The sequence below is a fragment of the Colias eurytheme genome, chromosome 14 (assembly GCF_061535395.1).
Source record: "Colias eurytheme isolate Ceu_HAF_F1 chromosome 14, ilColEury1 Martin Lab GWU primary, whole genome shotgun sequence".
NCBI lineage: Eukaryota > Metazoa > Arthropoda > Insecta > Lepidoptera > Pieridae > Colias > Colias eurytheme.
Genome location: NC_142993.1, coordinates 3920242 through 3992330, shown reverse-complemented (window position 1 = coordinate 3992330; position 72089 = coordinate 3920242). Strand labels below are relative to the sequence as shown.

Here is a 72089-nt window from a genome sequence, read left to right as displayed (position 1 = left end):
TCTTAGGATGCCTACTGAAGTCACTAAGTTATTAAAAATGTACAGATATCATTTATAAATATTGAAGAACAATAATTTACAAAATTCTTATTAATTGCATTTCATTTAAATCGAGTTTTCTCTAAGAAAAACGGATACGTAAAAGCATTCGAGTTACAAACAAAGTTAGATTATTCTCTTATTTCTTGTCTGATAGAATCTTTGAAAAGTAGAATGAGATTACGCAAAACTTTAAGTTCTAATTAATAGATTAAGGACGACGTAAATTGAACGTGAATTTAGAACTGAATAATTCGATTATATTCTTGCTAAGAATATGATTACATTGACGGCATCAAATAATTAATAATGATGGTAGGTATAATCTATTAATCTAAGTCCATAATGGCTATAAATTCAATTTATTTGTATAAACAAAACTATAATATGAAAAAAACGATTGAAATAAATCTTTTACAGAAAACAAGAACTTATATTTCTGTTCCGATCCCAGAAGTATTGCAACAAAAGTTTCGTCGTATGTTATTGCATAGTGCTAGAACAAATTCCTACACCTTGAACTATAAGGCTAGGTAAGATAAAAATATGAAACTGCAACTTTTCCTTTACTAGAATCCCTTATGAGGGATCTCATTGTGAGCTCAGGCAGGACATTTCATGGCTGGCTGTGTAGACATGAAAACTTTGCTCTTACTAATGGTTCGCGGTTTTCGGGTTGAATTAAGCTGAAAGTAAAACGCGTACCTATATAAAGATAAGAGCTGTTTTACAATTTATTGTCTGATAGAGCTTTATATTTTCCTGTCATATAAGTTGAGTTGGAAAACAATTCAAAAGCTAACTAATTATAGTAATATAATATTATGTGGTAATATTTTATAGTCATTTAAGTTTAAGGATTATGTTATATTTATACCTACACAACTCAATAATTAAATTCACACAAAACAACGATAGGTGTACATAAAACGCCATTTGAATTATTAAGATAGAGAGATTGATATTAACTAATACAAAGCTTTTAAAATGAAATGTAATAAAAATAAGAAAAATAAAATATAAAACACGCGTTATCGTCATGTCGTAGTAGAGGTGATGTCAAAAACAGACGCGATCTAATTGTGCGGATAAAGAAGTCTACACATAGTCGGATGAGCGGCAAAATGTGGCCAAGTGGAATTGCTCCTTTGATGTATCCTGTCTACCTATACTTATACTATCCTTCTTAAATTGTTTCCTCTTATATGAATATTAAAAAATGCTCAAAGCATGTCACATTAAATATTCCCGGGAAATTGTTTAAGCATTAGGAAATTATGAAATATAATATTTTTTTGTTCATAATTTTAATATATTATAGGGGAACGTTATTTTATACGTTTTAACAAACGTTTACGACAAGTAGGTATACTAGGTACGAGTTCAGTCTTGTCTAGCGAACATAATCGGTTTAGGTATCGCCTCGATTTTATGAAATGGTATCAATAATAAGTATTTACAAAATTGCAATGCTACCTAGGTATACAACTGCACATAACATTCCAAACTACTGCTTTATTATATTGTATTGTCTATAAGGTTATAAAACCCCTATAAGGTTATAAATATTAAACCACCCAATTTATTCTTTCCTTAAAATAGCCCGTAATAGCTGAGCCATCTACAAACTTTATACAGCGAAAATTCTTGAACTACGAAACGTATTTTTCCATATCTTTCTTCACTATTTTCTAGAAAGAGCAAAAAATTTAGTACTCGACTTTACAGCACATAACTACGCAGACTGAAGAACTCATGCATTTTTGAGTAGGCCTAAGCTTTTTTACAAGTGGAAATAAGAGTCTTAAATATGCGAGTCAAGAACGTTTCGGAGGCTTCTTAATACCTTGTATGAAGGTACTTTAATTCAAGAACAAGAAAGTACATGATATACTTACATTTTTTGCTATGCCGACGGAAAGCTGTTTTGTGGAACAAGTTTCGGAACGAGGGTAATGAATAAAATATCTTACTTCGTACATACATTTTTAAAAATATCTACTTATTATGAGATATTTCTAGAAATGAATGGAACATGATAGCATTAGAAATATAAGTTTTTATAAAAAATAATATAGTATATATAATAATATACGTATAGGCCTTGTAAATATAACTAGTTACGCTAAGCTACGTAGCTAATTTAGTTAGCCGTGTTATATCAAAGCGCATACAATAATCCCAAACAAAGTGGAGCATCGCACAATTAAGCAGGGAACAATAGCACGCCTGTATCTTAGATATCGGTGTTTTACCGCGCCCCTTGTACGCGATATCCCGTCTAAGCTGCCTTGAGCAGATATCAGCGACCAATGTAATTTGACCCGCCAGGATGGCAATACCACGCCTTGTTTCGTGAACGGGTGTAAACAAACTTACCTCCCAACATCCATCAACGCATTCGATCACTCAATTTAACTCAAAATATGTGGAATATGGTTTTTAATATAGTTTTATATAGCCTAAATGTTATTTCGATAACTTTACACCGTTTTTGTCGTTTGATATAATTAATCTAATATGAATGTGTTTTAAATACAATGACTTTGTTCAAAATTATTCAAATATCATGTTTAAATTTAAATTGACTATATTTAACCCCCTATGTAAAGGTTACTCCTTCGAGGATTGTTATTTACTCGTATTCAATAATACATGTGTCATTCATAAAAGTGCAATTTAGCCAAAATAGATAAATTGTTTCTTTCCGTATCATTAGACAAGAAAGTTCAGTTTATGCTGGACGCTCACCCCGCAGTTCCCTATGATATACACAAACATAACATAGTATATAAACACTAATTGTTTGTAAGGCCTCTGTATAATATTTGTATTCTGTGGATCAAAGACATGTCAGGTGGGTTGAAGGGAAGATTTTTCCCTTTTTGTATTAAGGGATTTGCTTTGTTTTTTATGAATTTTTTGACAGCCTTAATGGAAAAATAAGATTATATTATGCATAAAATTTTGTGCTTCGGATAGATGTAATACATATTAAATATACTGAATCATTTAATGTTATTAAGGGAATAGTTAATAACCCGGAAGGCATTAAGGTTACATCGTTGATAAGAAATAGAAAAGTAATAGATCGCTGAAAGCGGGTCAGTATCCTTCAATGATGCGAAATTCGCGTGCTGAATCTGGTAATTAAGTTTATTGTGTTGTCAATTAATTTTGAAACCTTTATTGCCAAAATCGTTTTTAAATTTTGATTTTTTATTAAATAAAAATTCAAAATTGGTTTTAAATACTTTCCTACCTAACGAGAGGTAAGTAACATACTCATTTCAATTCATTATTTCAACTCTTTAAATTTAAAAAATGCATATTAAATCTTTATTTATCCATTGCCAGAGGAGTAGACATCTAACAGAAAAAGAAACAACATTTTTAATTATAAAGTCCACACATATGTGTAATATAATATTGAGCAGTGATTGCGATATTGCACGCCTCATAAGCGAAGCGTTGAGGTGGGTACTACTGTCACTTCGCGCAAAACATCTGATTTTTCAAACTTAAAATGTCTTTATGTATCATACATTGCACTTGTAAGATAAAACATACACACACATATTAAGAAAAAACACTATTTTTAACGTTCATGATATTTTTGATGTCATTTTTGTTATTTAAACTAGTTAAAAAACAGTTTAAAAAAGTTCTGTCTTGGACGTCCGTGTGTCTGTGTATGTGCGGATCCTTTTTCTTGTTAACACGATAGCGATCGAAATACTTTACTAATCGAGTCTTTTTTTTTCTCTTACGCTTGAGTATGCTCAGGAATAGAACCCTTTCATTTTTCAGGGTCTGATTCGATGTGGTTTAATTGTTATTAAATAAACAAAAATAATAATTAATAAATATTTATTAAAAAAAAATTATGAGGCGTGCACTTTTGGATTTTCCAAATTATTTTTAATTTTGTATCTGTAGTTCAAGTCTAGTTCTACTATCCTACAAATATTATAAATGCGAATGTTTGGGAGAATGAATATGTACCTATGTATGTTTGTTACTCTTTCACGCAAACACTACTGAACCGATTACAATGAAATTTAGCACACATATAGAGGGTAACTTAGATTAATACGTGGCGTAGGTTTTATTCCGGAAATCCCATGGGAAACTATGCAGGTTTTTCTTTAAAAATGTGGACGAAGCCTCGGTCGGAAAGCTAGTAGTCTATATTTATAAAATTTAAAACAGAAAGCTCCTCTCGCAATCAATGAAAATCGCTTTATCCGTCTAATTTCCATCAGCCGTCACAATAAGAACATTTCGCATGCAAATTGAATCCGTAAGTTTGCAGCAATGCAAGTTGAAATGAGTAATGCACGTTTAAATGCATATTTGCACAAATACTGTTGCATAACTTAAACGTCCTTATGAATCAGCGTTTACAATGCGCTGGCTATGATCCCTTTAAATTTAAGATCTGCATTTGAAATTTATAAAGCAAACATTGCATGTTTAAATCATACGATAACAGCGTATACGATCTCTACGTATGTAATCCTCACCCTGCCACGTTTTAGTGTACCTAATACATTATTATGGTTGCGTGGAGAAGTAGAAAAAAGTTTGTAAATTTACTTCGTTTTTTGAAGTGAAAACTTCTTTAGCGGCGTTGAGCACTTTTTCTGTAATGGGTATAAAATCTTAAACTCGCGTCAGGACACGTGACCTGATCGAAAAAGCGTAAGAAGGATACCATTCCAAAATATCAAACATGCTCAACGTTAATAATCAAGTTTTCACTTCTGCCGGCACTCCCAGAGTGCAACCCGTCTTTTTTTTCTATTTTTTTCATATATAACTTTTAGAGAGCCAACAACATTTGAGCAAGAAGTCTATATTTGATTAATGAATTGTTGAGACTTTGCTTGAAACTTTTAAATACATGCGACTGCCAAAAACATTATTTATTTGAGAGTATAATACATATTTATAAATAACTTACTGTATACATACCTATACTGGCTAACGCATTGAGCGGAATGTAAAAATTCAGAGTTTTCCTACATAGAAAAGATTAATTATATAGCAACGCTTTTACCTACGCTGTGATTTTCTCTTATTACAAAGATTTCTAAAACATTCACGTTCGAACAGTCCACCTCAAAATATATCGAAGGAAAACCATAGAAAATCTCCATGTAAATTGGAAGCAAAGTAGGCTTGAATCCTCGATTAGCGTGTAATACGAGCGAATATCCTTTAAGCTTACCGCAAATAGAATTGGCTCGGCATGAAACTATTAGGCCTAGTCTTCACCATGTTCCGTTATCGAAAAACGGTTTAAGAGAAACCGTTTCGACGGCTTTAACACAAACGCATTCATGCCTAAATCTGTTGCAAATCGTCTAAAATGCTTTCGTTTTAGTTACATAGTATTTCAGCAACAAATAAAATGCACTCGCATCAGTTGCCGGCGCGTTTTTCCTCTGCTAATGTTTAAAAAGGGATTCGGCTGGGAAAATTCAACACGTACTTTGATAATTTGAATTTTAAATCAGCACTTTTGTATTTGCGAAACTTCGCTTACTAATACGCGTTCTTTTCTAATCAAAACGACTGTATTATAGAAATAAAACAAACATTTAAATGTATGTTTATTAATTTGCAATCCAGTGTACCTAACCCTTTAACTGCGTAATGTCTTCACGCCAGTTAGCTTTAATGTTTTACGATATTACCTATAAAATTGCCTCCATTTAGTCTGGATAACCCCACCTATTATTGCGATGCTAATCACTTTATTGATATCATCAGTGAAATCGAGCGATACAATGCGTTAATTACTGAACGACGTGAAGTGTAAAATATATATATACGATTTAGATTTCAATTTGTGTTTAATGCTTTGTTATAGTTATAGGAATTCAATAAAATATCAGTTGCAGCTCATGGCACCCTAGTATCTGTTTTAGGAACGTCTTGGTATAAAAATAATAGAAATTATTGTCCGTTTTTCTTTCTTTTTCTTTGTTGCTTAACAAAGAAAAAATAAATAAATCGTTAAGTCCAATGCCTTTAATATCTGCCAACAGATTTTTTTTAACTACTGATTCGTTTTACAATCGAACAATCGCCAATTCACTAATAACTCAAAACTTTAATAACCTCATATCCGATTTAAAATTCATTGTTTGCTTAATATTCCACCTAATATAGGTATGCATTACTTCGAATATTCCATTGAACAGTCATCTGCACGGAATGCAGATCCCAATAAAATATCAAGCACATCCTAGGCTGAGCCAATTTCCATTCTGGAGCTCAGTGAAGCAAATACAGCCTGCCAATTAGTCTCACACACCAAAATCGTATTTGATTCGAGTACGAAATACTATTCAGGATTTTACAGCCCTTAGTGAGATTATAATATTTTAAATAGGGAGTGAACGCGGTTTATTGGACATGTGAAGCTGACAGCAGTGGTAAATTATGTCCTTAAATTCTGAATATCTATATTTTTAACTAGATATTATGTTCAATTATTTAAACTTAAGGTATAGTGATTTAATTTATGTTCACACGATTATTTTTAAGAGAAATTTAATTCTTTCTAAGAATTCGCAATATTTTATTAAACGTTAGAAATGTATATTTTAATAAACAAAACCCACTTAACGTTGCTGGAAGTAAAGTAGTATACTAACGTTGCAGAGGATTAAAATAAGCATGCGGAACATGAAATGTTATGAAACGAAGTTTATATTACTGTAATAAAGTTCCGCAAGCGAATGTCCAAAACACGCGTGATTCAAAACAAGGGAATCCGCAAACAAAAGCGCAGCCACAAAAGGTGAACGCATCGTTAGTTGCACAAGATTTATCAGAGACTCAGTGCCATAAGTTATAGCTCATCCCCCTGTCCCAAACATGTGTGATCCGACTCGCTAAAATGCTGCTCGCTGTTTGATAAATTCAGCAAGAAGGCCATTAGTATTGCACTAATCCCACTCCTGTAGCAAAGTGTTAAACTTTTTACATTATATTTAATTAAAAATTGCGCTTGAAAGCTATAAAAGCCTCGAATAGTAATTTTATATAAAAGCAATCTTTTACGAATTGAATGAAAAACACGTTTTTGCTGGCGCTATGACGCTTTGCTTACTCCATTCACGTTTTAATTGACTCGAAAATAAAGTGATAAAAGGATTTTTAATTAAGCCGGACCCTACCTTGAAGCTTATTGTGTTCATTTCGCTCATCGAAGCTTAACACGAACTAGGTGTGAAATTTTTAAAATATAAAGTATCGCACTTGGCAGACAATGCAACAGACAGTGAAATGGCGCCATTTCGCAGAGGCGCGCCGTCAACGGCACGTGCCCTGCAGTCTTTATTAGCGCGGTTTCAACAAATAACCGGCTTTGCCGTCCACGCCCGACTGGCTCTTACTATGACAACTCACTTCACCTGATTAAATAAACCTCATTCACGATTAGCTTTCCCCATGTGACATGTCATCCACGCGATAATGTATTAAAAATAACATTCTTATTTGTGTTCTATGGCGTCCATCGCTCTGTTTTAATCTACGTTTTTACGTTTTGCTTTGAAAATAAAACTCATACACTATAATGAATGTACAATAAGTAGGTATATACTTATGTAGACCGCCTCAGTGTGCGCTTTTATGAATCACGAGATCTTTTTGATCATTTGCAATCGTGTTATTTGAATCAAATAGTAAGGGACTACGACGTGTGTCAGATTGTGATTCTGGATTATGGTTAGATGAGCAATTTGCACGGATAATAATAAAAGTTAGATCATTTTCACTGTGATTATATCTAAACCCTGATTTCAGTGAATATTTAAATAAGTCAATTCAAATTTACGTTATCTGTGAAATAAATTATCTACTTTTTTCTGTGAGGAGTAGTGAAGCAGTGCATTCAGATTTCGATAGATGAAAGAAACAATATTTTAAATGTTATTAGCACGATTTACCAGACCTCATAACATCTGCTCTAACTGATGATGATCTATGCTGCTAAAAACTAAAATAACCAGGAAAGATTCGGAAAAAATTGTACATTTAAAAATTACAGTTCATAAATAATAAATTTTGTTGCAAATTCTATGCTATTACGCACTCATCCAAATGTAGCTGATAAAGTAGCTGTGCAAAAATGCATTAAATATTTAAATTTACCATAGATAATAATTATCAAATGTCATTTTAGTACTGCCACTATCTAAGTAACCCTTAAATTTAATTGAACTGAGAACAAATTTGTTTTAACGCTCAACAACCGTGCAATAAAACCGTCTAAGCTACAGCCAACCGAAATTATTTAACAATTATTTTGTTTAGTAAAACATTCTGTTTCTAAATGTATTAAACTTCTGCACTAATTGAAGTTAGAGAACTGACGACGTCGTTAGGCAAAGTCGGTACGGTATCTTTTACCAAACGAGTGTTTTGTTGTAAATTCTAAGACAAATTTGATTATTGTATCTTATCGTAGTTTGTAGTTAAATGAAGATCGCAATAATCAGTTCAGTCGAATAAGAAAAAAATCGGCTTGGTTTGTTGAATTTAATAGCACTTTTAGTTTATACTATAATACGTTGTATTAAAAAAATAATTGCTATATCCATTTGATATACATATATATATTTTGCTATTTAAAATAACCTTCCGTGGTAAACAAGAGAAGAACTACAGAGGCTACTACTACGGTGCTACGCCGTAGTACATTGTTTTTCGTAGAACGCGTAATTCTCACAATCGAACCTTTCTATTGTTTAAAAAATCAAACGTTGTTTAGATATCAGTAGTTAGGAAGTATATCTAAATAAAAATGTTGGAATCAATGTAATAGTACCTACCTACAGGAAACTGCAGGTATCCAAATATAATTTTAAGATACAACAATAACACCAAGATATTTAATCGAATATAAACTTTCAAATTCCTATTCATCGTTATTACTATCGGATTATCTTTATTCAATGTATTAACTACAAATTATGTAAATATACTATCAAACTTGTATGTGCTTAATAAATATTGAGATTCTAGCCATCCTAACTTTAGCCACAAGCCAAACTAATATTTGTCTTCGATAAAACTAATAGTATAGTAAACAAGCTAACTTGTCTAGAAAGAACTCAACTTAATCACGAACGAAGCATAACAGATAAGAACTAAAATAACTTAATATACTTGTCCAATCCGTCCAATATACCAACCGTTTAGTAACTATGGTACACAAAATTTACCCTTATTCTCATTTGCCATAAAGAGCATAATGTAAGCGACTCAGTTTTTCTTATTTTACGACAACACACGTCTTCTAGTTAGAAGTTATGTACAAACATATTAATCAGGACGAAAGGACCCAGAATGGAGAAAATTTAGGATATCTTTTGGCACAACTTACTATATTTATAACGTCATAATGTCAGTTTAAATGTTCCATAATTCAAAGCAAATAATATAGTGACCAGTAAAAACTTACATTTTATAAAACTTTGCTTATTGCATGATCATAATAACTCTCTCTATGTGTAATGAACTATTAACGACAGCTTCCTATTTTTTCGGTAAGAACTTTATTTATCTCATAAACAAGAACAATACAATATGATCTTTTACACATATTATTAAAAATAACAATTTACATCGATTTTTTAAAATCGCAACCAATTCCCACTTCAATTGTAGTGAGTATCGAAATATACGCATGTGTCATGATCTGGTCTAGAGATACACATTAATATCCAAAGAGCCAGACTTAGTGCCTAGATTACTGAAATGGCACTATAAATCTCACCACTTCTATTCCGATTGATTAGCTAGATATTGATAATTTAGAGCTCTGTGACACTTTAACCGCTTAGTGTTATTTCTTAGCACATTTTTAAAAGTAAAATAATTAAAAAACAGCGACACAATATAGAGCCATAATTTAAAATGTGCCTCTGCTATAATTTAAATTTAAATTTAATATGACATGTATTAAAAATTAAAAATACGGAATGGATTATCGAACAGATTTTTATACCACCACAGCAATAGTTCAATCGCTGGAACAAAACCAAGTCAAAACTCAAATGCAAATTGCAAGTCCTGTCGTCGCAACGTTGTTGGCAGCCAACCAGGTTTGGGTTGGGTTATCCTCACCGTTTATTGGTAAAGCCACAGTACACTTTAACGTGTACATGTTAACATGTGGTTACACTCCGAAATGTTAAAATAACACTCAGTACTAACATATAGATGTAATATCTTTGGTAAGATTGCAAAATATTTTTCAAGTGCTTTTTTAAATTGACTGTTTACCTAATACTTTTAACTGTATCGTCTTCGTCATCTGTATGTTATATAGACCATCACGATTGATGCGCGATCGAAATTATTGATTTTTAACAACAAAAGCTTTTTAAAAGAAATGTCAGCTTAAAATATCTCCTTTGTTTCTTCGGTGTAATGTTCTTATTCTGCAATAAAAGTAAGTTTAATATACAGGTATCTAAAAATAAGTAGAGCAAATAATGAAATTTCAATACAAATGTTTGTTAAACCGCAGCTTTATTTAGTTCAATATACACCAGTCCTTGCAAAGATATCGTGGTAACAAACAGCCGTAGGCTCGAATGAGCGCAGATTAGTGTGAGACGGGATTATGTGTCGGAAGGATACCATGAGCTTTGCAATCGAACTGCGATGTAGTGGAACTGTATGGGCTTTATTATGGGATTTGGTTATGCTTGTGTTATCGAGATTTTGATCAATTGATGATTGTCGCTATAGATAATAACATTACGTAACATTTTTATTAATGAAGAGATTGGATTTAAATATGAAATCTAAATACCTATTGAATGTTAAGTAGAAGTTCATTTTTCATTTATTATTTCCGATAAAGAAGTTTACTGTTGTCAAGTATATTTTTTAAACTTTCAACTATTTGATAACATAAAGAGAGAATTTCAGTAATTACATATATTCATTAGCAAAATAAAAAAGAATTAGAATTTTATAAACGTTGAACGGCTAATGCATTTGGAAAACAGAAGATATGAATAAAGGTACAATTAATGGTATTGCGTGCAGGTAGACGCATAAAGTACAATAAAAGAGGATTTTCCTTAATACACCCTCATACAGTGTGGTCGTCTTACTTCGGTTGAATAACCAGGGAAGTGCAAGGGACGATTGCTATATATCTAATTAATTATAAACAATTTATAACGAATTGTGAGATGACAGTCTGAATCGATATTTTTGTTTAACTGGTCAATTCGGATGGTAGCAAATTTTCAGTCATATCTTCAAATCGGAAATAAAGATTTTTAACAATATTGTTTTAATTCTTCTAGGTATCCAATTAGATATCGATATCTGGCTCTAATTACACACACAAGAATAGAGATATTAATCGAATATTGGCTCTACAAACACATTACTATTAATAGCTGTGTTTTACCTGAAAATAAAACACATATTAAATACTTACCTATATTTGAAGCTTACTTCATTGAGAAGGCACCTAGCTTTTTCCGCCTATTTTTCCCTCTCTTTCCGTTGTATATATGCTATCTCTCTCGCACACCTCTCCACCAGGTGGCGGGGCGCACGATAATGTCGGGCGCTGGATGTTTTTCATTGAGTCGAAATCCACAACAGGTGGACGTTAAGTGTAAGCTTCAAATATAGGTAAGTATTTAATATGTGTTTTATTTTCAGGTAAAACACAGCTATTAAACACTTGACCGTAATTTGAAGCTTACTTCATTGAGACCTGCTTGTTACCCACCTGGTGTACAATATATGGACGCCAATGTGAATTTGAATACATAAGTAATTACTTATTTCTTTATTTGAAAGAGTAAGGTGTGCAGATAGTATACCTACCAATAAATCACACAAATTTTTATATTATATAATATATTAACAATCCCAGATGAAAAGTTAATCAAATAAGAACCAAAAAGTTAATCATAATGATTAAAAGTATTAGAACTTATGAGATTGGTTCAAGCGTACCTTAGTTAACCTTTTGGGCTTGAAAAGTTAAAGTTACTACAATTTTCACTATCTTTAGCGTAAATCTGCGAAAGCGCCAGTAACGACTTTCAATTACGCATTTAGATGTTACTTACAAAATGAAGCAACAGCTGATCCCGACGAGGCAAAAATACCTCAAACTCAAACCTTTATTTATTCAATTAGAACTCTGTAGAAGCACAATTGAATCATCTTAACATAAAATTACCACCTGTCTCAACTCACACAGTTTTAACCCAACCTGCTACAAGCGGACAAGAAGAGAACTTGGTCCTTACTTTTGGGGTCAGAAATAAATTTAAAAGGTCACCCCTTGAATAAGGCAATAAAATATCAAAACAGGTAAACGGTTTTAATTATAATACAGATTTTTAACATCCAACCAAACCGTGCGGTATCTATTAATGTTTAGAGCCAACGCCACCAATCATAATCTAAACATGGCTAGTACTTTCAGTACAATGCATGAATTATTTGTTTAAAACTGATAGGTCATAAACTCTGTACTGGAAACAAATATTATATACTGAACTTAAGAGACTAAAATGATAAGGAGCTTATCTGTGTCCCAAAACTGCAATTACTACAGCCAAGTACGTTACTTTTAATCAATTCGGTTTTAAGATATAATTATGATTTACATCAGAACTTATATACCGAAAGCCTCGGGACTACATAACGTGACTTATCTTCTTATACTTATATAAAAATGAATCGCAAAATGTGTTGGTAAGCGCATAACTCGAGAACGGCTGAACCGATTTCGATAATTCTTTTTATATTCCTTGAAGTACGAGGATGGTTTTTATGTAGAGAAAACGTAAGTACCACGAGCGAAGCCGGGGCGGACCGCTAGTTTATAATAATAGTGTTTGTGCACAACACTAGGCAGTCAACAGCTATATGAACGTCAGATAGGAAAAGAGCCAAATTTATCCAGTCAGTAACAAAGGATTTTAACTATAGTTACTTTATTCTAATTCAACCAACTACTACTAGCTACTCCGTATGTCTTTTGGATAGACGGAGGCAAATAGGATTTTTATTCCAACTATATCATTTGATATTTTGAAAATGTACTCCACATTTTCATACCGTCAGAGTCATTTTGCAGATTATAGTGGTGCAGCACTGAACACTGTCTATTAGGTGGCTGATGCTGCTGACCGGGCCTTCAGTTCCGCTTTCCAGAATACCTTCACCCTTCTAGGCGTTACTACTACTGAAATAGCGGTACTCTATCGTGTCGTTCAGGTCTCTAACTGACTAGGATTTCTCATATTATCGTAACAACCCTTGCTCGTTCTAACGAGGATAAATTATCGCCAAGGAATTCTGCTGCAGGATAATGGCAAGAGAGATTATAAGCTTAACTATGCATTATTATGTTAAGGAATATGGTGGGTTTTGAATACTATCGTCGTCTGAAAGTATCTCCTTTCGATTAACTGCATTAAGGATGCAGATCTGATCCCATCTTTGTTCCGTAGGAATGCTACGACAGTCTAAACGTTACACTGAACAAAGAAAATTGCCCTGAATATAGTCGGTTGTTCCAACATCCGTAATATGGCTAGCCTAAGGTTAGTAATCCCTTGATTGTAACTGCTACCAATGGAGGCATTGCTCTTGTGTTGTCCACAGTTGTGCGAGTGCAAAAATGAAGAACTGAGCTCGTGGGGTGCTATGTCGAACGAATCTGTGTTAAGATTATGACAGTATAGGACAGTTAGCTGTGGATGCGAAGACAGGACATTACTTTATTCATCCGTAAACACGCGAGGCAGCCACGGACAGCGATATAGCAAGAACTAAACTAGCAAAGTTTAGTTCGCTTACCAGACTTTGTCATGTTTTAAATGCAGTATATCCTCTGAATAGCATTGCATTTATGACTATTGATAAACTTAATTCACCCGTAAACACGAGAAGCAGGCACGGATAGCGATGTAGCAAGAACTAAACCAGCAAAGTTTAGTTCGCTTACCAGACTTATATTTTAAAAGCCGTATAGCCTGTACTTGTACTTGTCATTTATTGCCCCCCCCCCCCTCAAAGCAAAGAAATGAGAAGTCATTTGGCAGAGCTTTCTCGTTAAGGGTAGGGGTTCCAAGTAATATCTAATAATAAGAGGCTTTTGTTTGGAAAGATTGACTTTCCGTTATTTATCCTCTATCCTATGTAACTCAACAGTCAGTATTCTCAGCATTCGTTGAGTACTTAAACGTTTTACGTTAATAGTTGTATATAACTTTATTATACAATATAATAATCCTGGTGGGATGGCAAAAAACTTGTCTAACAAACGATTATCCTAATCCCTCAGCGATTTATTGTTTGAGCCCCGAAGAAAAATCTCATGGGTGCAATAATGAGGTCAAATGGGTTGAAAAACGAGTCAAATAAATTGCCTACAAGACCGGGCAACTAAAAAAGGCCTATGAGAGGTCAACTATACGTAATCATCGTCATTTGTTACATTCAATCGCTTTGCGATTAAAAAATCTCTTCCGATGTTTGTATATGAAAATTGGTCGGCTAGTGCCATTTAATTACGATACCAAACATACCGTTGACACAAGGCTTGGTGACAATCCTCGAAACCACCGCCACAAATCATCTGCGAGATGATATTTGATCCGACTCGCCTTCCTTTGTTGTGATTAGGCTTTGCATTGGTAAATACAATTTGTTCAATTCCAATTTCCATAATTGGTAAACCAATGGTGGTTTCCTGATTCCTGAAGCGTAAACTTTTAGGATACGAAGTATCAATTTCATGCGCCCATTATTTGACGTATCTAACCTTTATTGTATTTATTAGGTCATTTACTATACTGCCCACTGTGAAGTAGATTTCAAAACCTTTTTCTACCTACCTTAGAAGAGTGAAGATCCGATACGGTCATATCCAAAACTTCTTTCGTGGGTCCTCGTTGACAAAGCAAATATCTATGATCATTTTAATGATCAATCCTTTGTATATTTGCACCAATCGCCATTAAAGCCCCGCGAGGGCTGATATATATTTGCACCATTTCCCCGTGGGGACGGTTGTTATCAAAGCCCCTCGAAGGCTGATATATATTTGCACCATGTCTCCGTGAGGTACTGTTGTAATCAAAGCCCCGCGAGGGCTGATATATATTTGCACCATTTCTCCATGAGGGACGGTTGTAATCAAAGCCCCGCGAGGGCTGATATATATTCGCACCATCTTTTCCGTGAGGGACGATTGTAATCAAAGCCCCGCGAGGGCCGATATATATTTGCACCATTTCCCTGCGAGCGACAGCTGCGCGAGGGATGTTTGTAACTAGAAATAAGTAGGGCCTGCCAAAAAATGCTTAAGAGACACCCTGCGAGGGTGAATTTGACCTGGCTAACCCCTGCGAGGAGTAGTGGCCACATTTATGTATTCTGCTTCGAGCAAGAATACACCTTAGTGCTAATATAAAAATAGCAGTAAATAATCATTTAAATAATATAGCAATTAACAAGGTCCTTTAACTTATTTTCCAATGTTAGCGACATTTAATAATTTCATAATTCAAATCAATTCACTAAATTTTAAAATGAACTTCGATTCATATTTATTTTTGTTCATGCAATCGATGTAACATTTAGTTGCTTTATATCCGTTAACATTCCTTACGAACGCAACCATACCGTCGTAGGACGTTATATTTAATTGCACAAAATAATCTCCACTCACCCGCAATTTTTTACTTTTTGTCAAGGTGTACAAGTTTATAATATTATTCTAAAACGTTAGAAGTGAATTGTAAATCCTTTGAAATAAGTGTATCTAAATCTAATTTATATTAAGATATCTCGATAATTATTATACGATAACCCTTTCAACACAAATTCAGTAAACCAAAGAATTTAATTGTAAAATTTTTGGTACTTACTCGTTTTAACAAAAAAGTTGCATCATTTGAACATAGGAAACGTAATTTTCAATCAAATTAGCCGTGTCTAATATGTCTATTTTCACATAAAAACGGATCAGAATAATACTCATAAAAGGACACGTATAGACTACGGATAGTTTTGAATGTGTGGAACATTCATGGTACGTATCTACTATACATGAGCGAATTCCATCATTATTCAGTTGAGCGGTAACTTCCGTACGATTTATAAAATAATATCATAACGTGTTCTGACATGTCGTGACTTCTTGGAGCTGACTCATCTCGTTCGATAATTTTTAGTAATAAACTATGATAGGAATTCCGAACCGTTCCTAGCGATAACGACAATGTAATAAAGTCGTAGCAATGGATTGTATGCCTGAGCTTTGAGTTGGCTCATATCCATACTAAGTATTAATTGTAATTTTTCCACGAAAAATTCACTTGTACCCTTGCAATAAAAACACATTATTAAAAATGAAATAAAATATTAAAAATATCTATATACAAGAGAGGGTATTTGATATATCTAGTAATATCAAATAATCACAAAAGTAATATTAACGATTCGAGTAAAGCCGAACGGTAACACCGTTAAAATAGCTTTACTCACAGTATTAAAAATTCAAATATTAATTAGTACATATTGCATAATGAAATATTTCAAAAGAAAAGTTACCATTTCAAGTAAAATGTAACGGTTGTATCGTTAATTTTAAATATCTTTATTCATGCTATTAAGTATTTAAGCATATTGAAAAATAAACTATTGCTGAAGGATTCATTAAAAACCTCAGCATTTTAAATAAAGTCCAACGATTATAACGTTGACTTTAAAGATTTTTACTCATTTTTAAGTAAAATATTATTAGAATAGATGTAAAAATAACTCACTGTACCGATCCGACGGGATACACTTTTTAACACTTTTTGCACTTGCTTTAAGCAATACTTAATACTTAATAGCACCAAGGTTGTAGTCTTGTAGACAACCTTCTCGCGGCGGAAGCTAGACGCCAATGAAAAACATCCAGCGCCCGACATTATCGTGCGCCCCGCCACCTGGTGGAGAGGTGTGCGAGAGAGATAGCATATATACAACGGAAAGAGAGGGAAAAATAGGCGGAAAAAGCTAGGTGCCTTCTCAATGAAGTAAGCTTCAAATTACGGTCAAGTGTTTAATTCAGTATTATTTCCGCATACGATACAAATGATAGACTCGCCTAATTACCGCTAATGAGCATCTGATCTCACAGTTATATGTATAGATAGCATGTATAGGAAACACCCCCGGGACATTGGATGGTACGCCGCATAACGGAGGTAATTAAGGCCAATTAGAGCTGGCAACACTGCGAATAACGTCAAATAATATGTCATTTATGCGAACGAAATAAAAATGTGAATGGTAAAATTTCTTTTTCTATAACCAAAAATATAAACATCATTAGGTATAGATTTATTTTAGTAGAATCCACAATGTACATTCATACCTACCTATAATGTTTGTTGATGTAGCTATTACATAAGTTTTTATGTTTTACTTATGAAACTTTGCGATTTGTGCTGAACAATGAATTATGTAACATCTTTAAATCTTCCACACTTCTTGCAAAATCATTTCATTTCATTTCAAACGTAGGTAATTACTAAAGTATCTATTTATATTTCGTGCTGTAATATTTTACCAGACTACTCCAATAACTGTAGGTACCTTAATAAATCAGTGATAGAAAACGTAAGCTTGCCAATAAGTACCTAATAATAATTTTCAAAATTGCAATGTCTAAAATAACGATTATTAGTACTTATAAGTTGGATCGGTAAAATTTGCTTAATAATAGATAGTTTTCTTAAATTTATTTACCAACCTATCGGACAGCAAGAAAGTAATTTCCCGTGCGTTTAGAGCTCGATTCGTAAGATTTGTATTCAGAAGCACATAGCAAGTCAGTTCGGAAATGGGTCCCTAGACGACTAATGCGACAGTATTACGGACCTTTTCAAGGATTAGCAAGACTAATCCAGTCCAGTAATTCAATTAAAATTTTGCATAATAACGTCCTGTTTATTTAATATCATAAAACATAGCATCTGGATTATTTTGTTTGAGAACGTTAAGCTCAGCTAAAAGGATGTAAGATGCATGTTAAATAAAATTTAGTTTTTTCTCAGGAGTCTAATAAAAAAATGTGTGCGTGTACACACGTAAGAAGTGAAACTTCTTTATGACCCTATTTTTCAAAAAATAATTTAGGTACTTGTACTTTACAGAAATACGTCAATCACGTGTGGTAGGGATAAAAACAAGATGGCGCGTAACGGAAAAATGTCACGCGTAACGAAAAAATGTTACACTAAATTTTTTTCCAACCCCGTTAAAGAAGTTTCACTTCAAAAAAGGATACAGGCTGATCTTGTTCATAGGTAAATATATCAGTGAAAAAGATGTTATACGCATCAGATTCGTTAGTACCACACAAGGGGACGCGGAAATTCACTTTTTAAAATCGCCCCGAGTGACGTAGGCTTCCTCTTTTTGTTTTTATTCCAGATCAACTAACAATTACGGCAGATTGCAGCAGGGGTGATCGTCTGATCTAAAAATACGCCTTATTCTACTATTTTAAATCTATACTAATATTATAAAGCTGAAGAGTTTGTTTGTTTGTTTGAACGCGCTAATCTCGGGAACTACTGGTCCGATTTGAAAAATTCTTTCGGTGTTAGATAGCTCATTTATCGAGGAAGGCTATCACGCTACGACCAACAGGAGAGGAGCCACGGGGGTGAAACCGCGCGGAGCGGCTAGTACTTATATAAAATGAAAGTGAACCAATAAGGTAAAGAACACAGCTACGTACGTATATTTCAATACAATTGATTGAGAACTGTAACAAGTTGCCGACTCTACTGAATAATACATTGACCAAGATCGAAAGAACTGGCAATAAAGAATTGGAAGCACTTTTATAGTCTGTAACGCATTAAAACCCTATCCTTAGACCCTTCATTAACATTTAAAGTGCGGCAAACGTTGGAACGCGATAAGAGATTATGCAAATTCAAATCAAATTGTTAGTGGCCAAGGATTTTCACAACTAATCCTTAGAGTGGGTTCCAAATGCATATCTTTAAGCTTCTTTTCAACCCTCATGAATTATATTTACATTTGTAATGATATGAAGTTTAAGTAAGAGAAATAGGGCTCATGTCTTGTTGTCCATAATGTAAATTCAAATTCAAATTTCATTTATTTACAAGAATGTAGTTACAAAAAAGGTGTTATTACAATGTTAACGCGCTAATACATTCTACCCACTTTCTGGGTGTGCAAATATTTAAATGGAAATAAGTTAAATTACACTACACCAACACTACACAAATTCTTCGCGTCACTAATCACTATTGTTAAACGTCACTAATTCTTCCTTGTCACAGATTCCGCAATGTAATAAGTTCTTGAATCTCATAAAATTGTTTCTCCATTAACCATTTCGTCAGTTTCTTCTTAAATATATTTACTGGGAGATCCTTAAAGTTATCTGGTATTTTATTATATATTGTAATAGTCATAAATATCACACTATTTTTTGCTTGATTTATTCTACATGTTGGAAAGTGCAGTTTATTTTGATACCTCGTTAACATATGCGAATTTACTTCTCCTTTCTTTTTAAAATATTCTGGGTGGTATTTAACAAATAAACATACTTCTCTTATATATTATATGCAGGTCAGTGTAAGGATACGTAATTTACCGAACATTGGTTTGCAACTGTCCCTTTGATGTAATCCGCACAGGGCTCGGATACATTTCTTTTGTGCCACAAATACTTTCCGCACCTCGCAAGACTGTCCCCAAAGAATTATTCCGTAAGATAGTATCGACGATATATATGCATGGTAGGCATTTATTGCAGCATTCATAGATACAGTATCTCTTAGGCGACGTAATACGTAAACGAAACGATTTATCCTATCACAAATATATTCAATATGACTGTCCCATTTTAGACCTTCGTCTACCAGAACACCTAAGAATTTATGGTGTTTTACCTGTTCGATTACTTGATCATTACATTTTATATCTAGATTAATTTTGGTGCAATTCTTTGTATAATATTGAATTATTTTTGTTTTTACTAAGTTTATTTTCAGATTATTATTTTGTAACCATTTTACTATATTATGTAATGCTGTATTTATATCTCTCTCATATGTATTTTTATCCGTGCATTTAACAATAAGGGTAGTGTCGTCTGCGAATAAAACTGTTTTGTGTTTCACTGATCTCGGTAAATCGTTAATATATAAGAGGAATAAAAATGGGCCGAGCACACTTCCTTGTGGTACACCTGATTTATTAACTTTTTTCTCTGACCTATATGAATTTCGTGTTTGATTTATCATTTTATGAATCTCCACATACTGATATCTATCATTTAAGTAACCTGCTACCCATTCTTTAGCAATTCCTCTTATCCCATATTTCTCCAACTTAAACAAGAGTAATTGATGGTCCACAAAATCAAATGCTTTGCTCATATCTAAGAATATGGTGGCTGCTGGTTTTTTTTCAATAAAGGCTTGAATAATTTCTTTCATCATGTCGAAGCATGCTAAAGAAGTAGAACTATTTTTTCTAAATCCAAACTGTTCCCGACATAATATCTTGTTTTTATCAACATAATTTTGAAATCTTTCTAAAATTACCTTTTCAAATATCTTAGATAAAACTGGAATTAGTGCTATCGGTCTGTAGTTTTTAATATCTTTTGGATCATCTTTTTTATATAACGGTTGTATAACTGATGTTTTTAGAACATTAGGAAAAGTTCCTTGCTCCATAGATAAATTGACAAGAAAGGATAACGGTTTGCAAATATGTACACTGGAAGCCTTTAATATTTTTTACCCGACTACGGCAAAGCAAAAGGAGGGTTATGATTTTGACAGGCTATGTATGTATGTATGTATGTATATATGTATGTATGTATGTATGTATGTATGTATGTATGTATGTATGTATGTTCATCTGTTCCCTCGTAGCTTCTAAACTACTTATCAGAATTCGACAAATGACATATCATTAGAAGCGTCTTAATTGTCCGCTGGTTATAGGCTATATGGGGTTTCACTAAATCTAATGTGGCGCCCTCTAGCGGACAAAACATACAGAGTAAAAAAATAAAGTTAAGATAAATATGCCGTGTTTGGTATCATTTGAAAGCTTTTTACTTGCACATTTTGAATATATATATATTACTAGCATTTGCTTGTGACTTTACCTGTATTCATGGGCTGATTGCATATAATTCACATCTTTTCGTTCATAGCTTCTTTATTAGTTCATCAATTTAACTTTTGTTTTATACTTTTTCAGCGTCGTTTTTTGTCGTAGTTGGGTTTTAGTTGTTTTACTTTTATCTTGTGTACTTATACCGTCTGTTCCTACGGAATTCGTGTTATTTAGGGATTTTATTACTTTTAGAATTTCGTCACTGCTTGTTGGTGTCAAGAATATAGTATTACATTTTTCCGTAGTCAATGTCGTTTTTATTTGAGTTGCATCATATTTAAAATTCGTTTGATTTGTTATGTTAATAAAAAAGTTATTAAATTGTTCACATATATCATTCATTGAGTTGTATACATTATTATTGACTACAATCTCTTCTATTTCTTTTTCGTCATTAATATTATTAGATAGATATCATGTGTCATAAAGCCTTATTTTTATTTTTTGATAATTTAATAATTTTTTCACATTGAATTTGCTTTGACTTAAGAATGCACCTTTTTAGAATATTTTTGTATTTTATATAATAACCCCAACTATTTATAAATGTTTTCCTGTAATATATACTTTTTAAATATAGTAGTCGCTTTCGTATACAACATTTCTTCAATCCTTTGGTTATCCAATTAATGTAAGGTTTTCCTGTGTTTCTCTTAATCCTAATAAATGGGAAACAGAGATTGTAAAACAGTTGGAATAATTCATAAAAAGTATTAAAGCATTCATTTAAGTTATTGAATTCATGTATTTCAGAGAAACTCAATGATGCCATGCACTCACAAAATTTACGTATATTCTGCTTACTGTAATCTCTTTTTGTTTCAAACCAGGACACATTTAATTTGGGCTTAGTCATATTTACTTTTAATATCTGTGCAGTTTCGTGGTCTGATAAACCAAGATGAAGTACTTCTGCGGTTACGCCTCTTTTTATATTTGTCGCTATTTGATCTATGCATGAATTTTTCCTGGTAGGTGTTTTTATTAAACATTCAATATTATAGTTCTGAAGTAAAGTATTGAGTTCATCTGAAAACTTAGTTTTTTTAATAATATCAATATTCCAATCACCGCATATTATTATTTTTTTATTTTTAGTTGCAATTTTTTGCAGTGTAAGTTGAAGTTTTTCAATAAAAATATCTATACTTTGACTTGGAATTCTATAAACACAAATTATCACTGTATTTAAATGTTTTAACTCTATACCACAACACTCAAAGAATAAATTACAACCGAGATCCTTTATAAAGTCTAGATTAGTACATGAAATGTCCTCTTTGACCAGAATGCATGTTCCACCTCTTTTTTGTTTGCGAGAAAACGATGATATCAACTTATATCCTGGTAATTTGAGTAGCTGTTCATTTCCTTTTCTAATAAATGTTTCTCATAAGCATATAATGTCAATAATGTGGGACTTACTTAATTGAGATATTGCCAAGTACAGTGCCACAAACTTATCTGACCCGGTGGCAAAAACTGGAACTACGTGCCGCCATTTTGAAATGTCACATTTTCACAGACTTTTCACGGAATATTTTGTTTATATAAAAGAAAGCGACATCAGTGACACTGTCACCGGGTCAGATAAGTTTGTGGCACTATACAGCTCTTCTGACTTATTTATGGCTCCGGCTATGTTTTGATGTAATATTGTCAAATAACTGGATTTAGGGACGAAAAAAAATTGGATTCGATGAAAAGTTTTTATTGTTCGGTAATATATTACTATTTGATGTATCCTCACTGTTCAGTTTTAAAGTGTTTTCATTTATTGTATTTTTAAAATAATATGGAATTGTACCTTTTTTTACTTGATTTGATTTAAGTATTTCCATTGTTTTTAAACAAACTGCATTTTTTTGACGAAGAAAGCCTTTCTAAGATCTTTTTTGTATTTAAAAATGTATTCGAGTATTCGATGCTGTCAATTTCTATGTTTATTTTATTTATTAAATTTTCAATATAATTAATTCTTGAATTATAATATTTGTAATCTTCGTCAATATCAATATATGAACAATTTTTAAAGCCTCTTAAAAATAGCTTTATTTGTGCGTTTAATAATTTTTCATTTAGGTAACGGTTATATCTAACATTTAGAATAAATACTTTGTTATTTTTTAATTTACCCATTAAGTCTAGTAAACCTGAAATAAGTTGATATGGATTTTTGTCGTTGGAACCTAAGCCCAATATTAATATGTAGTTTGATTTTAAAACATTTGTCTAACGAGTAACCCTTCTTAGACCCAATAAAATAAAATAAAGCTTTAAAACATAAATACTTTATTCAAGAACAACAATTGCAAATAAATACAGCAATATTTCACTAACAATTCATACCTATAATATACGCAGTGATCTGATTTTATCAGAAAGTCCAAAAATATGTAAAACAGAAGAACATAATACATACATAGGTATATGCATATTACATTTTTGATTACTACATAATAATGTGCTGTAAGATCGTTTTTCATTTCATTCATACAGAACGTAATCCTAATTTAATTTCACTTTATTGAAAGAAAATGTTAATTTATTTTTTCTATTCTGTTTTTTCTTCACCCGGAGCGCCAATAAGATACCACCTTGTTCGCGCGCGAACCGCCATATTGCGCACAAGTCGCTTTTTATCGTCAAGAGATGGCGCCAAATCAAACAATATTTCCGTTTTATATGGCAACAACAATGCCGTTTTATAGGTATTTGCTATTTCGTAGAGACACTGTAGACTCTTTATTCGTACATCCTGTTGAAAAAAATATAAAAATTAGTTAACACAAGATGTAAAAAATAAAAATAATGAATTATTATAAAACTGAAGAGTTTGTTCACGCTAATTTCAGGAACTACCGGTCCGATTTGAAAAATTCTTTCGGTGTTAGATAGCCCATTTATCGATGAAGGCTCTAGGCTATATATCATCACGCTAAGACCAATAGGAGGGAGCAATTTGGGTAAAACCGTGGGGCACAGCTAGTAAACTATACAGTATGAAACTTCAATTGTAAAAAACCTTACCATAGATTTCATATAACCAGACAACTTCACAAGTCGCGGCAGAATCGTTTGTAGACTCTGTGCTACAATGAGATTTGTTGCTTCCACAAAGTAAATTAGTACATCTATCATAACTATAAGCAGATCTTTATTATCATAGTCCAAACCATCTACCACCAATGGTATGACCTAAAAAAATAATTTAATTATTTGACTTTTTGTCCAGAATTTACTTTGAATAGGGTTTCAGTTTTCATAGCTAACATAAAATGTATTTTTTATTAAAAAGCTATTAATTTGCCAGATGTTAAGATAATTAAAAATAAATACATGTATGTAGCAGACTTTTAATCTTTTTTATATAAGTATGGCTTACTAATAGACAAACTCGCTTACCTTAGCAACCTCATTTTTAAGAACTGTTTTAGGCGCTTTTTCTAGTACATAAGCCCAACTTAATAAATATGCCTCTTTAGTAACTTCATCAAAGGGCCCCAATTTATCAGATAATGTAGCAAAAGACTGGAACATTCTCTGTTTATAGAGTATACTATTTCGACAGTGTAGTCTGGCATTCAGACTGTCTGGGTAGTCAGACATAATAAGTTTTATTGCCTCTGAACCTTGCTTACAGCAATCTGGGTTTGAAATGGTAAGTAGTATCTGCAAATTAAATGATTAAAATTATAAAATAAGCAATCAAATTTATTAGTCTTGTATTAATTGCAACAAAATATAAAATTTACTACGAGATGAGACTTTTGAGGTAATTGAAGTTGCTATTGATTTCAAATTATTCTAGTAATGTAAACATTTTTAACATACCTTTTGTAACCAAAACATGAATGTATCACTCCCTCTCAAAATTAAAGCCTTTGTGATCCATGCAAATAATTGTATCAATGGTGAACATAAATTCTGATTGTCCTTACTGCATGATGATAAATAATTCTTCAATAACTCATATAACAATTCAAATTTCTGTCCATAGTCTGCCTTATTTAAAAAGTGTGCAACCAAACAACATGCTTTAGTCCTTACAAACTCTTTGTCACTATTTAAAGCCGTTGATAGAGATAAGGTCATTATATCGTCAAATATAGCATTACTAACACTCTTATGAAGAGGTCGGTACAAACACTCCAATAAAGGAAAATATATGTCATTGCTTTTACATTTCTCAACTATTCCCGAACTATGCTTCTGTAAAATTGCCATCTGTTTCTCTGCAGGTAAGCTACACATTGTATTTGAAATTAGCATATATCCATGTTCCAAAGAGTCTTTAGCTGCTGTATTAATTTCCTTTAATAACCAATTTAGAATGGAATCTATTAAACCATGATCACTTTCTATTTGTGTTACTTTTTCATGTGTATACAAACTTGTGTTTGAAATTGAACCACTCAAGGCCTTTACAACATTAAAAGAATTTTCCTCACTCACAGTTATAGTTTGAAGCATCTCTTCAATTATTACTTTGGTGAAATCATCTATACTTGCCAAGTTTGACAGTAAATTTAAGCGCTTTTGCTGCATAATCTTGTCATCACCAATATTTTCCATACTACATTTTCCTTTCACAACTAAATCCATTATAAGCTCAGGGAATTTTCTGGCAATTGCATGAACAGTTTCAACGGTAACAATAAGAACTTCATCATCTTCAGAATGCTGTACAATATGTATTAATATTTCTACAAACGGCAACACTAGATCTGCTTTCAAGGCTTCAATAGCTCTTATTAAAGTTTTAAATCCTGCTATTTGATGTTCCTTTTCTGGTTCACTAACAGCTGTGAGACAAAGCGTTGGTATTTCGTCAATTTGTTTTTCAATATTATTTAAAACATCCCATTTCTTTGCCAAATCATACATGTCACCCAAAAACTCTAGGCTAGATATCTGAAGTTTCAGTGATGTTTTGAAACCATAATATGCAACTATAGCAGGAATCATAGACTGTGTTATGATTATACAAGCCTCTTTGGAGCTATTTGCGGTTGTTAACAAAATTCTTGAAGCCTGAACAAATTGCGACACTGTATTTGAATCGGCTAGAGATGTTTGCATTGATATAAGTATCCCTTTGACAAAATTTTCAAATGATTGATCAGTGTTAGCCGAAGTTGCTAAATTAGCTACTAGTGCAGATAAAGCCTCATGTGCTACAAGTTTCAGCTCTTCATCAGTCTTTTGAAATATTTCTCTCTGTATTGATGACCACAATGCTTTTACAAATGGACTATAAGTTGAAGGTTTAAATGTTTTACAGCTCTCAGCCTGAAAAATATACAATCAGTTTTAATAACATAAAAAATATGATTATCTTATTAACAATATTATGTAAAAAATTTTTTGAAACAAATAAGAGAATTTTTTTAAAGGAATCTTTAGTCAATACTTGATAAAAAATAGATTCAAAACTTGAAGATTTTAACAAGATAAATACAGCCATAAAAATTGTACACTACATAAAGCCGTAAAAAATATACATTAAAAACTAACCAGCAATCGCAACGAATCCAACTTTGCAATCCGCAAATTCGAGTCTAACTTTTCTATTAACAACACCAGGCACTGTTCACCAAACTCTTGAACAGCGCAAAGACAAGGGCATAGAGCTTTAGCAAGATCATCTCTTGATACAGCAGCTGGGTCATCAGGCGATGGATGGAAGTCAATTGGATAATAACATGATATCACTTCAAACATCTCATCCACTAAATGGCCAAGGGGAATGTTTGCTAGGAATTTTGGCAAAAAACTGAAGAGGAACAATAAGTTTCTTGGATCCCTCTCGCCGTCCATTGCTGAAATAATGCCGTAGACAAAATCTGGGCCTAATTGTTTTAAACCTGAAATGGTAATTAAATGATAATATATTAAAAGAGTATATGTAGCATTCAAAGAAAATATTTGTTAATTTATTATTGCTTTAATTAATGTTAACTTTTACTGATAAACAACTTTATCAAATTTTTAAAAAAGGTGCAGATAAAATTATCTTTTACTTACATTCAACATCTTTTTCTAACAATGTGTGAATCGTCATATAAATATTCTGTCTGTCTTGTCGCAGTTGTGATTGACATGCAACTTCTCTGAACAACACAGTAAAATATTCAGCACAGAGTCCTAAATTATAGTTCTTCATTTCAATTAGAACCAAATATCCTTCTAATACCGCCGGTATTACTCTGTGGTTATCTTTCAACCGGTCTATGTAAAACTTTGATATAAAATTGATTTGAACTTCCGACAAATAGTCTCTGGGCAGTTCTTTCAATATTTTTGTAAAAAATCTCATACCCTTTTCTCTGTTAGCTGCATCTTTGTTTGTTAAAACTCCACCCATATTTTCCACTATTTTTGTTATATCAAGGTAGCCAGATACTATATCTATAACAAACAGAGTTTATAATTTATGCTAGTTCAAAAGTTATTGCATACTGTAGTTGATATGACATTAACTATTTAAAAACTAAGCACATTCCTCTGCTATTAGACATGAGATTTTAAACAGTTTTAAACAATACTATAAATAAATTAAATGTAACATATAAATTGATAAAATAATTCTAACTGAATTGCATTTGTGCTAAGGTTATCAAAATTAATATCTAATGTATTTGCCCACTTATATACAAACAGACATGGTTTAGTGAGACTTGAAGGTTGATTATCATGTTCTATGTATTCCAATGAGGAAGATGAAGATATTATCAGTTACAGAGGATAATACATTCAGTCACTGCCTCGGTTAGAAAGATAACTATGGCAATAAGATCGAAAGAAGTAATCTCAGATATATCTATAGGGTATGAAGCAAACAAAATAGGGTTTGCTTCATCCTACTAACAGTGGTAAATTAGTGCCTAAGTGTAGGGACTATGGGTTATGGACGTTACTCACTTAACTAGGTCGCACTTAACCAAGTTTCACTCTAATAGCTATTTCGAATAAATTACCTGTAATGATGCTATGCGTTTCATTAAATATATCACTTTGATTAATTATTTCTTCAGCCAAATCGGGCTTGAACCAAATTGGTTCCATTTTTTTTGATTCAATTATTCCCGTGATTTTCAAGTCTTTATTCAATTATTCAACGCAGTTTTAGGGTAACAATCTTTTATATCAATAATGAACATTAGTATTTTAAGTTTTATTTATGTGTTTACACGCAGATTTAATTTGGATTTTGAAAGGAATAGGTATGTTGTTTTTTCTTGGTTATGTGAATGTCATGTGACATTTGACAAAGACATGACCCCAAATATTGACAATTAAAATATGGTTATCAATGCGTTCATTTATAAATGTTAAGCTGTTAATATTTTTGGTGTCAGTAAATATTTTTAAAGTGAAACTTTTATTACATCGTCTCAAACTTTTTGGTCTGGTACGCGGCTGTCTGTAAGAAAATATGACCTTGAATAACGCCTGTATGTTTTTTTATCCCTTTCACACCCAATTGCCAAGTTAGGTGTGAAAGGGATAAAAAACATACAGGCGTCATTCAAGGTCATATTTTCTTGTTACAAGTTAATGTTCATACTGAAATCTCCAGTGTATTAGATATAAGCTTCTTGATTATGCCGCATAATGCACTCTAGTGCTGTAATTGGAAAACGGGGATGTTATCCGTCTAAATTGAATTTATTATTAATCTGTGAGAATGATGTGACAGCGTGTGTGGCTTCTATGGACTCTATGGTTAACTGTCATCAGCTGATAGCTCAAGCTGACGCCTGACTGCGTCAACGGTCAATCGTCAAATGTCAATGGATCATGAAAAACACATCTATAAAGCTGGAAAACTGATGCAATGTTTTGAAAATTTAGCAAGTTGTGAATTAGAATATATAGAAGTCCTCTAGTGTGTAATACGAATGCAAAAAATTTTATTACAAGCCTAAATAAATCTTATATATCTCAGATAGTAAACATGTCGCATAGAACTTTAATAGATTTCGTTGTTAAATACCACAAGCCCCGTTTGTTAAACAATCTGGTGTTTTTTCCCAGTAATGGGAATTCTTTTCTTGGTCGACGATTAGCAGTAGTTTCAGCGCCGCTTTCAACGTCAACTCCCAAAGTTCAATCACCACGAAATTTAAGCACATGTGTTCCAAAGTTTAACGAAGCAACACTTACGCCCGAAGCGAAGAAAACTGAAGGAAAATTCCAGTTAATGTTCACATGCAAAAAATGTAATACCAGGAACGCCAAATTTATCTCTAAATTAGCCTACTACAAAGGAGTCGTTATAGTTATTTGTGATGGTTGCGAAAACAAACATTTGATAGCAGATAACCTCAACTGGTTCACAGACATGAATGGCAAGAAAAATATTGAAGATATAATGGCTGAGAAGGGAGAGACAGTTCAAAAAATCTTATCAGAAGATTTGGAATTCATAGCTAAGGAAATAGTTCAAAAACAAAGTATTCCAGAAAAGCAAGAGGTAATCGGATAGTGTTAACATACCTAGTGAAGTTTTTGTAAATTTATTCTTATTTTAGGATTATTTATATTATGAAATTAGTACATTAGCAATAAATTGTTTAAACATATTAGGTGTCTCATTTATTTTATAATTTTCAATAACTAGATAAGTTTCAATTTTTTAGATTTTTTTCTTATTACTTCAATAATCATAAGTTAACAGTTATATAGGTGTTACACCAGTTACACATGAGTGAATGCTTATCTCTACTATAATATTATAAATGCGAAAGTATCATAAGTCTGTCTGTTATGCTTTCCCGCTTAAATCTCTCAACCGATTTTGATGAAATTTGGCACAGACAATCTTTGGACCCTGAGAAAGAACATAGGCTACCTTTTATCAAAACACCACGCGGGCGAAGCCGCAGGCGGAAGTTAATACTATAGTAAAAATGAGAAAATAAAACAAAGTATCTTTGCAAATTTATATTTATTATTGTCAATTGGAAAATTTATTTAATACTTAATCATATTCCTTAATATGTTTCATATGGCAAATCTTACTGTAAACAATGATTATGTACTAAAGGTTATATAATTGTGCTTATTTTATAAAATAGCACCAAGTTAATTATTGTACTTTATATTGGCACCAGATGGTAATCAAACATAAAAAATAAACGTTTAGAATTACTAAATGTATAAATCTTAGTTCATATTTTATTGTTAACACTAAGACAGTGCGCGCACGAGCAACTTTGTCTCCGCAACTATTTTGTCTCTCCACCCATGGGCTAGTATGAAAGTGCACGCATGTAGCGACGCAACTCCCCATACAAATTGATGGGAGAGACAAAATAGTTGCGGAGACAAAGTTGCTCGTGCGCGCTGGCTCTAACTTTCCATAATATGAAATCTAAATAACTGTTTCATATAATTTCCTTTTAAAAAAATACTTACATTAATTAATATGTTGTAAAGTTATAAAAATCACCATAAAAAAGGTAAAACAGTATCTTATAATTAAATTAAATCAGATCTGAACTATCAGATAATAATACTAGAAATACAAGGCACTGAGAAATCACATAGTTACATGAAAAATTCGATAAAACAATAAACAATACTTAAAAATTAATCTAAAATTACATTATATGTAAGTATTCTACAAGGAATGCTTGAACAGTCTTCAATTTTAAATTGCAGATTCCAAATAAATCTCTTAGACAAAATATAAATATTTTATAGATGGAATTTTATATCACAATGAATAATATTTATAAATTCATTCAATTCAATACTAAGAAAATATCCAAGCATATCATTCAAAATTATCATAAAAAATGTATGAAAACACTTCATTGCCGCCTAATAAAAATTGTTTCAAATAAAAAGTGCATTGCATACAAACAGCTAAAGTGTATCAGTTCAAATGCCACCATATTATGTGAAATTTTCACATATTTTTTTTGTTTTGTGACATTTTCTCTGAAAAAAAAAAATGATTAAAAATTAATCCAATCAACTAAAATTCATTGTATTTTCAGTCTCAACCATCTAATCTCTGTTATACTCGTTTAGCGCGGCTAACAATAGCATAGTCAGTTCCATTGCAATTATTATGTGTCACATCTTCCAAGCCAACTTGGTTTTGAAGTACTTGAGCTTGTGCAGCTGTAGGCACTTGAGGGCCTGGTGTGTTTGGTTTCCGGATCATACCGTAGCCTAGATGTGAATCATCTGCTAATCTAGCTGTTTGCATAACATTTTCAACTTCATCATAGTCATTCCAAGTATCTTTGTTTTTGGAATCATTTAAGGCCAATGTTGTAGGTCTCGCTTCAATTTTTTTGTACCTTGAGGACTTATTGAGTTTGCTTGTCGACCCAAAGTATTGTAATCTATCATAATTTTCATCTTCTGGGTCAACAACAGGGCTCGGTAATAAAATAATCCTTGACGATTCTGGCCCAGATGTGTTTAAATTATCTTGAGACCTTGATATCAGCTTCATGCAGTTTGGACTATCACCTAAGTTTGGTGTAAATTCTGTATGATCAGGATCATCTATACCTAATGTTTTCCAAGCTTCACTTCTCACTTCCACTTTGTCATATGGCACTAATGGACTTTCTTTCTTAATTTGCTCTATGGGTTCATAATTATCAAGCTTTCTATATCTTCCAAAATCAATGCTCTCATCTGTTGAACTTGTAATATCTTTCACTTTTGGAACATTAATAATTTTACGTGGAGGTTTCTGAGGTTTGGGTTTGAGAGCTGGTTTTGGCATTAAAAGTGGAGCTGTGTCTCTATCTGTGCTTGAAGTCTGTTGACTGGTAACTGAAGCACTTTTAAATGAAAGAGAACTCAAATTTAGATCATCGGGCCTAGCCGCTACTAATGGACTCCGTGAACCAGGAAACAAATTAATGCTGGGTTGAATATTAAACTCGGAATGTTCAGGACTATGTAAATTATCATTTCCAATCATCTGCTTCATTGTCTTCATCTTTAATGACAAACACTTGAATATTTCTGATTGATTTGGATGCTCTAAGTGAAAAATTCCTTCACCTGTGTCACATTTTCTTCCCGCTTCAAATGTAAATTTACCCTGTCTATAACCATAGCGTCTTATATACCTATATGGCCAAGTTGCATATAATTTATTATCATTAGCATCCCTCAATTCAATGGCTGTTGCTGTGAGCAGAAGCAAATATCTTATAGATTCTAATCCGCATCTTGTTGAAGCTTCTGATGCACATAACTTTACAGAAAATACTCCTTCGCCTGATGAGCAGTAGAGGTCATTATCTTCATCACAACTAATTGGACTAGATGACCTGCCTCTGAATGCGACAGATTGTAGGGCTGTCACCCATTCTAAGGTTTCTGCTTCAGATGGAGCGCATATTTGTTGTGTGAGGGACTTAGTAAAAATGGTAATGGTGTTTGGACTAGTATGTGTTATTTTAATACAATTTTCTAGAGTTATGATTTTGGGTATAGCACCAGTAGTCACCTCATCTTTATTATCATATATTTCCAGCCGTTCAATGCCCTGTTTACTTGCATTGAATAATATGCAGTATTTTTGTTGCCAATTTTTCTGAAAAATTATAATGATTAAATAAGATAAAAATGTTTAAAGGCTGAAACAATTTAAGTTTATAAAGAGTACAGAATAATGTATTCAAATACATAGTTATACCAGCAGTATATTCAGATATGAATTAATAAATGATAAATTCCCATTTCCCGATATCACGGGGCAAACAAAAGTTTCAAAAATAACCAATACATTAAACACCGTGGCTCCTGCTTTATTCGTATTTTATTGTTGTCGTATATCCAGTCTGTAGGACTGAGTCATTAGAAAGCATACTGTCATAACTGTACTTCACCGCGTGTTTGTTACAGGATCATAAAAACTAAAAATATAATTGAAAACTAAAAGAAAGTATGTAAAATATTTATATAAACAAACCTTTTTCGGAAATTTGCTAAAAACATTTCCCCCGGCTGGTGGAAATAATAAGCAACCCGATTTTATCTCATCGTCTTGTTCCATGGTGATTTACAATGCAAATATTGTTTTATTTTAATTATATTAAATGCACATTTCATTTGATCACACAATTGTGAGCTAAATTTAATACTGTGTTGTATTTTTTTTGAAATATAATATTATTTTACAGTTCAAACAAAAAAAGCACAAAAATACCAACTTTTGAAGGAAAGGAAAGAAGTGCTGCCTGTTAGAAAAATACTTCTGTATTGCCCTTTAAAATATTGTATTCATATCTCGACTCAGCTTGTACAATTTTATATTTAATTAAGAAAATTTATGGATTTACCCTACTTTAAATATTATTCTGTAATTATTACGTTGGACAAGATTTAAATAATAGGTATTGTTATTGTACCTACATGAGTTTTGATGTGGTTTTGATGATATTGACAAATGACAGTTCGGAGCCAAAGAATTGACATTTGATGATTCTTATTGAAATTTGACGTTTGGATCGGCTAACAAACGAAATCAACACATTTTGAGAATTTAAGAAAATAATTTTATTATTTATAATACAATTTCAACGGTATATTATTAATAACATAGAATGGCTAATAACTTAAACCCCTTGGCCGGTACTGCTCATTTGCTTGATGAATTGGACAGTATGTTTTATTTTACACTTATTTGTTTTTATATTTAACTACAAACTTTTATTAATGAAAATAACATGTTTATTAAGAGAAACTAATGGTGTTGCTGAGAGATGGAAGGACATTAATTGGATACTTGCGCTGTGTGGATCAATTCGCTAATTTAGTGCTGCATAAAACTATTGAGCGAATTCATGTCGGCAAGGAGTATGGTGACATACCTAGAGGAATCTTTATTGTGAGAGGTGAAAATGTGGTGCTTTTAGGAGAAATTGTTAGTAAACTTTTATTAAATACTTTGTAAATAAATTTTAAAGTTAAGTAATTATTAATGATACATGTGTTATATTTTAAATATCTTTATTATAGGATAAAGATAAGGAAGACAATTTACCACTCACAGAAGTATCTGTTGATGATATTCTGGATGCACAACGGAGAGAACAAGATGCAAAAATTGAACAGCAAAAGCTCCTATCTAAGGCATTGAAAGAACGAGGACTCAACTTACTAGCAGACTTGGGACATGATGACATGATCTAATTATAAACTTGTATTAATATAAATTAATTAAGTATATTATGTATAAATTGATTTTGAATAAGTTAGTAAGTCTTGTTTCTTTTATACCCAAATTTATTTTAAGGCTGGTTTTGATGTTCATGTTGAAATTGCCTCTAAATAACATATATTTTCCACTTGCTGCGCTCCGCGGTTTCACCCGCCTAGCTCCGCTCCTGTTGGTTGGCATGAGCCTATCCCAATGCCTTCCTTAATGAATGGGCTATCTCACACCGAAAGAATTTTTCAAATCTGACTAGTAAGTAGTTCTTGAGATAAGCGTGTTCAAACAAACAAACAAACTTCTCAGCTTTATAATATTAGTATAGATTCTATGTTATGGATGTTAAAATTTCCACCACCTATCACATCAAACAAGACAATTACAACGTTTTTTATAACTAAACATGTTTCCTGGTTGCTACTTGCTTTGCATGTACATCAGAATTTCATTTTGAGTTATTTTTTCTTTAATTTATGATCTACATCTACAATACTAGGTAGGTAATAGAACAATATATTAAGTTACAGTATCGATAGCATCACATCTATAATTTGGTACTTTTATAACATTACTCATTTGGCTTTGGACATTGAGTACTAAAGAATAATAATCGCATACAGTAAAACATGCGCATTTAACTACGAAATCATTCTTTTGTTGTAGCTAGGTATTGATTTTTTTGAGTTAATTCACTGAAGTCTAACAAATAAATAAAATATTAGGTATCATAATATTATGTTGACGATTTTAAACGACCTGTGTATATGACGATACAAACATTCAGTTTTTTTTAACATTTATAGTAGCGTATCCTTTATTATAATATCTCACTAATGTTAATCACTCTGGAATAATGTAGGTTTCTGCTTAGACGAATAAATATGTGTGTTCGGGTGGTCGTCAATCGCTGTAGTAGATCCCCACGCTTTTCCGACGATTGTGAAAATGCAGCCTAAAAACCTGGGTTATAAAATTTTAATTTAATTACACAGTTTTCCTTTCCTGGTGTTTCATTTTTATAAAAACAATACAATAAAATACTTATTAATAATAGTTCCACCTGCGAATAAATTATGGAAAATATTTTTATTTCACTCATAGAATCCCACTTGTCAATGGCAACACTGATTTCCTACCACCGTCCGCCGACGACCGTTGTGACAATTGACATTTGAAAACAATGCAGGCTCTCCACTTGGATGATTTCTATAGTTTCTATTTTCTATCATAATTTAATTAAAACGTATTCATGTACTGCTTTGAAAATGATTATAAAGTGTTGATCTAACTTATAAAAAGTAATAGGGTCTAAATAAAGTGAAATAACATGTGATATAAAAAGTTATTTTTACTTCAGACTTTTTTTTAATATTATTTAGTTTTTTGTGCATAATATCATTTAGGATGAGTACATCAGAGATAAAACTCATAGAACGACTACGCCAGGAGAATCTGGAACAGTTTTTTACATTAGTGCGCATGCATTTATCATTCGTTGTTGATATCAACACAGACGAGTATGTATCTTACAAAATTAACATATTTTTATAGAAATGAATAGTTAAAGTGAAATTAAATAATTCTCTCTTTGTAGCGTCGATTGCTCGACAGATAAGCCAAAACAATTTCGATGGAATTTCCATAAGAAGTCAAAGAATGCTGCCACAAATACTAGTCAAAGTAATACTAATACTACCAAAAATAATGCAGAAGCAAACTCTATTACCGAAGAAGGGATAGCTAGACTAAATGAGCTTATAGATTTTTTATCAAAATCTGATAGTGAGTATATAATCATACAATTCAAAATAAAGTAGTTTTAGTAAGATTATATTTGATATATTGCCTGGGAACTGAGTTGTTGAAACTTAAGAACTTTTTATAAGTACTTAGTCATAAGAATGAACCTATTATCTTTATGTATTTTTCTTCTTATAGATGTAACTCAAGAAGGAATATTCCGGCGAACTGGTTCACTGAGTCGTCAACAAGAATTGAGGCAGTTACTACACACAGGATCAAACCTTGGTCTGGATGAAAGCAAATTCTCGGTTCATGACTGTGCATCTGTGTTAAAGGGCTTTCTTGCTGAGCTGCCACAACCGTTACTGATGGACCAGTATTATCAAACTTATTGTACTTTAGCAGGTTTGTTAAAGAATCATGATATAAATCAAAGATGTCTTATGTAAATAATTTGTTAAAAGATATCTAATGAATTAAACATACAGGTGGTTATCACTTAAAAATAGTGTCAAGCTCTAATCACTTAGTTCTAATTAAATTCATAAATTTTATTTTAAAATCATTTTAAAATAAAAACTTTTAAGCTTTAATTAAATTTAATATAAGTAGGTGGATATAAGGGTATTTATTGAATACTGATTTATTTTTGGAATTTATTTTTAACGAAAATTTAAGTGAAACTAGCTGCAAACTAATCACCAGCATAACTTATAAGACTGAAGATTGTAAAATAGTTTAAATACTTTATAACTTTAATTTGATTCTAGCAATTATGTGTATCAAAACCTTAAATGAATATTATTATTGTTTTCAGCTCAATACCCCCCTAATGCTGAGTCATCAGAAACAAAACTACTAACTGCATTACAGTTACTACTCTTACTATTGACGCCGTCACACAGGAGTTTCCTTGAAAGGCTATTGAGTCTACTGCGGCTTGTGGCTGATAATGAAGCAAGCAATAGAATGTCACCAGACACTCTTGCTACCATGTTTACACCACATCTTTTGTGTCCAAGAAAGGTGATATGCCATAAAAACTTGTGAAAACACAAATTTGTTGATTTAGAAATTGAAGATTTTTAACGCGATTTATTCGTTATATTATTTTCCCGATGTTTCGAACACTTTAATACTCGCGTAAAATCTAACACTAGAAAATAAAAATTTGTTGATTTATGCAGTGGTTGGTTTATTTGAAATATTCTTCTCTTATTTTTCAATTCCAAAAAATCTAAAGGCAATTTTAGGAGTATGTCATACAGGTGTTTCTGTTATGTCTGTGCAAGGAAAAAAAAATGTGTGCGTTTACTAGTGTACACACGTAAGAAGTGAAACTTCTTTATGACCTTATTTTTCAAAAAATAATTTACTATTTGCAACTTTACAGAAATACATCGAATCACGCGTGGTAGGGATAAGAAAAAGATGGCGCGTAACGGAATAATGTCACGCGTAATGATAAAATGTTACACTAAATTTTTTTCCAACCCCGATAAAGAAGTTTCACTTCAAAAATCAGCTTATATGTTTAGTGGAAACTGGAATCCACTATCCAGTATCACTAACAACACTTGTATTATAGGTGTTTTGCAAATTGCATTAGTATGATTTAATTGCCCCTGTTTCTTCATTAACACATTTATTTTGTATGTAGATGTACAATATTGTATTACTAGTGCCTGATCACACAAGTATGTTTGACTTTTCAGGTAAAAAACAAAATAAAAGGTATTAAAAAATCGAATTGTGGACCTCCTGCCTTTTTCGAAGTAGATTGAAAATGTTATACTATATCCATTTCAGCTATCGCCGGAAAACTTTCACGCAGATTCAATAGCTCTATCACCAGTTATAAGCTTCATGATACGTCATTCGTGTCGTCTGTTCGAAGCGCCCGCGCAACTCGCGACCGACGCAAGTGCGTATTTCGCGTTGCGGGAACGGAAACGGATCATGTCACCTGATGTGGACTTGGATGAGAGTATTACGGATAGGTAAGAATCAAATGTGTATAATGTTAATTGTGTAATAATATATTATTATAATGTAATGTGTAATAATTTAATGTGTAAAAATGTAATTTGTATTAATCTAAATTTCTTAATAATCAAATGTATTAGGTACTAGCGGCCCGCCCCGGCTTCGCCCGTGGTACTTGTTTACGTTTTCTCTACATAAGAACTATCCTCGTACTTCCAGGAATATAATAAAAAAAGAATTATCGAAATCGGTTCAGCCGTTCTCGAGTTATGCGCTTACCAACACATTTTGCGATTCATTTTTATATATAAGAAGATATACGTTATAAGTTACTTTTATGCTTTACTTTTATCAAACTAAATCAATATCTTTATTAAATCATATAATTTTACAATTTTCAGGACAGCAGCGAACACAGTATACACATTCGTGGACCGTAATAGAACACGCGTTGAAAACGAAACAAATCCCACGGATACCGCCTTGGCACAATTATATGCGCACATACAAGCCTTGCCTGACTCGCATCATAAACGACGACTCGTTAAACATTTTAACAGACAAAATGGATATGGTATGATTGTATTTTTTATTTTTTTTCTTGAACTCCTAGCTGAAGTATTTTCTTTTAGGTTATATAATTATTAATTTATAATTATAGGTAATAAATACTTATTTTTATTACAATTGTACCCTCAAATATTATGTTTACAATAAATAAGTTCTCACTGTGGTGATGGAATAGAGTAAATGATTATTTATTTATTTGTTTGTATTTTCAATTTGTTGCGTACTTATGTAAAAAGATTGTACAAGATTTTTACATGGCTATTTTCATGTTTTATGATGGAAATAAATCTAATGTTTCAGGCACACCCATACAAATACAAAGGACAGGTAAAGTTGCTGGTTCAAGAAGTTTCGGAGATTCAATAAAAAGGCACATTTTCAATAAAGGGTTACTTAACAAAACACCAAAGAAAGGATCTACTTCTGCTATACATACAGTTGAAGAGGTATGTTTTTTTGCTAGTTGCTTGCATAATGCGACGCTTATTTGTTATAACAGTATTCATGTCACAGGTTTAGACATGTATGATATTCAATAAAACTAGCCAAGTGCGAGTGGGACTCATAAAAAATAATTCAGACATGTCTATATCTGTTCTAAATTAACATTAATATAACTAACGAAATCATTTATTCATTTTTGTGTTTGTCTTGTCTCCATTCTGTTGGTTTGTTTACTATTTTACCTTCCTAATTTTCAAACCCGTGCTAAACGCATGCTTATTTCCAGAAGTCTAAAGGCAAATTTAAGTTCTCTGATGATGGTAAAGATGTTTCGCACAAAAACATCGTACTCAAGAACTTGGCCCATAAAATGGCAAGTTCAGAATCATTGGACGACGATTACGATTCCGACGCCAGCAATGAAAGCACGCTTTCCGAGGGTGCGCTAAACAAATCCAGGAAAATGAGTCCTAAATTTGTTTCTGAGCCTAATTTAAGCGCTCTAGACTCAAACGACGAAACGCCAAAAAATACCAAAAAACGAGGATCAAGACTGTTCAGATCGAAAGTAGTGTCGCAGCAAAATAAAAAGTATCAAAAACGCATGAATATACGTAGCACGCCGACGTCTTGCGTTTCGTGCTTTGAGGATCAGGATACCGCGTCGGACACAGATTTATGTACACCAGATGACACGCCAAAGAAAAGTAACGTTTATGACGTAGATTTAGAGTTCAAAATGAATTATTTGACGAGTACTCCTGGGATGCCTGAAGTTGTTTTAGACGAGGATTGTGCGACGCCGTATACTATCAACTTTAGGAGAGCCTCGATGTCACCCATAACGAAGTCGACGCAAAAGCTGTCGAAAGCTATGCAGGTTTGTGCTTCGCATGACTTGTGCATGTTGTGTTAATTAATCGTGTTTTCATTCCATTACATGACATTAATTCATTAATTCATTAAAAATCTTCCAAAAGTTCAAATTTCAATCAAGTCATCTTATTTAATTAGTCCATTATTAGCAGGAAAATGTCTATTTGTTTTTCTTTGTTCTTGAAGAACCTTTTTGTTTAAGAACTTCTTTGATTAAAATTGAATGTGTGTTAAGATACGCTGTTATGTATGTAACAGAACAGAACAGATACGCGCACATTCACATACCTAATAAATATTTATGATTATGACCCATAATTCAAGTTAAATCAATCTCAACAATCTTTAGAGATTAAAATATTGAAATATTTTGTTTATACCTCAGGAATCAATAATGACGCCGCGATCTCGGAAACCGTTAATAATAACATCGGAGCAGCGAGATAGTTTACCAGAAACCCAAAGTGTACTGGAAACGAAGGATTCAGACAAGTCGGATATTTATCAATCCCTATCTCCAAAGAATGATAGTGATTTTGTCTCATCTGACGACGATATGACGAGGTCTTCATATTCATGCGACAGGTAATAATCCTAATCCTTCCTACTCAAAAGTTAATTATTGTATTATGTTTTTAATATTATTATAAATGCGAAAATGTATTTGTCTCTTTCACGTTGCAACGGAGTGATTTTATGGTATGATTTTTGTGTCTCGAGATATTTAGGAAGCTAGTGGTACGCTACTTTTTAATTTCTTTTAGTCACGCGGGCGAAGCCGCGGCTATCAGCTTGTAAAGTATAAACTGAAATAAAAAGCTCATATTATAAACATAATTTTTCCACATTTATGTGCAATTACATAAATAATGAGTCGTCATCAAATTGCGCATAACCATTTTCATTATCATGAACATTTAATTGTTATGGGTCACTTCGGGCACGGCTTAATTATATTATAATAATTATACCATTTATGTTTTAAGAATAACATGATGTGGTTATTCAGTATAGATTTGCATTGATATATACCTTTACGAACAACATTAATTAAATTAAACAGATAAAAATTAATCAATGAAACACTTTTAAGAGAAAAGTTATAATAAATCAGTAATTTTTTATAAAATAGGGCAGCAAATGAACAAACAGGTCACCTGATGGTTAGAAACGACGAATTTAAATATCCACATAAGATAGTCATTTCAAGTCCTTGAAATAATATAAAATAATATAAAGGGGAAAGCAGTGAATCAGGTATTTAGCAGGTATTTATGTAAATTTCATACTCTCATGGTTGTCGAAACAAAAACAAATGGGGATAGGGTAGAAATAAGGATGTAAATAAGTTACGAATAAAAAAAAAGATTATGTTGAATCTTTTTATGGTAAGAAAATAAAAATTTTCATTTTCAGATCAATTTCAGCAAGTACATCTCTACCCAAAAAACAGTTTGATACGAAGTCCCTGCCTTCAGACACTAGTCAGCTATTATGTGATGCATCGAAATATGTTTATAATACTCAAGAGAAACGGAATCGCATCGAATTAAATACTACGTTATGCGACGAAAAGAATATTGAACAGACATTATCTCAACCTTTTAAAGACTACTTATTAAGCAGATCCGTTTTAACAGCGAATCCAATCGATTTATCGATTTTAAATAAATCGGATGACGAAGTACTGACTGACTCATTGATGTATTGCCTCGATGGGAATATACCATCGGATCTGACGTCATCGATTAGTAATTTGGCAGTTGATTCAAATATTTCGCAAGGATTGAGATCGCCGTTGAAGAATTTGAATGTCATAGAGTTAAGTCCAAATAGAAAGAGGTGCGGAGATATTATAGATGCCAGTACCGAAAGTAAAAAAGCTATAATTGAAAAGGAGAACTTGAATCAACATTTCGAATTGCGTGAGACAGACTTGTAGAAAAAAATATTGAGTAAAATATTTATTAAAATCTGTTACGTGACGATAAAAAAAACATTAAATGGCAGCAATAATATGTGATAAGTGCGAGCGAGATAGCATGCGATTAATCATGTAAAGAAGAAAAAAATTACACGTGCGATGCCGTTATTTAAGTTTTATTTCATTACCGTTGCGATTTATTTTAGTTTTGTACCAATAACTACTCACTTACATGTTAATGTACGTTATTCTGTAAGATCTTAAATTCCTTTCTTGACCAAATTTTTAAAGTAACTTCATACTTACATCATCCATATGTGAATTATCTTCCTTCTTTACTCTTTAACCAAGAGGATTCTGGTATTTAATGTCCAATTATATAATATTTACCTCAAATGTTAACGTTAACAATTTCGTCCTATGTCATGTTTAAATCCAAGTGCCTAAACTTCAAATAATATGTTATTTTTATAATTTCTATGTTAAATGATATTGTTTACGTTTTGTAAATAATGTGTTCATTATAATTATAATATTGTAAAATAAATACAATTTACGAATATTATATCACACCTTTGTTTTATTTAAACAACATTGAAATATATTTTTTAAGTCTTGCAATAAACTCTATACAAGGCAAATAACTGAGAATATTATAAATATAATACAAGTAAGGTAGCAGTAAAATTGACAACAGATTCTGTAGCAGCAATTGACGAATTTGTTCGTTATCGATTGTCTGTGGTTGCTGGAAACAAAAAAGCAAACAATAAATATTTACCATATAATATGTATGTATAACAATTGCTACAAAGATAGTAATAAAGGGTTAAAATAGGGGGTAAAATAGTAACAAAGGTTATACAAGATAAAATTATATTGAAGGCAATTTAATTGTTTATTACATTTCTAAATAATCATTTAAAAAGCATTATTTTTGAATCTGTATCAAAGAACAATAATAATAATCATCCGTGAGGATTTGGGTTCACTTTTGACGTATTTTTCCAAGGTATTTTTACAAGGTATACTACATACTATACCTTAACAAAGTTACTATATAACAATTTAGTGTTTGACAATAAAATAATATCATACTCACTATTTTCTGACCGTAACAGCCTTTGATGCTTTGCATTTTTTCATAGGTTTAACATTTTTTGGCGCTTTGTACTTCTTTACAGGTTCTTTAGGAGTTTCTTTGATGTAAAATACTCTCTCTCTCGGCTTGGGCAAGGAAAATTTTCTAACAGGAACGATAGGCGTGGGTGGTGGAATATACTGCAAAGACTCGATAGGCTTTGGAGGTGGTATATAATGCGTCTTTTTAATCTTAAGTTGTTCCCATCGTATGAAATCATTCAAACGTTCTTCTTCAAATTCCTTTTGTTTCCTTTTCTCTATAGCTGCTAATTCTTTTTCGTGTTCTTTCGCTAATTTATTTAGAGCGCGACGACGTCGGTACCATCTACAAATTGGAGTTAATCTCTTTGATGGAGGCGGTTCATAGACTTTCCTGCTCGATCTCCATCTCATCGATTTCGGTAGAAAATTAACAACTGTTTCTTTTTGTTTTGGATTATTTGGATCAGATGGGTTGTAATACGAAATGGTTATAGGCACTGGAAGGTTTCTCGGTTTTTCTACTGAAATTTGAGGTCTGCAAAATGACAATTATAATAAATTAGTAATAAGTTACAAGTTTGGATGCAGTAAAAGGACACAATTACCTTACAACAGTTTTATGCATGCAAGCTGAACATATCCGTCCAATACGACAGGAGCAATCTTTGCTCCTTGTCTTTCCAAGTTTACCAACCATTAGGATTCAACCACATTTCTCTTATGTTTATTGCTGGTCACATTGAACCTACATTTTTGAAGAGTACACAGTATTTTGGTAAAATTATCTAAACATTTTGATGACAATTATTGCTTTTTTATTCTGTCAAAACACGCAGCATAAAAAAGAGAGCTAAAGAGTTTCGAGATTAAAAATTTTTCACCTTGAACACGTGTACGAAATTAAAAAGAGGAAAATAATTAAGTTTTATAAAATACTAGTTTTCCGCCCGCGGCTTCGCCCGCGCAGTCAAAGAAAAACCCGCATAGTTCCCATTCCCGTGGGATTTTCGGGATTGCGTCATTTTCCCGGGATAAAAAGTAGCCTATGTCCTTTCTCGGGTATCAAAATATCTCCATGCCAAATTTCATGAAAATTGGTTCAGTAGTTTAGGCGTGATTGAGTAACAGACAGACAGACAGAGTTACTTTCGCATTTATAATATTAGTATGGATTACATAAGAAAATAACCTTCCAATCAATAACAAGGCTAACCTTCCAATCAACACATGGAAAAAATTTAAACGAAGTGTCTAGTCGTCCGCTAAACGGATGAATAAAATAAATTAGTCGTCCGATTACCGGATGAATAAAATAATTTAATCGTCCGATTACCGGATGAATAAAATAATTTAATCGTCCGATTATTCGGATTAATAGATAACCTTTTAACACTAAAGCTAGTTGGGTTGGACTAAAGCAAAGGGGGCGCAGGACAGAAAATTTTTGATGGAGTTGGTGTCATTATAACACCTATTTATTATTGTTTTATCGTAAAGATTACGCTAATATAAGCATGTTTTATAGGAACAACTTTTCTCTAAAATCAAAAATGGCCGAGATATTCGCCCTTAATTCGTTAGGTTAGGTTTAGGTTAGGTTAGCCTTTAGGTTAGGTTAGGTTAGGTTAGGTTAGGTCCAACTGAAGACTTACGGAAAAGGATCGAAGTTAACCTGGCGACCGTAGAACAGATCGCCAAAGCGTCCAATCGCCTAAAGACCACCTATGTAGCCGATCTAAGAAATGCTGCTAGAGCAATTAGAGAAGATGCCGATTCCCTTGCTTTTAGGACGTTAACTGACGAAACAAGTGCGCTTCGTGCAGAAAATGAGCGTTTGCGCATAAGGCTAGACCTTCTCCAAAGCGAGATGCGAGAAATGCGACTGCTCATGCATCGGGGCCCGGTTGCGTCTGAACAAACGACGGAGTTGTCACGGGATTTCGAATCTAGAATGATTCGCCAACTAGAAGAGCTTATCGATGCGCGGCTTAAGAGCTTGCAGCCTCAACCAAGTACGCAATCGCAACTCTGCCTCTCTAATGCGGCGGATAGGGGGGGAAACCAGGTTGCTGGTAAACGACAGGAGAGTCGTCCTGAAGTTTCAGAGGATACGAGACCAAAATTAAGGGCAACCAAAACTGTATCCAAAATTACCCAGGATGTGACAAAAAACAAAGAAGTCGATGGAAAAAAGAAAGGAGACAAGAACAAGAAGAAAAAGGGAAAGGGTTCAACGAAAAAGGATAATGAAATACGGATAGAAGAACCTGCGCCTACTCTCTCCCCCGCAGTCGTGGCTCCCACAGGCCGTGATGTGGAGTCGCCCACTATGCCTACAGCCACCTCTTCTGGTGAAGGATGGTCAGTTGTAGCAAAGAAGGGCAGGGCGAGCGCGAACAAAGCTCAACAGGCCAAATTCGCTAGGCACACGGTGGAATCGGGTAAGGCGTCTCAACCAGCCAAACCAAGGCTAAGGGCTCCAAGGTCCGCAGCAGTCGTGCTGACAATCCCAGCTGAGGCCCAGGCCAGCGGTGTTACGTACGCATCGGTTATCAAAGAAGCGAGATCCAAAGTTGACCTGAAAGAGGCCGGAATTGAATGTGTGAAATTTCGCCAGGCGGTCACGGGAGCCACTGTTATACAGATTGCTGGACCTGGCAGTAGCGATAAGGCTGACTTGCTGTCGGTCAAACTGAAGAACATCTTTAAGGACCAAAACATAAAAGTATCTAGGCCTGTTAAAATGGCGGATCTACGCGTGTCAGGCCTAGACGCGTCTATTACAGCAAACGACCTGAAGGAAGCCATAGCTGTAAAGGGTGAATGCTCGGCCGAACAGATTAGGATAAGCCAAATTCAACAGGACAAAACCGGACTGTACGCAGCGTGGGTAAACTGCCCGATAACAGCGGCTAAAAAAGTCACTGAGACGCGATTCCTCGTTGGATGGGTTGCAGCGCGAGTAAGTGTTCTAAAGCCACGGGAGCTGCGCTGCTTTCGCTGCCTCGAAGTTGGTCACGTTGCTAACCGTTGCGCTGCGGAATGCGATCGTAGTCGGCTGTGCTACCGCTGCGGACAGCCGGACCATAAAGCCGCAAACTGTACTGCTAAGCCGAACTGCATAGTATGTGTGGCTGCAGGCAGGAAGGCGGACCATCGTCTGGGCGGCAGCGGCTGCTCAGCTGACAAGGCGCCTAAAAGAAGACCCAATAAACCAACTGCGGGCTCCCAGGCAGAAGGAGCAGATATGGAGACTGTAGAAATCGTTACAGCGTAACATGGCCCTACGGTTTCTGCAATCCAACCTCAACCACTGTGCCAGGGCTCAGGACTTATTGATCCAGAGCCTGGCACAGTGGTCTATACATCTTGGAATATTATCAGAACCCTACGCTATCCCCAGTGGGCGGGATAACTGGATTGGAGATCTGGACGAAGTGGCTGCTATAGTGGTGACACAAGCAGAAGGTGCACCCCCATTTCGCGCACACATGAAGGGTCATGGATGCGTGGCTGTTAGGCTCATCGACACGGTTGTCATCGGAACATACTTCTCACCGAATAAAACTCTTCCTGAGTTTGAAGCGTTTTTGGGAGAAGTGGGCTCCCTGATTCAATGGGGACGCCCTCACCAAATCATCGTTGCTGGGGACTTTAACGCTAAATCCGTGACGTGGGGTTCTGCGGCTTCGGATGCCCGTGGAGATATTCTCGTAGAATGGCTCGCTGCTCAAAATTTGGTTCCACTCAACCAAGGCACCGAAAACACATGTGTGCGCATGCAGGGTGGCTCAGTGGTGGACGTGACTTTCGCGAGTTCCGCTCTTGCCTGCCGTGTTCAGGGTTGGCGAGTCCTGTCGGAGGTTGAGACCTTATCTGATCATAAATATATCAGATTCGAGGTTCTCCCTACGACAGGTACTACGAGGAACACAAACCTTGCACCTGCCGAAAAGAAGCCGAGATGGTCCCTTAAGAGCCTGGATGGACACTTACTAGAGTTAGCATCTTTAATCAGGGCGTGGTGTCCGAAACCCGAAGCTATAAATGTAGATGCTGAAGCGGAATGGTTTGCCGAGACAATGATGCAGATTTCGGATACCGCCATGTCAAGACTTAGAAGACCTCTCCCACAGAATAAAGCTTACTGGTGGTCGAGGGAACATGAGCGGCTTCGATCAGCATGTGTGACTGCTAGACGCCGGTTTACCAAATACAGGCGAAGAAGGAGACGCGCTGATTACTCTACTGCTGAGGAGACTGAAAGATACACTGTCTATCAGAATGCCAAAAAGGCTCTCAGAGATGCCATCGCGGTCGCGAAGGAAAGAGCCTGGATGGAATTATTGGACACGCTTAACTTGGATCCCTGGGGACGCCCTTACAGGCTGGTAATGAATAAGCTGCGTCCTTGGGCCCCGCCGCTGACAGCCACATTGGAGCCAGCGCTGCTGCAAAAGGTAGTTACCACCCTATTTCCAGGTCAAAGTTCTAGAGTAACTGATCTTTCGGGCCGAGTCGGAAACGATCAAGAAGACCGGACCTGCGATGAAACTATTCCAGACGTGTCCTCAGCGGAATTGAATGCAGCGGTAGACCGTCTGAAAAGAAAGACTACCGCTCCGGGTCCGGATGGAGTGCACGGTAGAGTGTGGTCCCTTGCGTTGTCACATGGATTGGACCAACGTTTCTGTGATCTGTTAACAGAATGTCTTAAGAGCGGGAGGTTTCCGGAGCGTTGGAAGATGGGCCGCCTTGTTTTGTTAAGAAAGAGCGGCAAGCCAGCGGATTCACCATCTGCATATCGTCCGATCGTCCTGCTGGATGAAGCGGGCAAGCTCTTCGAGCGAATTATCTCCAGTCGCATTCAGACCCACCTGACGCGGATAGGACCAGACCTGCACGAGGCGCAATATGGTTTTAGGCGGGGGCGCTCTACTGTGGATGCGATAGCTCGGCTGCGTGATATCTGTGAAGGATCCGTCTCCCAAGGGGGGGTAGCATTGGCAATATCCTTGGATATTTCCAATGCATTTAACACCCTCCCCTGGGACAAAATCTTAGACGGCCTTGCCGGACACGAACTACCACCTTATCTCCGCCGTATTGTCTGCTCATACCTCTGCGGGCGCCAAATTGCCTTCCAAAGGCAAGACGGCTGGGGTAGTCACAGTGTTGCATGCGGTGTTCCACAAGGTTCTGTATTGGGGCCTCTTCTGTGGAACATCGGATACAACCACGTGCTACGAGGAGGGCTCCCGCTGGGAGTCTGCACTATCTGCTACGCCGATGACACCCTAGTGGTGTCCACAGGCCGGGACTTCAGGGAGGCGCGACTTCGAGCCACAGCAGGAGTGGCACAGGTGGTCGCTCGAATCAAAAGCCTCGGGCTCAAAGTAGCCCTCGAAAAATCTGAGGCTATATGCTTCCACGGCCACCGTAGGGCCCCACCGCCAGGGGAAGAGATCGTCGTGAGTGGGGTGCCCATCCGAATTGGGCCCAGACTGAAATACCTAGGTCTGGTGCTCGATCCGCGGTGGACATTCCAGGGTCACTTTTCGGCACTGAGCACCAAGCTCAGCACGACGGCAGCGGCTCTTTGCCGCATTATGCCGAACATTGGCGGGCCGAGCTGGGGCTGTCGCCGACTTTTCGCGGGGGTTGTGCGATCACAAGCACTGTATGGGTGTCCAATATGGGCAGATAAGCTGCTGACGCGCAATACAGTCGTACTGCGGCGGTCACAACGAGTGGTGGCCATAAGAGTGGCTAGGGCGTATCGCACCGTCTCCTATGGTGCGGTTTGCGTCATTGCCGGGACTGCACCTTGGCATCTTGAAGCCGCTGCCCTCTCACAAGTTTACTGGCGAAGAGCGGAGGCAAGAGCGAAGGACGAGGGCCTCACCTCCGAAATGCTGTTGGAATGGAAACGAGAAGCTCGCGACGCGGTGTTTCGCCGATGGCGTCGGGAACTGGACTCGTCTTGCGTGGGGGCATGGACATTGAACGCTGTCAGCCCGGTACTCAGGGAATGGGTGGACAGGCAGTGGGGTCCGCTCAGCTACCGACTGGTGCAGGTGTTGTCTGGCCACGGGTGCTTCGGCAACTACCTGCACAGGATAGGCCGTGAGCCGGCTCCCGCCTGCCATCATTGCAGCAGCCTACAAGATTCGGCTTCACACACCCTTGCAGACTGTCCAGCTTGGACAGACGAACGTGAGTCCCTCCGGAGCCTGCTGGGAGCAGACACCCAGCTGTCTCTGCAGACTCTTGTGGAGACCATGGTCTCCTCCGACGATGACCGCGCATGGAAGATCGTCGCCACTTTCTGTGCGACGGTAATGAAGAGAAAGGAGGACGCAGAGAGGGCCCGGGAAAACGACCCAGGGGCGGATCCTCTGCGTCGACGCAGACCCGGCAGGCGCAGGCGTCTATATGACCAGCGCCAGCCATAAAACAAGCTAGAGAAAAAACGCGCGGGAGGTTTCCGTAGATACGCGCATACTGTAGCTATGCCCGCGGCAAGGAAACCGGATCCCCCGCGACGTAAGGTGGATAGGCCCGGAATGGAACGGCGATATTGTTTAATATCGGCGCCCATTACACGCTCCCGGGCCTCGGAGGGTCGCCATGACGCGGCAGTCGCCACACAGACGGCGGGGGTACAAGGCCTGGCTGTTAACCCCCGTCGCTCAGGGTGATAGACGGCCACCGTTGGGTTTTAGTGGGTATGGCTTCGCAGCGAGTCCCACATACCCCCTTGGACAGTAAAACTGCCGAGGGGGATGCGTAAAGGCATTTCCCAACGTAAAAAAAAAAAAAAAAAAAAAAGGTTAGGTTAGGTTTCTTAAAAAAAAACTACACAGAAATAGGAGCCCCGCGAAGCGGGGCTCCGTCGACGCGCAAAAAAAAATCAAGTTTAGGTTAGGTTAGCCGTTAGGTTAGGTTAGGTTAGGTTTCTTAAAAAAAAACTACACAGAAATAGGAGCCCCGCGAAGCGGGGCTCCGTCGACGCTCAAAAAAAAATCAAGTTTAGGTTAGGTTTTAGCCGTTAGGTTAGGTTAGGTTTCTTAAAAAAAAACTACACAGAAATAGGAGCCCCGCGAAGCGGGGCTCCGTCGACGCTCAAAAAAAAATCAAGTTTAGGTTAGGTTTTAGCCGTTAGGTTAGGTTAGGTTTCTTAAAAAAAACTACACAGAAATAGGAGCCCCGCGAAGCGGGGCTCCGTCGACGCGCAAAAAAATAATCAAGTTTAGGTTAGGTTAGCCGTTAGGTTAGGTTAGGTTAGGTTTCTTAAAAAAAAAACTACACAAATAGGAGCCACGCGAAGCGGGGCTCCGTCGACGCGCAAAAAAAAAAATCAAATACCTACGTGTGCCCTCCTCCCCTCTCCTCCCCCCACAAAAAACCTATAATACGTGCGGCAGTTCTCTAAAGAAACCCCGATAACCTTACTATATAGATAAATAGATGTTATCGGACGATTAAATTATTTTATTCATCCGGTAATCGGACGACTAATTTATTTTATTCATCCGTTTAGCGGACGACTAGCTTTGTCCAAATTTAAATTTCATAAAGTAAACTGTAAATGACATGTGTATCTACTCAAAAAAACATGACGATTGGCAAAATATCAAGTTAAATTAATAGAAGGCCTGTGGGCGGAAAAGTTGGTTATTTCAAGGTTTATAACTCTGAAGGATAAGAAAATGTACCTACAATATTTACACAATTAAAATGAAATCAATGTTTTCGTTCTTTAGTTCATTGGAGTATAGAGTAAACAAAGTTAAACGACTTGTGTTATCTTATCTTGGATGCGGAACTGACTACCGGGTCTGAATGAAATGAAAACAAATGAATTATTATTTTCTGATGTTTGATTTTACGCGAGTATTATACATTTAGAAATTAAAGACTTTCGAAAGAGTCACGGGGAGACTGTGACCACGCTCGCTGTAAAGTGTTCGAAACGTCGGGAAAATAATAGAATGAATAAATCGCGTTTAAAATCCGTTAAAAAGTCTTTAATTTCTAAATGAATTATTACTATTTACTTTTGAAAATAAAACCCTGAGAATGAGATGCGTCTGCAGCATTTATTTTTCAGAACGGATATCTTCATTACAGTTAAATTAACGTAAGACATCGATTTGGTTATAGTGTCTTAATTCTATTAAGATATATCTTATATATAAAAATGAATCGCAAAATGTGTTGGTAAGCGCATAACTCGAGAACGGCTGAACCGATTTCGATAATTCTTTTTTTATTATATTCCTTGAAGTACGAGGATGGTTTTTATGTAGAGAAAACGTAAATATGTACCACGGGCGAAGCCGGGGCGGACCGCTAGTATAATATATACGTAGGTAAGTATGTTACTACTTGATCTTGACCTAATCTGTGATGAATGGCACTCAATTATCACAAGTAAATAATGGAAAGAATAGATATTATTTCCACTTATTATTCTTCTGTCAATAGCAAAAAATGAAGAGTTAATTAATTTATCACCAGGGACAAGCTGTCGAGTGCTATTCATATTACGAATGTCAGCCAGTCAAGCCCAGATATTACAGTCGTAGCTAATAAAGAGGTAGATATTTTCATGAAAATATTTTGACCTTACACAAGACAAAAGTGGCTTTTACATATTCTGTAAGCCAGTGCTTTGGATGGATTCGTGTCGCGCTGTAAAATATTACAAAGCGTCCTCCTATATTATAATAAAATAAATTTATGAATTTCGTTTATTTGTAATATTCAACAAAATTTATTCTGACGATAGGTCCGAGTTCTTTATTACAATACAAATATTTTCTTAAATTTCTTGACGAAAAGAGACTTTGATATAACTAGGTAGCTTTTATTATTATCTATAGGTTTCCAATTTTACGAATTAGGTAATCTATATATGACAGTTTGAAGAAAATTATATTATGTACCTTCATATATAAAACCCCTATTAAATTTTATTTCAATTTGATAAAATACCACGAAACACGAAAACTGTAGACTGTAATGTTTGCTTATTTTTCCTGTGTGTTGTGTCATTCAGGATGTATTATGTATAATGTATTTATCTTTCTACTGGTGATGGTGAATTGGTTTCAAAAAGTTCATTTATTTGTTCGTATTATATTAATAAAAGGTATAGGTACGCGGACAAATAAATTGGATTCGCCAATCGGATACGTCGGCATCCGGTCACCCGTGAGACTTTAAAAAAAAGGTACAGTAAATAGCTACAAGCATAACATAACTTTCGAGTTCCTGTACACAGATAGTTATGCTAGTCAAGCACCTGAAAACCTACCTAGTTTTCATTTTGACATAATCGCGTAAATACTAAATAATATGTCTACATGTACACTTCTATATAATTCTTATGATATATTATAGGATCTACCGCTAAGGGCTACCTTCTTTTATCAACCCGTGTCCCGTATACCAGTAAAGTACCTACTATTGAATTTCAAAGAGGTAGTTACAATATTATCTACATAAATTATTCGCCAGCAACTTGTTTCTGTCTTTTTACTGCATCCATTCATTTTTGTTTTGAGTTCATTTTAACGCAAATGCTTACACGTGTCTATTGAGATATTAATCTTCTTGTAAATCTAAGGCACATTATGTACCTACAATCATTTATAGAAAGTAACGATGTAATTAAACGCTTTGATTGCTAATATCACGATATTATAATTCGCAATCTATTGTAGATTTTGATATTAAAACTTAAACAGCTTTACTGCTTTTATTGAGTCGGGTGATCTAGGAAATAAAATAGACTATTGTTTGCGCAATAAACAGATATTATAATATATTTTATCATAAACTTGATACGCAACTGTAGTACCTACTAATATCTACTAATAGTAAACGTCACTTGTTGAGATGTCGCAGTTATGAGTTTGATATTGATTTGAAATGTGTTATGTGTTTCATTGTGGGATGAAATAATTTGTAAAAAAAATAATAATATACATTACAAAAAAAAATATCTCTTGTTGATTAAATTTTAAATTATTAAAATTAGTAAAAATGACTTTAAGCAAAATTTCAAAATTATGTTTAAAAGTTGATTCTGTGAAACGTTTAACGCGACCGTCAACAGGATTTTTTCTGCGAAATTTCAGCGTCGAAAGTCGACATTTGAGTGTGAGTGCGTGCTCTTATTATTATTGTTATCATGCATTATTCAATGAAATTGTAACCAATATTATTAGGATACATTTTACAATGCTTATTATTTAAACTTCATTGAATTTTTACATGATTTTAATAGGTACTTAGGTACCGCGTTTGATTTAAATTATTTCCAAAATATTTAACTCTGCTGATAGAAACAGAGAAATAATTAATAGAGTACCTACCTATTGCAGATTTGTTACAAGTAATAATAAATAGGTATCTTTTATCTGTTTAATGATACCTACAATATTATGAATGATATAATTTACAGTTTATAAATAAATCGGAAGTTAGAGTTTCAATACTTTTTAAGTAGAGTTATTGAAGAATACATCTCAATCGTACTTAACCCATTGACCACCGAGCGCCCCGATCGGGGCGCGACACAATAGATTATCTATTGTGTCTGTGATTCCGGGGACTGATGGAACAGCCTTCGGAATAGATATGCCATGATATGTACATATGAACTAGGATCTACATATAGAATAACTAGTGGTCCGCCCCGGCTTCGCCCGTGGTACCTACATGTTTAAACTATCCTATCTCTCGACTCTCAAGTTGGATCGAACTGCACATGGTGTGCGAATTTTATTATAATCGGTTAAGTGGTTTAGGAGTCCATTGAGGACAAACATTGTGACACGAGATTTATAGGTATATATATTAATATATTAAGATGTAACTATATTCATAATGGCAATAATTATAACACAAAATTCGAAGGTAGTTTTAGTGTATTTTATAAATTTTATATCCAATTTCTATGTTCATACACGTGGTTCATACTTCATGCTCACATCCGCCAAGAGTCAGACCTCGACCTTAGAGATATAGAACCATGGGCATATTTTAATTTAAGTACACATGAATACTGATAAACAGCTTCTACGTAGAATTATTCTATTATAAATAAAGATAAAAATCGATCTTGCAGCAAGTCTTCTATTTGAATAAAAACACAATCGTTGAATTCGCTAAAGAGCGGCTGTATTAATTTTGTGTTTTTTTGTGCTCTGTTGGTCCTAGCGGCTAGCGTGATAATATTAGTATATTACCTACATATCTACTTCTTTTCTTGAGAAAGATAAGTGGGTATATTTTAGAAAGGTTATAAAAAATGGGTTTTAAGGCTATTTCAGCATTTAATTCATTTGTTTATCGGGAAAAAGTACATATTGGTAGGTATTATAATAGAGCTATGTATTAAGAACAGCCTTCCCCATTTTATTAGAAATCTGTTGTAAAATATTATATCCTCTGAAGTATTCTCTGAATTTGTATTGACTATAGTTCATTGTTAAACACAGCTATTGTGTGGGACTTTTATGAAATTCATCCGCTGAGTACTTAGTGAGCTTATTAAAATGACTTTTCGGTAAAATACCTATTATGTTTTTATTAAAAAAATATTTCTTTTTAATCTTGCTTTTTTAGACTCTATTAGAACCGAGATTGAGTAGGTATCTAGTTTTGCACTCATTCTCATATGTAGAGACTTTTAAGTTACAGACATACCTACATAATATAGGTAGGTACATATTTATGGATAAATGTCCCAGAAAAACGTAATGGAAGCTTCGATGAAAATTCGAAAGCGGTGAATTAAATATGTGAGGGTAATAAAATGTCAAATAAATCATGAACACTTTTTGCCAATGAACAAATATTAAATAATAATTGCCTGAAAGACCAATTCCAGGCAATATATTCACGAGTCTGATTGAACCTTGTTAAATTGTTACTAGCCGCGAAGATCTGATTGATGTTGTGCATAATAAATTATAATCATTATGAATTATTGAAAGTCCACAGAACTATTAAAAGCATAAATAAATGCAGTAAGGTTAAAAAAGTTCGAATTACTTACTTTCGTTATAATGAAATTACAAGTTTATCAAGCAAATATCTATAGGTACGATCCTAGATCCTATTTTTAACCTATTTACTAACATTATTGGATGTAGCGTCTGTGTACATATTCATCGTTCATCATTTCTATTTTATTTATGTAATTTTAGTTCTGCTTCTTTTTGTTTTTTTTTACCTCAACTATTTCGTACAGCGTATAGTCATAATCTAATTTTTAAATATAAATTTAGAGAGGACTCAGAGGAGAGAGATGTTAACAGAAATCCGCAGCTTAAGCTCATTAAGCTCACGACTTAATTTTGTTTGTTGGTTAATATTATTTTAATGAACACACAGCATTTCATTTTGTGGTACCAACGCTGATAAATGTTCTCATTTCGTTTATCATAAGTACTTGGAATACGCGCCAACCGCTCTCTACAGTTACATATTATTATTTTATTTTTTATGTGTTTAATATGTGCCAAATATAATTAAATAAAGTGATTTAAACAACATTGGAAAAACGTAATTTTTTGTCATAAAAAATTGTGATTTTGAATTTGGAACAATATGTTGCGTTGTGGTCCTTTATTCGCAAATGGAAGGCGACTTTATTCTTCTATAGGAGTTGATTGGTTGTCCTTAGGTAAAATAAATCCAGGTCTAGAGGTGAGTTCTTATTAGAAAAACAAATTATTTATACGTAAATACCTATCTCCTGATTAAAATAATAACCATTTGTTATAATATGCTCGATGTCTATGTAACTGTAACTGTCTCAGTGTTTATGTTTACATACCTATAGGTTTTAAGGAAAACGACAAATGTTTTGCTCGTATCATATTATTATGGAAAACTTAAGGAATTTCACTACTGTAAGATTCTCAAAGTTATTCTTTTACTGTAACTTTCGTCCTGGCCCCGGCTTCATACAGGTTGTTTCGGGACAAAAAAGCTTTTACTCTGAAGAAATGTTGCTATAATAAGTCAGTCAGTTTCAGTATTATTCAGTAGAATTTCTAAATTCCTCTTTAGAACATTAAAATATAGATTCAAATCAAATTATTTTATCTAATTACTCAACACGAGTGTTATTTGTATAAGTATAACAATTAAATATTTTATCTCCCACTCACTGTACACAACGTCTGATTGTAGGTTAATGTCATTAAAACAAGATACTGTTAGAGGTCATCATCTTAATAGTTAAATAGCAAGTAAAAATTAAAAATAAGTCTACACGTGTATGCTACTACATATAGGTACCTACTTACATATAATTTATTTTGTAGATACAACTGTACTTTGCATATTGCAGCCTAAGATAAATTAAAACAAATTAACTATTACAAATGACTGAAGAATTGAATAAATTGCATAGAAATAAATGGAACCTTTATTATTTATTTTGATTACATTATTTGATGATTACATTGATTTCTTTTTCCTCTCTATAAAAAAAACTAAAAACAGTAATCCCCATCGTCTCCCAGCCAGTGTCAAATGAATATAATTATTATCTGTGGACGAGCGTTATTGGCGCCAATTTGTTGAACAATCAACATAGACTTGATACATGTATTTGGCCTTGAAACAATATAAGTGCATTTCCGTATAAAATATTACGTTAACGACATATTATATTAGAATATATCCCTATGTTGTGGTTGCTACAAGGTTCATATCAATTACTATCGCACGTGTTACTTGCGTGAGTATAATATACACGTTTGTTGTTAAAAGTGTAAATATGTGACTTGTTCATATACGTTAATATCATAATACTCAGATGTTATTTTATATCTTGAATAATAAACTATATCCCAGTATCATAGATTGCTTAGGGATTGTTAGAAGTGATAGATAATGTGCATTTCCGCATTTATTTATTAGTTTATTGTAGTTATGCTAGTAAAAGTAAAACTTCACATCACATCAAATGAATATATATAATGCATCCCTAGTAGAATGGCCATAAGAACGGCCACTTATATGACAGATAATAATAATCTTAAACAATGCATTTGCATTTGGATATTGTTGTGATTTTTCTAAAAGTAAAAAAATAACTCTTTGAATATCGCATAAATATTATAGCTATTGTGAGTGTGCCTTAACTTCTTACTCTGTCAATTAGCATTGTATTTCAGAAACATACAAAATACGTGGCCTGTAAAATTCCTTAATAATATACCTACCTATGCGTAAAAAATTTCGTGTCAGGAATATTCTAAGAAACGAAGGTTCTTTGTGAAATTTTGATTCATATTAAAGTTTCACAGTAGGTACCTTATAACGTAGAAAAATAAATTTTGTCATATTTTATGCTGTAATTGCTCTTTTCCGAGGAAATTCTCGACAGCCGGCGTTAGTCTAGACACAAGAAATTAAACGAATCATTTTATGATTTTACTATGTTAAGCCTTTTATGAAAAATCAAGGAGACTTAAACAATTAATTAAAGCTTATTTCAACTTTGTGTTCTTGGTCAGACTTGGCATTCTTTTAGGTTCTGACTTGCGAATAGTTCGTTGTTGCTATCCCATTTAACTTGAAGAGTTACTAACCGCCAATGTACAATTAATAAGATATTTTTATTCATTTACTTTATGATTAATATTTAAAGGACTTTTATGAATATGGTAAGCGCTAGTTTCACCACTTGCTGATGATATGCCTATTTATTACTTATCAATATATTTAAAATTTGAATAATGTATTTGTTATTATAACTGATAAAAAAATAAACTAATTTGCTTACGTAAAATATCAAAAACTTAAAAAAACCTTCTGACGGTTTAATAAAACAACGTTACCATTCCCTGAAGAGTCAATTAATCTGTTACGCGTTATTAATTTATACTCACCTTAATAAAACGTAGATTAAGTGAACCTGTCTGACGTGCCATTAGGAACTCTACAAAATTTTTATACGCGAAGTTAGCAACTTTTCAAATCGATGACCGGATTTAACTTCGATCCTTTTTGTTATATTAATCTTCCTAACATCCCTTTCTACTTAAAACTTAAGCGTAAATTAATTACGATTGGAAATTTTCTTTTCTTTTAATTAATGAAAGTTAGACGGATCGAGTTTAATATCAGACGAAGTCATAAGAGTTGTTGTTTTCCTATCTTATGGGTTAAATTTCATTTTTCTTTTTTTATTGGGCTTCGAGGTTTTGAATTAATCGAGTCCGAGTTAAACCTATTATGAAAATGTGTTATACTACAACGAATTAATTCTATTGTCTTTATAATTTATTTGAAAACCTAGTATTTTATGCGATTATATAAAAATACCTACATATATTACATACATATATATCCGAAAATGAGCTTTAAAATTATAACATTTTCCTATACAATATGATAATATCGGTGTATTAATATAATAACGCGGAGTAATAATATATAATATGCTCACATAGTAAGCAAAAAATAGAGCCTATATATAATATCATGGATTCATGGTGCAATAAAAGTAGATATGTATTCTTTCTGTGATACATTTATAAATGTACAACAATTATTTCTGTAGTCATGTCAATTGAAGAAAAATATTTTATATAATTTTTCCTGCATACTTTTTTTTATTAATTATTGCAAAGAATCTCTCATTAAAAAATGAGCGTTTCAATGCTCTTCATTTTTATATTCATCGTGAAATTTCAAACGTTTTAATTTTCATACTGAAAAATATAATAAAATAAACTGAAGTGGTATATACATATACTAGAGGTCCGCCCCGGCTTCGCCCTTGGTACATATTTCGCAATAAAAGGTAGCCTATAATATGTCCTTTCTCGGGTATCAAAATATCTCCATACCAAATTTCATGCAAATTGGTTCGGTAGTTTAGGCGTGATTGAGTAACAGACAGACAGACAGAGTTACTTTCGCATTTATAATATTAGTATGGATACCTATAGATTCAAAGTAGATACATTAATTGAATAAATACTAAACGATTCGCAAAGATTTGTTAGCTTAAGAGCACAATAGAATGTATTTTTTCTCAAAATGTATAAATAATTCCTTGATAAACTCGCGTAGTTATTTGGTACATGAAGAAATATACAAAGAAACTTAAAAGTGTCATTTCTAAAGCGCCGTACACTGTTTTTTTATTATATTTTTTTAAATACGCTGTAGAAGGTGCACAATGGCTTTAAATATTTTAAGTTATAAAATTTTCCTTGACTTCTTGGAAAACTTAAGCGTTGATTATCGTTAGGTACATCATTCGCTAGCTAAATAACTAAAAGAGGAAGATAGTTAGTTGTATACCAACCGTGAATATTTAATTTGGAAAATTGTTATTGTGGAAATGAGTGGACAAAGTTACATATTCTGTGATACCAAAGAAATGAACATATGTATTAAAAAAGTTTTAATTATAAACTTTTATTATCAATACATGGACTGTGAAATAAATTTTCTTCATTCACTAGCAGTAATCGTTACCTATAATATTGTGCATTTATATTTTGTACATTATCAGCTGTCTGTCAATAATAAATTAATATTTGTTCTAGTTTGTTCTGAAACCTTAACTTGCAAGCTGCAGGATAGAGCTCAAAGTAGCATTAGAAAATCATCTTATTTTTACAAGAAACTAGATTCTACATATGTACATAATATTTTTCTTATGTTGTATCTTACCTCGACACATTTATTATCATAATAATATTATTAATGTATGTTTTAATATCGTAATGTTTATGTAGAAAACCAAGCACATGTAAGTTTTTACGGGATATTGTAAGCACGCGTTACCAATAAAGTGTTCGAGACCGCTCTTTATAGGCTCGTAAAAGAAAAGGGACGTTTTTACAAGCGGCCGATACTTACAAAAATCCTATATAAGAAATCATACCTTATTACGAGTACAATAGCTTTCAACAAGAGTTTGAATTACTATTTCAAGAAAGTTTTTGTGATATGAACGATATTGTATAAGGTTCAGTTATAACAAAGTCATGTAATACTTTGGGGCAGCTATAAATTTCGCTTATAAAATATGGGTTCTAGCAGCGGACGATTAAAATTTTCAGGACTTTTTACATACCACTAGATAGGCAAAGCATTATTCATTCTGAACTACTGAACCATGTTCAGTGTTTATTTTTCACATGAAATTGTTTAAGCTTTTGTTTGCGTTCATTGGACGTGACAAGAGCAATTCTGCCAATACCAGAGGCAACATTTTATATTAGAAATAGCAGTATATTTAATAATGTAGTAGAATTATATTTTGTTATATGTATTAAGATTGTATTCCACAGGGTTCAAATGTAGACAAACGAACATTAGCTAGCACGGACCGTAAGCAACGCACATTCTCAGACAGGTCCCAATTGAAATATGCCAGACGCTTGGTGGTTAAGCTTGGCAGTGCTGTTATCACAAGAGAAGATGGAAACGGTCTTGCTTTGGGGCGGCTGGCTTCGATTATTGAACAGGTAATTTTATATTATATGAAGCAATCATTATTCATTACATAAATACAAACAATATTCGTAATAGGAAGATGGTAGATATATGTAATTTGTTATATTATTCATTGTGCAAGTTAAAATATGCTGTTATCTTCTTTTTCAGGTTGCAAACTGGTATTATCCTGTCTCTTATTGTATGATAAATCTATTTACCCTCACATTGCACAATATTAGGTTACGTAAAACTATTTTACAGTAATAAAAAATATAAATTATTGCATATTTTTCTGTAATCTGTATGCATACAGATAAGATACGAAAGTACCTACTGTAACTACTACATTAACCAAGTATTTTTCTGATACAAATTTAATAGAAAATCATTTTATTAAATACTAGCGGTCCGCCCCGGCTTCGCCCGTGGTACCTACATATTTCGCAATAAAAGGTAGCCTATGTTCTTTCTCAGGGTCTAAATATTATCTGTGCCAAATTTCATCAAAATCGGTTTATTAGTTTATGCGTGAAAACCATACATACATACAAACTTTTCCTCTTTATAATATTAGTATAGATTTTCGTATTAAAATCGTAATAGGTAGCAGAATGTCACCACGAAGGTCGAGAGTGCATTATGGTCACAAGTGGAGCTGTAGCTTTTGGAAGGCAAAAGCTCACACAAGAACTGCTCATGTCTATGTCCATGAGAGAAACTCTTTCACCAAGTGATCATACTAGAGAGGTAAGTAAAAACAGTGACATTACAAATAAAAATAATTTAAATAATTATGTATGTGTCATAAAGTTTATTAATTTCACCAGTAGGTACCTTCAACATCGTGAAACCGTCATGCCAAATATTTTTATGTTATTTTTATTTCAAGATGTATAAAATTCGTTTATATACGGATACGCAAAAAGCATTGTAATATTTTTCAGGAATGTTCTCTTTCACTGAAAAACGTAAATTTTAATCAAATGCCAGTTTTGTTTCACGGTTGAATTTTTTTTAATAATAAATACCTACCTATGTGGTTGTTATTTTATTTCAAAACTGTAACTGTATACGTACAAAAATGGATATTCAACAATTTTCATCAATCCACGTGAACATAAATTAATGAAATTGTTGTGCGAACCATTTTCACTTTAAAGTTGATATGTTTCTATTAAATAGAGTGTACTACAACCTCTTTTGTATTAATGTTCAGTATTTTCCCTACGAATGGATGATAATACAAGATTAACATTTGAACATTTTTAAACACAATAGTTTTTGCTCATTGAAAAGCTTCATATTAGGCTCTATTTCTGCTTTTTTACCATTTTTAATAACTTAATGTACAGTATTAATATGATTGATTACTATTATGAAATACTGATTATTTGTTCACGGTGTAAGGTTAAACGTACACAAATCAATTAAGTTCACAATAGCGGAACATTAGTGATTGGTAATCAGCATTCAGCCACTAATTGTTTCAATTTGAATAATGCCGCTTCAGCAGTTTATGTTGAATGCTCTTTAATTATTAAATAAAGGGCTTTATACATTGATATATGTATAGTAAAATGTATAGTCTAATAAACGCAATATTAAGCTCCTGTTGCTCTATTATCATGTACAAGGGAGAAACAATAATATTGAAACGCGTTCTAAATCCTATTTAAATCCGTAAGTACTCAATGCAAAACGTATACAGATCCTTAAAATATACGTTTTTTTCTTGTATTTTTAAAACCCTTTTACACTATAACTCTTCTTCCAAAAGCAAGGGAGGTAAGGAAATGTATTGATGTTATCACAGGACTCAGGCAGTATAATTCTTCGTCAACGTTTACTTAACCCTAATTATATTCTCTCTGTACTAAAACCTACATAATATTACAATTTGAATAGAGTTTAATGCAATGCACATGCAATTCCTTAAAAAGTCATATAAAAAATCCGTTTTTTTATAAGATACACTTTTTCAAAAAAAGAAGGAAGGTTAGGAAATGTATTAATGTTATTACAGGACGCGGGAAGTATATTGGACCCGCGGGCGGCGGCGGCTGTGGGCCAATCAGAGCTCATGGCTATGTACGACGCGATGTTTTCACAGTACAACGTTAAAATTGCACAGGTAAGTCTCAAAAATCACAACAAAAACACAAACATCTGTTGTGCTTTTGCTATGATTTTTTGTGAAAATAATTTAGTATTTTGCTGTTGATGTCAAGTTCTGTACCTAAGATATATTCTTGTTTATGTTGATGTTAATCTATCCCTAAAGTTATAGTAATTTTTATTCTAAAAATTAATTATTTTTATTTGACTAATTTTCAGAACAAAAAAATTTTGTGTACCGCAATAATTTAACAGATTGCTTTAATAAATTAAATAATTACATCATGAGTATTATAATTGTAACAATTTATTGTAATATTACTGTAAATATTTTAAGAACAGCTGGTATATAGTAAACAGGCAATATTCACTCACAATTATTACAGCAAATTAACTACCACGAGTTTTAACAAGCAGTCATTAACTAATGAATTTACTCTCTGTAATTAGAGCAATTACGTACACAAACGGTTTTAGTAAAAAGTAAGGAAAATACACTACAAGCTAATTTTTTATAAGTATTTAATAGGCTGACTGAATATCTCAATTATTTGCTGCTGATAATGTTAATTTTTATTAATTAGCACTCATTAAAAATATGTTAATTGGCTACTAAATAAGTGATCTTTTAAATTAAAAATTCGGAGCAATAATTATATGCCTCAATTTAAACACATGGCGTAAATACCTTAGATACAGCTTCTTATATAATATAAAAGAGTCTACATTTGTTTCCTATAATCATCAACACCATCAACACTATTTTCAGGCTAATTTAAATATTAAAAAATAGGTACCATTCCAAAATCGGAATCATTCAATCTTCTTGAATTTTAATATAGTTGCATTTCAAAGCTGAAGTACTAAGATCTATTCTCTTTTTCTGTGTCTTGTGTCGGTGATAAATTATACAGTTTAGTAAGAAACTATTTTAATATTGGTCTCTCTACGTTGATACATTACTGCGTCTGTCCCACTATACATTAAACTGCAAAGAAACTACTTAAATGTGCAGCAATTTCCGCCACTAGGAATTAGAAGATAAGAAATAAAATTCTCTTCAGCGTGGATGTGAAAATATTTTGAAATAGAGTTAGTTTTAAAGTTAACTTATAACATTTCACGGCGTCTAAAGAAAATACATTTCATTTCATAGTAATCGAGCTTTCCTGTTAATCAACATTTATTTTATATAGCTCTGAAGGTTTTTGAAAACGTTGTAGTTAATAAGTAATGAAGTAATAGCTTTACTCAGAAATTTGAAATGTTTGATAAAGTTTGCTTTTAATGAAATATAGATGAATTATTAATTATTACTTTTGCTAACTTAACTCTGTCTCTTGTTCAAGTCATAAAATTACATAGAAAGTCTTATGTAGAGCAAGTTGATGTTTTAAATTTATTTTGTCGTTTTTGAATATTTATTGTAAGTACCTATATTTTATTTTTAATAATTAAAAAATACAATTTTCGACAAATTACATCAACGTTTATTTACCTTTGTGTAAATAACGATTTCAATAATAAATTTTGCTCGCAAATATTTAAAAAGTATGAACTCTATAACATACAAAGGAAACCACTTACACGCGTCACCTGGCTTCCTAGCAGTGAACATAGCAAATAAATCACAGTTAGGTGCAGACTTGAACGAAAGCAGGCGAGGGAAATAATTCAATCTCATACATTTTCAGGTAACGTAATCCTATATGAACAAATAATATTTTCAGGTGTTAGTTACGAAGCCCGACTTCTACAATGAAGAGACGAGGAAGAATTTGTTCTGCACACTCTCCGAGTTAATATCACTTAACATTGTGCCCATTGTGAACACTAATGACGCGGTCAGTCCGCCTATGTACATACACGATGATACCGTTGTTCCTGGAACCGGCAAAAAGGTAATTACTGGTAGAAATTTCTGGAAAAATAATATTTATTTAGGCTCCGTTTCATAACATTGTTAGCGTAGTGGCTGCGCTACGTTAATAGGTATCAAATCTCATACTATTATAATTAGAAATACCTAGTATAGGAGTACATTCGTAATATTAAAATCTACGTTTCTATTCCCACTAAATTCTATGTGTCGACTATTTCACGTATAATGTTTTCTTTGATTTTGAACTAAAAGTGCACTTGTGAACAACTTTGTAAAATTTTCCGCTAGGTTCATAATTAATTAATATAACATGAACTTTGTTTATGGTAGGTACAAATTAGTCGGCATCATCACGCTATTTATATATTGTAACTACGCAATGTCCTAAACAAACACAGTAGGTAAACATTAAATATCTTATTAAAGCATTAATTCAACCATTTCCCGGAACAGAAGTAATACATGTTCAATATTTAAAATAATTTTAATTAAGCCAAAATGAATCAAAATTATGGTAAACACAAACGGATAATTTAACATAATGATTTTATTTTATATTGGAAACGTTCTATTGGAAATATTTCCGTACCTTTTATCCTGCAGCTAACAGACTTAATCTTCTCATAATTATTCATTAATTTAACCGGTTCTGAATATATTTACCTAGGTTACGGATTATATTCTCGTGGCTAATGGACTCAGCATATTGCAACAAGAAATAGGATTAGCGTAATTACGTTGAAGAAAAACGCAATTAAATTTCTTTATAGATTATGTTCTCTTTTCTTTTAATAATGCATTCACTGTGGGTATAAAATATTAAAATGTAAAGTCTACATCGAAGCTTAATGCTTTAGAATTTGTGTACTCGAGGCAAAAAGGACATCTACAGAACAATAAAATCAAACACGCTAATTTACTACGGAAACACGATATTGTAAACTCAATGGGACAAGGTAAATGCGTAAAATCCTGACTGTAAGATGAAAGTTTACTGTTACGACAAGATGCTTTCCCTCCGTTATGATGCCATTCGAACGTTATGCTAAACCCTAATGGACACTAAAGGACGCTTCTTCGAGACGTGCCTTAAAGACTTCTCTTTGCAAGATTTTATCATCGTTGTTTTAGCTCTTGTTCAGCCTGAAACAATAGGGAAACAGCTAAAAATCTTCGGTCGTGTTTCGGTCTGACAATTTAATTAAACCATTCGAATGTTACTCGAAACAATGTTCATATTTGATTGTATTTTAAGTATTCATGACAGATAATTTTGACAATTTAGATAGGTATAACGTGAATGTTTTGCGGTAACAATGCTCGTCAGGGAAATCATTATAATTTGTATCTCATCAATATAACGATTGTTTTGAAAACGGATTGTATGTATATCAATTCGCGTTTTATTGTTGCAATCAATGGACCAATTTGTATCAATTGTCATGTGTTTTAGGGTATCGGTATAAAGGATAATGACAGTCTATCAGCTTTATTAGCTGCGGAGATCCAATCAGACTTGCTCATTATGATGTCAGATGTGGACGGCATTTACAACAAGCCGCCCTGGGAGGATGGTGCTCGAATGATGCATACGTATACCTCTAAAGATCGGGACCAAGTTCAATTTGGCCAGAAATCAAAGGTTTGATTGTTAAAATATCTTAATTGTGCTTAATTTTAATGAATGTGTAACGAATAATCAAAATATATCACTCGTCAATGTTTGGATTTGAATTTTTGTCTCTAGCGACCATCGTTCATTCTTTATTAAATACCTTCGGTTTTGTATTTAGATTGGCACGGTTCGGAATTTCAATTTAGATTGTAATAAACGGTACCGAATATTAAATTTTTTGCTTTTGTTTTGTGTGTTTGTCGTAAATATTTACAATAAGATGGACGAATTAATCACAGGTGGGGACAGGGGGAATGGATTCCAAAGTAAACGCAGCAACGTGGGCAATGGCGCGAGGTGTCAGCGTTGTAATTTGTAATGGAATGCAGGAAAAAGCTATTAAAACCATTATCAGTGGGAGAAAGGTTGGAACGTTCTTTACGGACAGTCCCACCACGACATCATCTACTTCTGTTGATGTTTTAGCTGAAAATGGTGAGCGTTTTCTATTAATGTTACTTTAATTTGCGAAGATTTTGCGTTGGTTTTATTTGTTATTAGGACATACTACATAGCGCGCTATTTAATAAGAAAATATTTGGAAAATCCAAAAGTGCACGCCTCATAATTTTCTTTTAATAATTATTTATTAATTATTATTTTTGTTTATTTAATAACAATTAAACCACATCGAATCAGACCCTGAAAAATGAAAGGGTTCTATTCCTGAGCATACTCAAGCGTAAGAGAAAAAAAAAGACTCGATTAGTAAAGTATTTCGGTCGCTATCGTGTTAACAAGAAAATCCTCCGCACATACAGACACACGGACGTCCAAGACAGAACTTTTTTAAACTGTTTTTTAACTAGTTTAAATAACAAAAATGCCATCAAAAATATCATGAATGTTAAAAATATTGTTTTTTCTTAATATGTGTGTGTATGTATTATCTTACAAGTGCAATGTATGATACATAAAGACATTTTAAGTTTGAAAAATCAGATGTTTTGCGCGAAGTGACAGTAGTACCCACCTCAACGCTTCGCTTATGAGGCGTGCAATAATGCATTGGGTAAGATAATAATCTGAATATTTTTATTTGAGCAAAATTTACGTTTACTTTTTCAGCTCGTTCTGGAAGTAGAGTGTTACAACAACTGACACCAGCAGACAGAGCATCAGCTATTCACTCCTTAGCAGATCTTCTTCTGGACAAGAAAGATATGATTCTTGAAGAAAATGCTAAAGATTTAGAGGAGGGTACTAAAGGTGGCTTAGCAAAACCACTTCTAAATCGCCTGGCTTTAAGTCCTGGAAAATTGAAAACTTTGTCAATAGGCTTGAAACAAATCGCCGATTCAAGTTACGAAAACGTTGGAAGAGTTTTACGAAAAACAAAATTAGCCGAAAACCTCATGCTTCGTCAAGTGACCGTCCCAATTGGAGTTCTACTGGTCATTTTCGAATCCAGACCAGATTCATTACCTCAAGTTGCTGCTTTGGCAATGGCTTCAGCGAATGGACTGCTTCTTAAAGGTGGAAAGGAAGCCGCATATTCAAACAAAGCGTTAATGGAACTTGTTAAAGAAGCTTTACAAACAGTGGGAGCTCAAGACGCAATATCTCTAGTCTCGACTCGGGAAGAAATCAGTGACCTACTATCGATGGAGAAACACATTGACCTCATAATTCCTCGCGGATCATCGGACTTGGTTCGAAGCATACAAAAGCAATCACAACACATTCCTGTGTTGGGTCACGCTGAAGGAATATGCCACGTTTACGTCGATAAGGACGCGGATCCATCGAAAGCTTTGAAGATAGTTCGGGACGCGAAATGCGATTATCCAGCGGCGTGCAATGCGATGGAAACTTTATTGGTTCACGAAGACCACTTATCTGGCAGTTTGTTTACGGATATCTGTAGTATGTTGAAAAGCGAAGGGGTGAAGATTAATGCTGGGCCCAAATTATCGAGTCATTTAACTTTTGGTCCGCCGCCAGCGAGAAGCATGCGACACGAGTACGGAGCCTTGGAGTGTTGTATCGAACTTGTTAAGGATATGGACGAGGCGATCGATCATATTCATAAGTTCGGCAGCTCGCATACTGATGTTGTTGTTACGGAGAACGGTAAGTCGCTGTTAATTAATATGCATACATTGGGGATTAACTTAGCTTTCAGTAGAATAGTGTTAGTATTACGATGAAATGGTTAATTAATTTCTAAGTACTAAGTAGTAGTTTTAACTATCATAAAGTCAAATATACATACAAAAAGTGAGTAAAAATCTTGTGGCCATCGGTCAGCTATAAAAGAGTAGACTAGCCTAGGCAACAGTTTTTACGGCTTTCTACATCGTCGTTTCATTGTTGTATAAGGTTATATTCTCTTACATAAAGTTTTGCTTCACTAAACAAATAGGATAACATTGCGACGGTTATTTTCTCTTAGGCGTTCTTATTTAATGTTTAATACATTTATTTACAAGAACAGTATTTACAGATGATAACTAAAGTACTATTGCTTATTTGCTCTAGAACGATTTATTTAGTGAAGGACGGTCAACCAATATCTAGGCCACATTATTTTTAAACAGTTTCGATTTAAGAATCTTTTTATTCTGCGAGACGACTAGTAAAATTTTAAAACTTGATTTATTATTATTATGATTAATTACTATTTTACTAGTGAATGAACAGTAAATGGGCATAAGCAAAAGATGATTTGTCTATGTTTGCTTCCAATACAGGGACCAAGGTTTCCTACGATGTTTTTTATACATCATGCCTCATCATGCATTATTTGTCTCTTTATTATTTTAGCTTCTATATTTTACTTTATACTTGTATTTGTAAATTAGCATTTCAAACGTTCGCAGAGAGCACAGCGAAACGGTTCCTCAGTTCAGTGGACAGCGCGTGTGTGTTCCACAACGTGTCGTCTCGCTTCGCGGACGGGTTCCGCTTCGGGCTCGGCGCTGAAGTCGGCATCTCTACCGCTAGGATACATGCTAGAGGTAAACTTATATTATACTAGCGGTCCGCTCCAGCTTCGCCCGTGGTACATATTTCGCAAAAAAAGGTAGCCTATGTTCTTTCTCAGGGTCTAAAGATTGTCTGTACCAAATTTCATCAAAATCGGCCCAGTAGTTTATGCGTGAAAACCATACATACATACATACAAAATTACAAACCTTTCCTCTTTATAATATTAGTATAGATAGTATAGACTAGCGGTCCGCCCCGGCTTCGCCCATGGTACCTACATGGAAACTATCCTATCTCTCAAGTTGGATCGAACTGGTGGCTGGCTGACTGGCTGGTGTGCGAATTTTATTATAATCGGTTAAGTGGTTTAGGAGTCCATTGAGGACAAACATTGTGACACGAGATTTATATATATAATATTAAGATTAATATTATGCTATAGCGGAAGAGTTAGAGGTGGTAAAAAATTGTAATGTTAACTATAGTAGAGGAATTGGAGGTGATTAAAAATTTTGAAGGAATTGAGGGTAGTTTATGGTAGGTATTTGTATTATTCTATTAAAATTGAAAGAAGAGACGGTGTTTGAATCAGCTGATTTGAACTGAATTACTGATTTGAATAGAATAAATATGTTGCATCATGAGGCACGCTATGACCAGTAGAAGATTATCAATGGAAAATTATTTTGACTATACTAACCAATAAAATAAGAAGGTAAAAATTATTATCAAGTACTTATATAATTATTACTTTTAATTCAGGCCCCGTGGGAGTAGAAGGTCTGCTTACTACAAAATGGATCCTAGAAGGCACCGACCACACCGCGGCAGAGTTTAACGAAGGCAAGCGACAATGGCTTCACGAAACTCTGCCCAACAATTGACTCATACGCTTTTTCAAGAAATTATTGTACGGAAATCGAACTTAGATAAATATTTTGTATTTATATATGTATTTTATTAAATATAAGGTAGTTTTAATTAGTATATTGAGATTTATAAAATCTTGTGATGTTAGCAAAAATATATTGGAGTAGTATATGTGTGTTTAATATGATGATTGATATTGAAATTTTATATTTTTTTATACAATAAAGCAATAGTGTGTTATAATGCTTGATATTATGTACATAGACGATAGGAAACATGTTCCATGATCCATATAAAAATATACTTATTTTAAATTCTAATGAAGTTTAATTTCAATTTCCCTACCAATTATTTAAAGCAGTATCAAGCTGTGGCATAATCGGTACAATTTGAACCACTCCTGAGTCTCAATTAATTCCCCGAAAGTTTAGCTTTCAACTGAATAGAAGTCGGTAAATTATGGCACAATCATGAATACCGGAGACAATACAAAACAATGACAATACTAACAATCGAGAGACATTAAAATATTCACTCTGAATGAATTGGTTTTGCTTAACAATAACCTTTCAAATTTGTAGAGCGATGAGTTGAAATTCATGATTTATTTATTTATTTATTTATTTATTTGGGTACATCGACAGATCGCGCATACATCATTCCTTAATAATAAATACAAAGTAAGAATATTCTAATGCTTGACCCTATTATAGATGTACACAGCATTATAAGAAAAACTAAAGATAAATGTAGTCAATGAGGATGTTCTATACAACTAATGTAAGTAAATTAATTCAATATTGCTTAATTCTAAAACGTGATGTGATATGATCTGTGCACTTTTCGTTTAAACATTGGCAAACTATCGTGAAAAATATCAAGGTTCGGAACTTTAGTGAGGTATTCATTGTAGGTTCTCAATAAGCGAAAAACTGGTGAGTTTGAACCGAGAGTTGTTCTACAAGGTGGAACGCTGAAGGTTCGGATAGGTTTTCTGGGTATCGAACGGGGAGCATTAAACATTATACTATTGAGCAAATCTGGGCTATCGATTGTTCCGTTTAACAACTTAAACAAAAATGTTAAGTCTAGGGTGACTCTTCTGTCATGAAGTTTATCCATTTTGAAAAAGGCTAATCTATCGTAGTAGGGGCATCTATGAGAAATGCCAGGTGAAATAAAGGCAAGATACCGAGTGAACCTTCGCTGTACAGCTTCCAGTCGTTGAGAGTGAACGGTGAAGTAGGGGTTCCAAGCCACACTCGAGTATTCAAGAACACTGCGAGCCATACTATTATACAGAATAATCCTGGTACTATTAAAACGGAATCCTTTTGTGTTTCTCTTCAAGAAACCAACCATCTGATTCGCCTTTTTAACAATTGTGTCAAAATGCGAATTAAACTTTAAGCTCCCATCAATCACAATACCCAAGTCCCTCATTTCTTTGACCTCTTCTATTTGAACACGATTAATATCAAAACTAGATTTAAGTACATTTTTTTTCCTAGTGCATATAAGGTGAAAACATTTTTTGGGTTTATAATCATTTTGTTTGCTTCACACCAAGATTGGATATTATTTAGATCGCTTTGAATCAATTGTGCGTCATAAACTGAATCGACGACTTTATAAAGTTTAAGATCGTCAGCAAATAATGAAACTTGTGAGTTTTTAATAGCAACAGTTATGTCGTTGATAAAAATGACGAAGAGAATAGGGCCTAAATGTGATCCTTGAGGCACGCCTGAAGTTGCCTGGTATGATTTAGATGTATAGCCGTTAACTGATACTACCAGAGGTCTCTCTCTGAGGTACGATTGAAACCAATTAAGCAGGGGGCCCGATATTCCGTAGGATGATATCTTTTGTATCAAAACTGAGTGGTCGACTTTGTCAAAGGCGCTTGCAAAATCTGTATATATAACATCTACTTGCTTCCCTCTGTCAACATCAT

At 33.8% G+C, this 72089-nt stretch overlaps 7 protein-coding genes across 9 annotated transcripts; 4 read left to right on the top strand and 3 right to left on the bottom strand.

The window, feature by feature from the left end:
* Nucleotides 1–23596: 23596 nt before the first annotated feature.
* On the bottom strand, nucleotides 23597–28551 carry Mms19 (MMS19 nucleotide excision repair protein). Its single transcript, XM_090109447.1, has 7 exons — nucleotides 28278–28551; nucleotides 27325–27708; nucleotides 26815–27164; nucleotides 25132–26589; nucleotides 24703–24969; nucleotides 24328–24495; nucleotides 23597–24055 (listed from the first exon to the last, which is right to left on the bottom strand). The coding sequence occupies exons 1-7, from the start codon at nucleotides 28363–28365 to the stop codon at nucleotides 23852–23854; spliced, it is 2919 nt and encodes a 972-aa protein (XP_089965573.1). The 5' UTR covers nucleotides 28366–28551; the 3' UTR covers nucleotides 23597–23851.
* A 522-nt stretch (nucleotides 28552–29073) lies between these two features.
* Nucleotides 29074–29885, top strand: LOC149902792 (uncharacterized). The gene has a single exon (XM_090109480.1). The coding sequence runs from the start codon at nucleotides 29258–29260 to the stop codon at nucleotides 29786–29788; it is 531 nt and encodes a 176-aa protein (XP_089965606.1). The 5' UTR covers nucleotides 29074–29257; the 3' UTR covers nucleotides 29789–29885.
* A 350-nt stretch (nucleotides 29886–30235) lies between these two features.
* Nucleotides 30236–33502, bottom strand: Dok (docking protein homolog). The gene is made up of 2 exons (XM_090109531.1): nucleotides 33254–33502; nucleotides 30236–32875 (listed from the first exon to the last, which is right to left on the bottom strand). Exons 1-2 carry the CDS (start codon nucleotides 33335–33337, stop codon nucleotides 31328–31330), a joined length of 1632 nt encoding a protein of 543 aa, XP_089965657.1. The 5' UTR covers nucleotides 33338–33502; the 3' UTR covers nucleotides 30236–31327.
* Nucleotides 33503–33777: 275 nt separating this feature from the next.
* On the top strand, nucleotides 33778–34541 carry LSm1 (U6 snRNA-associated Sm-like protein LSm1). Its single transcript, XM_090109476.1, has 3 exons — nucleotides 33778–33945; nucleotides 34023–34207; nucleotides 34303–34541. The coding sequence occupies exons 1-3, from the start codon at nucleotides 33888–33890 to the stop codon at nucleotides 34474–34476; spliced, it is 417 nt and encodes a 138-aa protein (XP_089965602.1). The 5' UTR covers nucleotides 33778–33887; the 3' UTR covers nucleotides 34477–34541.
* Nucleotides 34542–35669: 1128 nt separating this feature from the next.
* Nucleotides 35670–42611, top strand: RhoGAP54D (Rho GTPase activating protein at 54D). 3 transcript variants are annotated; one of them, XR_016457474.1, is made up of 11 exons: nucleotides 35670–36015; nucleotides 36093–36280; nucleotides 36437–36646; nucleotides 37059–37267; nucleotides 38051–38241; nucleotides 38629–38801; nucleotides 39098–39243; nucleotides 39528–40121; nucleotides 40503–40702; nucleotides 41250–41385; nucleotides 41534–41663. XR_016457474.1 is itself a non-coding variant. In XM_090109507.1 (11 exons), the coding sequence occupies exons 1-10, from the start codon at nucleotides 35903–35905 to the stop codon at nucleotides 41332–41334; spliced, it is 2109 nt and encodes a 702-aa protein (XP_089965633.1). In that variant the 5' UTR covers nucleotides 35670–35902; the 3' UTR covers nucleotides 41335–41374; nucleotides 41534–41663. The 3 variants fall into 3 exon arrangements, 2 of the variants coding, with proteins under 2 accessions (XP_089965633.1, XP_089965632.1); XM_090109507.1 differs by having other exon boundaries at nucleotides 41250–41374; XM_090109506.1 differs by lacking the exon at nucleotides 41250–41385 and having other exon boundaries at nucleotides 41534–42611.
* A 57-nt stretch (nucleotides 42612–42668) lies between these two features.
* LOC149902788 (uncharacterized) lies at nucleotides 42669–43863 on the bottom strand. The gene is made up of 3 exons (XM_090109219.1): nucleotides 43772–43863; nucleotides 43144–43701; nucleotides 42669–42789 (listed from the first exon to the last, which is right to left on the bottom strand). Exons 1-3 carry the CDS (start codon nucleotides 43861–43863, stop codon nucleotides 42669–42671), a joined length of 771 nt encoding a protein of 256 aa, XP_089965345.1.
* Nucleotides 43864–53182: 9319 nt separating this feature from the next.
* Nucleotides 53183–70448, top strand: P5CS (Delta[1]-pyrroline-5-carboxylate synthase). Its single transcript, XM_090109355.1, has 10 exons — nucleotides 53183–53336; nucleotides 60512–60688; nucleotides 61263–61406; nucleotides 62683–62790; nucleotides 64505–64675; nucleotides 66110–66298; nucleotides 66571–66766; nucleotides 67400–68404; nucleotides 69154–69291; nucleotides 70025–70448. The coding sequence occupies exons 1-10, from the start codon at nucleotides 53220–53222 to the stop codon at nucleotides 70144–70146; spliced, it is 2367 nt and encodes a 788-aa protein (XP_089965481.1). The 5' UTR covers nucleotides 53183–53219; the 3' UTR covers nucleotides 70147–70448.
* Nucleotides 70449–72089: the final 1641 nt, after the last annotated feature.

Coding starts and splice junctions, on each gene's coding strand:
- P5CS (XM_090109355.1), top strand. CDS start 53,220: ATGACTTTAAGCAAAATTTCAAAATTATGTTTAAAAGTTGATTCTGTG. Junction 53,337..60,511: donor TCGAAAGTCGACATTTGAGT/GTGAGTGCGTGC, acceptor TGTATTCCACAG/GGTTCAAATGTAGACAAACG. Junction 69,292..70,024: donor CGCTAGGATACATGCTAGAG/GTAAACTTATAT, acceptor CTTTTAATTCAG/GCCCCGTGGGAGTAGAAGGT.
- Mms19 (XM_090109447.1), bottom strand. CDS start 28,365: ATGGAACCAATTTGGTTCAAGCCCGATTTGGCTGAAGAAATAATTAAT. Junction 27,165..27,324: donor GTTAGAAAAAGATGTTGAAT/GTAAGTAAAAGA, acceptor TTACCATTTCAG/GTTTAAAACAATTAGGCCCA. Junction 26,590..26,814: donor TGGATTCGTTGCGATTGCTG/GTTAGTTTTTAA, acceptor TATATTTTTCAG/GCTGAGAGCTGTAAAACATT.
- LOC149902792 (XM_090109480.1), top strand. CDS start 29,258: ATGTCGCATAGAACTTTAATAGATTTCGTTGTTAAATACCACAAGCCC.
- LSm1 (XM_090109476.1), top strand. CDS start 33,888: ATGGCTAATAACTTAAACCCCTTGGCCGGTACTGCTCATTTGCTTGAT. Junction 33,946..34,022: donor TTTGCTTGATGAATTGGACA/GTATGTTTTATT, acceptor ATGTTTATTAAG/AGAAACTAATGGTGTTGCTG. Junction 34,208..34,302: donor TGGTGCTTTTAGGAGAAATT/GTTAGTAAACTT, acceptor TCTTTATTATAG/GATAAAGATAAGGAAGACAA.
- LOC149902788 (XM_090109219.1), bottom strand. CDS start 43,863: ATGGTTGGTAAACTTGGAAAGACAAGGAGCAAAGATTGCTCCTGTCGT. Junction 43,702..43,771: donor ATGCATAAAACTGTTGTAAG/GTAATTGTGTCC, acceptor GTCATTTTGCAG/ACCTCAAATTTCAGTAGAAA. Junction 42,790..43,143: donor GCTGTTACGGTCAGAAAATA/GTGAGTATGATA, acceptor TTTTGTTTCCAG/CAACCACAGACAATCGATAA.
- Dok (XM_090109531.1), bottom strand. CDS start 33,337: ATGGAACAAGACGATGAGATAAAATCGGGTTGCTTATTATTTCCACCA. Junction 32,876..33,253: donor TTAGCAAATTTCCGAAAAAG/GTTTGTTTATAT, acceptor ATAATTTTTCAG/AAAAATTGGCAACAAAAATA.
- RhoGAP54D (XM_090109506.1), top strand. CDS start 35,903: ATGAGTACATCAGAGATAAAACTCATAGAACGACTACGCCAGGAGAAT. Junction 36,281..36,436: donor TTTTTTATCAAAATCTGATA/GTGAGTATATAA, acceptor TTCTTCTTATAG/ATGTAACTCAAGAAGGAATA. Junction 38,242..38,628: donor GATGAGAGTATTACGGATAG/GTAAGAATCAAA, acceptor TACAATTTTCAG/GACAGCAGCGAACACAGTAT.